The sequence below is a fragment of the Cnephaeus nilssonii genome (genome assembly GCF_951640355.1).
Source record: "Cnephaeus nilssonii genome assembly, chromosome: 1".
Taxonomy (NCBI): Eukaryota; Metazoa; Chordata; class Mammalia; order Chiroptera; family Vespertilionidae; genus Cnephaeus; species Cnephaeus nilssonii.
Window position 1 is genome coordinate 71,442,051 of NC_137072.1, and position 72,089 is coordinate 71,514,139.

The following is a 72,089-nucleotide window of genomic DNA, read 5'->3' on the forward strand; positions in this document are numbered from 1 at the left end:
CCTCATATCTGATGTGTTCATTTGGGTAATCCCAGAACATCCTAATATAACGCCTGGTACAATATAAGCATTCAATATCTATTTGATGAATGGGAATATAGAGACAAGAGCATTATTATCATAGTTAATATCTAGTACTTATTATGTATCAACCATCATGCTGCATGCCTTATATGAAATCTTCCATTGAAACATCATAAGGACCCTAAGAGTAAATTATGCTATATAATTTTCAACTTAGAGATATAATAATTTGAGTTTGGAAAAGTCAAGTTACTAGCCCACAGTCATACAGCTAATAAGGGATGGTACTAGGATTTGAACTCAGGTTGTATCCTTTCTTAAGATTCAAATTTTAAAACTGCAGTATATTGTCCTCCTTACTTTAACTTTCTAACTTTTTTTTCTTACTTAAAATATTAGCACATCTAAGACAGTTGTCTGAAAACTCTTCCAAATTGGTTTTCCTTATGGAGTTTATTCTAATTCTCACGAATCAAGTGTTCTCATTACTCTCTAAGGGCTGCTCTATATATCCCTTCGTACTTCATCCCAAAGGAGAAATGCCAACATTAGTCAAGGACATAATGGCATCCTCAACATTTCACAATCTGGGCCACTGTGCTAAGAGGTGAAGCATTTAGGTGGAAGAGCAAGGTTTGAATGGTGCTGTTTTCTTCTTGGTTCTGAATACTCATTTGGTTCAAGGCTTTGAGGCATTGCAGGAGGACCAGGATATGGTACAATGTAAAGGAGGCAAGCCTGCTGTCAATTCTGTCCTGTACCTAGGGAAAATGGCTGTCTTGTTCCTGGGTTTGGCCTCCTTACCTCCTCTTGAAATCTGTTTGATAAAATTCAAAGGACAGGATCAGGATGTGACCTAGAGGAAAGGCACCAAGGAGGTGGTTATATTATCTTTTAGTGTCACTAAGCCTGGTTCATTATAAGTTCTCCAGGGAAAATTACTAATAGAGTAATCAAATGATGAGCTAATTACTGTGGCAATTCAGTTGACCAGGAATTTGTTGATACTTAATATTCTTTTTTTTGTTTCTACATTTGACATTTTAAAGCACATTTTGTCTTTTTTGAGAGCAAATTAAAAACTGGAAGGCATGAAGGGAGAAAACAAGATGGCAGCATAGGTAAACACTTGAAATTGCTGCCTCGCACAACCACTTCAAAACTACAACTAAAAGACAAAACAGACATCATCCAGAACCACAGGAAGGATGGCTGAGTGGAAATTCTACAACTAGAAGGGAAGAGAAAAGCACACTGAGACTCAGAGGAGGTGCGGAAGTAAAGTGCAGAGGTACAGAGGCGCGCACTCAGAAAGGGCTGGCAACTGAGGACACAGTTGTCTTTTTCAATCTGGAGGGAGACACAAGCTCCTGACTGCTCTGAACTCCAGTTCTGGGCAAGACTCTGGGGACCCAGACTCATATGGGGAGAAACTGGACTGTCTGGCATTGGGCGGAACTCAAGGGCGGCTTTCTCTCAGAGGTGCTTACAGAGATTACCGAGGGACACTGAGACCCAGGGTCCTCTTAAGGCAGGGCTGAGAATCAGCCATAGCTGTTTGCTCCGCCCTGTTAATTCCCTGAGACCCCGCCCCAACCAAGCTGTGTGCAGAGGCTTTTGCATATGAATGGCCTGGTCCTTTGCAATCTAAAATTACCTAACAAACTGCAGCTGGGTCAGAGAGACCCAGAACATCCAAAAGAAGGGTCAAGGCCCCACAGCAGCTTGCATTGCTTCACAGCTGGGCCTCATCTGAGTACCTCCAAACCCTAAACAAAGAAGAAGAATCTGAAGATCTCTCCATAGCTCCTGCTGGGTGGCCTCAGGCAGAGGTTAAATTGGCACCTCCTTAGAGATCCAAGAGCCAGTGTACCCAATGGTCAGAATGGGACCATCCAGATTACAACTCCTCAGATCCATAAGGGACACACTCAGAGGGCAGACTCAGTGAGCACCAAAGCCCAACTGAAGCAAATCTTGCCCCATAAGGGTGTCTTCAGCACAGAAGTTCTCCCAGCGTAGACACAGCTGATTCTCACAGCCAATTGGCCTGGAGGTCAATTCCTCCCAGTGATACCAACAACAATCAAGGGTTAACTACAACAAGACTGTGCACACAGCCCACAAAGGGGTGCACCAAGAGTGTCCACCTCAGGTAATTGGCGAGGCTGAGCCACTGGGCCATATAGGACACCTAGCACACAAAACCACTCTATCAACACAGGGAAGCAGCCAAACTGTGGAGACAAAGAAACAGGTCACAAATGACAGAAATGGAGGAAAGCAAACTACTGGATATAGAGTTCAAAACCACGGTTATAAGGTTTTTCAAGAATTTTCTAGAAAATGCCGATAAATTTAATGAGACCCTCGAGGATATGAAAAAGGACCAACTAGAAATTAAGCATACACTGACTGAAATAAAGAATAATATACAGAGATGCAACAGCAGACTAGAGGATCGCAAGAATCAAGTCAAAGATTTGAAATACGAAGAAGCAAAAAACACCCAACCAGAAAGCAAAAAGAAAAAAGAATTCAAAAATATGAAGATAGTGTAAGGAGCCTCTGGGACAACTTCAAGTGTACCAACATCCGAATTATGGGGTTGCCAGAAGAAGAGAGAGAGCAAGATACTGAAAACCTACTTGAAGAAATAATGACAGAAAACTTCCCCTACCTGGTGAAAGAAATAGACTTACAAATCCAGGAAGTACAGAGAACCCCCCAAAAAAAGAAATCCAAAGAGTACCTCACCAAGACACATCATAATTAAAATGCCAAGGGCAAAAGACAAAGAGAGAATCTTAAAAGCAGCAAGAAAACAACAGTTAGTTACCTACAAGGGAACACCCATACGACTGTCAGCTGATTTCTCAACAGAAACTATGCAGGCCAGAAGGGAGTGGCAAGAAATATTCAAAGTGATGAATAGCAAGAACCTACAATTAAGATTGCTTTACCCAGCAAAGTTATCATTCAGAATTGAAGGTCAGATAAAGAGCTTCACAGATAAGAAAAAGCTAAAGGAGTTCATCACTGCCAAACCAGTATTATATGAAATGCTGAAAGGTATTCTTTAAGAAGAGGAAGAAGAAGAAAAAGGTAAAGATAAAAATTACGAACAACAATTACATATCTATCAACAAGTGAATCTAAAAATCAAATGAATAAAAAATCTGATGAACATAATAAACTGGTGAATATAATAGAATCAGGGGCATAGAAAGGGAGTGGACTGACAATTCTTGGGGGGAAAATGGGGTGGGGGGTGTGGGAAGAGACTAGACAAAAATCCTACACCTATGGATGAGGACAGTGGCGGGGTGGTAAGGGCAGAGGGTGGGGTGGGAACCAGGTGGAGGGGAGCTATGGGGGGAAAAAAGAGGAACATCTGTAATAATCTGAACAATAAAGATTTATTTAAAAAAACCTGGAAGGCATAATAAACTCTGTAGATTTTTTCTTACAGTTTTTTCCCCCTAGAAATGTTGCTTCTTAATGGAGAAAGACTTAGTCCTGAAAGATCATCCAGATTTAAGTTACCTGGATTTAGAACATCTCAAACCCAGATTTATCCAGCCATAGAGTCCTACCTTTTTTGTTACAGTTCATAGAGTTAGTCTAAGATTTCTAAGGAGGATAAATACTTTTCTATTGTGGTTGCAGTGGTAGGATGTCATGTAATCATGTAGACCTCTCACATTCAGGCTCACAGGAAGAACTAAAGTATATCAAGGAATTGAAGGATTCCATTTCCAGGATATATGGTACCACTCCCAGAATGCATGTATGCAATCACCTGTATTATGTTTCCTACAATTTTATTTTACCTCCATAGCTGCCAACCCAAAAAAAGAAGCCTGATCTTTTTATATAGAAGTCTAGAGTTCTAAAAGATAGGCTCTGAGAGAGAGAGAGACCTAGTAATACTAATAGTTACACACACAGTATTTGTATATCCTTAAGCAAATTATTTAACTTACTTTAGCCTTAATTTTTTTCACATTTAAGGCCAGGGGAGGATAAACTTTATAGGCTTATGGTGAAAATTAAATAAGAAAATATAGAAATAAATTCTTTGAATATTATTTTCATACAAGAGACTTCAAAAAATTAGAAGCAGATATCAACACCATTGTAATGCTCATTTCAGTTATATGTACCTGTACAGTGAGAGGAGAAAGGATTGCTCTCCCCAGGTTTAGCTCTATGCCAGGTCCTCAGTCCAGTATTGAGTCACCTAGGTTTGCATTTCCAATGAAACTCTACAAATCTTTATGTTACCATGCAGGAACGGAAGAATATTTATCGTGCAGCCCCATAAACAAAATAGAGGATAAGCAAAGATTGGCTCAGCTCTCTCCCCCTTGTTCTTTGGCTGGGCTCCCTTCTCCTATTCCTTTGCCATAGCAAGCTGACCTACTGTTGAGCCTGACATCTCAGCCAGAATGCTTTAAAAAACAATCAGAAATTACTTCTCACATCTCACCAAGTGACTGCCTAACTTGTATACTAAAATTAGTTCATTTATACTAGGAAGGTAAAGGGTATTAATATCTCAATACATTAGCTCTCTCAGATAACAATTTTGAGTTTTATGTAAGTGTCTCTAGGAACTTTACTCAAGAAGAAAAATAATTTAGTGCATGAGAGTTTTAGCAAACCACAGAAAGGCATTTGAGTGTTTATGTTGGGGGCCCTAAAGTAACACAGCTGAGGCATCAACCACTCTGCTGAAACACTGCTGGACCCAGACTAGAGGACATTGGGGAGTATATAGTTTTGAATCCAAAATGCCATGTTTTATCTAACATGAAATGCCATTGATAAGATGCACCATTATTTTATGACAATTAAGAAATATTATTTTTAATTAAAAAAGAAACTATGACCACTGTTTAGTCATTATTTACAATTTTAATCTTAGTCTAGCTGAAAGAAATAGTTTAGATTATTTAGACATAGGTTCTTATCATACATACATATCTATTAAACAAAAACCTTCCAGATCAAAAATTGTCCCAAGAAAGGATTCGTTGAGTCACATGTTAGCCAGAAAAAGGACCAGTTCCTGGGGCATGCAGTCTAAACCACCAGCAGGAGGGCTGGAGGGAGAAGACAAGACAAGTATGCCTGCTGTCCTAGAGTCGGGGTGGGGACTCTTTCATACGATAAGTTTAGGGAAGAAAGATGTAATTCGTTGTGAAAGAATTTATATTGGTGATAGATAAGGAGGGTGGAAGATGGAGTTCTGGGATAGGTAAAGCACCCACAAGGAAGAAGTACTTTTGTTGCTAGATTGGTCGTGGGCAACAGGTTAGCAAACTCATGCATAAGCAGGATGCAATGGCATCTGGTAGTCAGCTATTCTTCCTAGACAACGACTGAAAGAGCTGCCTGGGAAGTTGATTCAATTTCAGTATGTACTTGGGAATGTGAGCAGTCTCTTGTTGTTTTGTCTCTTCCTCCTTCTCTCTGCCTGCCATAATTTAATCTAGGACATCTTAGAATTTTTAGAATTTTTATTTTAGCATTTGCCCCTTTTCATCAAGATCTTTTGCAGAAAGCATCACTGATGAACATCTACATGATTTTTTAAATTATGCTTAAATGGCTGCTTTATGTTCAGGGAATTGTCCCACATTACTAGGAAGCCTAATCCTAGAAGGTCGTGTCCCCCAGAGGAGGGTTACAGCAGGTGATGAGATAGTTTAGGCGAGTTATGAATAACAAGAGGGTGAGAAAGAGAAAGAGGGTGTCATCAGTCAACCACCAAGGAGGATCTTTAATTTGTTTTGAAGAATAGCTCCTTCTGGAAAGGTGTAGGTGGCTAGTTCAATCTGTTGAACAAGCATAATCTTAGCTGGAGTCTGGCCCATGGATTCACATAACTGGGAGAAACACAGGTATGACACTTAAAGAGTATAACAATAAAAAAAGTAAAGTAGAATTATTAAACCAAACCAATATATAATATTTTTAAAAATAATGAACTCATCCCTGCTGGCAACCAACTAAAAAGGTTACTATATACATTAAATCCTGGTCCTTTGGTAGCGACTTAGAACCAAGGCAAGTAGCTTCTTTTCTGATGCTGTATATAATAGGTTTATACTTCATGAGGGGTGTTTATGTATTCACAGCAAAATGTAGTAATTCTCATGCATATGCCTAATTGTTCTGTTGATATATATTCTAGAGAAATTCCATTGTCTAATACAATTTATATAACTGAATCTGAAGATTTTTTCCTGGTTGGCTATTTCTTTGGTGGTAATTTCAGCAATTTACTTTAAGTTTTTTTTGTTAAGTTTATAATTATGTATTCATTTATTGCAATGCCTGCTCTTTTCTGGGGTTGGTGCCAAGCATTGAATACTCTTGACTCTGTGTACTACCAGTTACACATTTTGACATTTGAAGTGGGGTTAAAGATGATATCCAGTACTGAGTTATCTTTCCAGACAGAAATTAAATAGAAAAAAGAAAACAATAAATATGGTGAGTACTTGGTCTCTCATGTTATTTGTGAGATGAGAAGGGACTAAAAAAAGTCAAAAAAGGAAAAATGAAGGTATAGATTACACGGACCTGGTCCGGAATCTTGGGCTAGCTGTCTATAACAGATGTTATCTGTTCATTTCCTAATAATTTTTTTTTTATTTCAAATCCTCTGTTGCAACACATGGATTGGTTAGAGTACTTGATATGGACCTCTTCATCTTGGTGGTAAAGAATTTTTATGAAGGTGTGTTTTCCAGTATACGTAATCTCCTAGTTAGAAATTGTGATGTTTTAAGTCATTTGTCTCCTTTAATTAATTGATTGGATATTAAAAGCAGAACAAGATAAGTACAAAGTTTAGATAAGGCTGTTGGGAACCCTGTAAGCAAGGTATCATGCTGTTAACCCATGAAGGCCTTTGTCAGTCAATCTTTGTTCCTTGAAGCTGCTTGGTCATATCTAAGACTATGCATGTCTTTCTTAAACATTCCAGTCAAAGCCTTGATGACATAAACAGTTTCCAATTTTCTGTTACAAGGAGAACAGATTCTTATTGAACTTATGTTAATAATTACAGGAGAGTTTTTGTATTCTTACACAGGTAAGCTCATATTCAAGGGTTGTAGAAACAGATTCTACCTCTTGATGAGAAGAACTACTAAATATTGTGGCTATTTTTTTAAGTCTACCACAGTAGACTTAATGATTTTTTTGCACATAATATGAGCTACATGAATGTTAGCTTGTATTAAAAGTAAGAAACGCTAGCCCAGCCAGTGTGGTTCAGTGGTTGAGCATTGACCTATGAACCAGGAAGGCAGAGTTCAATTCCTGCTCAGGGCACATGCCTGGGTTGCTGGCTCTATCCCCAGTAGGGGACATGCAGGATTCTCTCTCATCATTGATGTATCCATCTCTCTCTCTTCTCCCTTCCTCTATGAAATCAATTAAAATATATTTTTTAAAAAGAATAAGAAAATCCCACAACAGTCCAATTATGCATTTATAAATTATTCTCCGGCTTTTAAGTAAATTGAGACCCAAAAAGTATAAGTAGCTGCCCAACTTCACTTAACTAACAAATTCCATAATCTAAAACTCAAACACAGAATTTCTGATTCTAACCTCACTGCATGAGGCCTCTCTACACTCCAGTAAAATTTGCTTTCTTAAAAACTCAAGGTATTATTTTTGGCTAATTGACATGATGGTCCTACCATTGCTAATAATGTCCCTTGGTCCTTTCCAAATCAGTGAAGATGAGTTTCCTGAGAAGTTTCTGAGCTATGGGAAATAGGTGGGCATTCTTGTCACTCTGAATTACTTGTGTCAGAATATTTTAACTATAGCACCAAGTAAATTATGTTTTTTAACAGAAAATAAGTCTCAGATTTGAACATGAGCTATAAGAAGTACAGAAAAAAATTCACTCATCCTTGAAGCACTCTTTATCTTTTAAGAACAAAATGAGACCTTTTGAACATACAAAATAAATTGTTAAGATACCCTTAGGTAAGAAGAGTCTCCCATATCAAAATGCTAATGGAAAATTACCACCCAGAGCTGAGCTGCACACCCAGTTCCATCTGACTCCAAATTTTTTGTTCTGTCCACCAATGCATGCCACCACCAGAGGTCATTTGCAATTGCTCCATTATGAGCTTCAGGAAGAGAGAAAAAGAGTTAGAGGAAAGGTTGGTGAAAAAGCACAAAAGTGCACAGAAACCTAGGGTTAGGCATGGCTTTAGGACTCACCTGGTGCATCTCTGAAAGGGTACTATGGTTCACATTGTCATAGATGAAAGAATTTCAGATCTGAAAATGTAGTCACTAAGGCCAAACAAATCCTTAATATTTAGCCTTATCTTTCTATTCTCTTTTCCTTTAGTTTCCATGGCAACCTACTGGATAATTTTGTGTGTATTTGCTGAAGACAGGTGGTTGTTTTTGCTTAGCCTAAGAGGGAGAAAGCAGTCTGAGAGAGGTCATTTAGAGGAAGAAAACTCATTTTATTTTGTGGGAACTCATAAGCTAAGGTCTTTAAAAATAACTGAGTTAATTTCTCAGACTTTGTCATAAGCATTCACTGAAATTGAAATTAATTATAAGAAGAGGAAGAGGAGGAGGGGGAGAGTGAAAGGGATAGAGAGAGAGAGAGAGAGAGAGAGAGAGAGAGAGAGAGAGAGAGAAGGGAGAGAAGATAAGAGAGACGGTGTTGGGGAAAGGAAGACAGGAATAAACACAGCTGTGCTGTGTGGATTTTCTCAGAGGAACTAGCTAAATTCTAGCCATTTTCCCTGCTTGCCTTCATACTCCCAGGGCATTCATCTACTTCCCCTCCTCTCTCCTCTCTCATCCTTCTGCTCCCTGACTTCTGCTCTGTCACTGCAGCGAAGCAGAAGAGACAGGCTGGTGGCCCTGCAGGGAAGCCATGTCCCCCATGCCTTCCCCAACCCCACTCCCACCAGAGGTCAGTTCCACAGATCTGGAAAGTCTACCTTCCACCTCAGGTGCCTCCCGTTGTCTGCTTCTCTGTCTGAGGGCTTTCTCCACATAGAGGTGGATTGCTCTATCTGTGAGCAGGATATGCCAAAAGTATAGGTGATTTAACGTCACCCCAGAAATGTCTGTGGATAAAAGTTCCCTTTTGGCACAAACCTTGATGGGACATTTCTAAGGGGGACTCTACATGGTTCCTCAAATGGTATCCCAGTGGGAATAAGCTTGGTTGTCCAAAGCCATAATTCTCTCACTAATCTACCTTTCTGGAGCTCCTCTCCTTTTCTGTGTCATTTTTCCTACTTTCTTACTTATGTATCCTAACTAAATAGTTGCTCCCAAGTCTTCATTTTAAATGAATGAGACCTAGGACACCAAAGTATTAAAGCAAAACAAGTGATATTTTTGAGGGTGGCCACTGCCCCAATGCCTCATTCTGGGATCCATCAGGGAAATAGAACCTCCCTGGGTTTTCATGTAGAATAGTTTGTACAACCATTGGAAGAGCTTAGGAATCAAAGGTCAGGAGAGCTACAGCCAGAAGCAGGTGAGTCTCAGGAACACACCTGGAAACCATGGCGAACCTTATCTGCCATCTGTCCAGACATCAGCTTACAACTGTCCCTAGAGAATAACAGCTTCTGTTTCCTTCCACCTCATCCCTGCACAGCACCTTAGTGAGAGAAACAGGAGAAAATGGAGCCTCTCAAAGAGCCTAAGCTTTGTATTCCAAGGGAGCCAGGAAATTTTTGGAAGGGACTCTTAACATTAGTTTAAACCAAATTGGACATTTAATTAGTTTGTTTTCACACTCCCTAGCATATAAATATTCAGGAGAGAAAAACTAATTAGTAGTGGACCACATTAATTTATTAAATATTTTTTTCTGCACAACCAATTTGGAGTGTGAGTTGCATTTTTTTTTTTTACTGAAACATGCACAGATTTGCATTCCTTTTCAAGGACTTCAGAGCATCTCTGAGGGTGAAGATTTCTGCTCTATATTCATACATTTGGAAATAAAATACACTTGTGGTTCCACTTCTTTGCAAAATCTGTATTTTCATCCTGTGTGTATAATATATCTATTGCAACCACTAGCAAGACATCTAAACTTAGATGTTCTATGAGCAGCCTGCAACTCAGTGAATGTACAGTGGAACCTATCTTGTCTCCTAAAGTCAGCTCTCATCTCACCTTGCTCTTGCTGTCACGACCACAGCATTTCTGTGTCCCAGTCTTTCTTGCTCACAAATCAAAGGTACTTTTGTTTCCTCCCTTCTCCTTTATTCACAATAGTACTGGCTATTCGCTCTTTGAAGTGGATCTAGGTTTTACTCCTTATCTCTCCATCCCCCTTTTTCATTATTATTAGAATGGTATTACTAATCAGGATACAAGCTTCTCCTCATGACCTCAGCTGTGGCCTTTTAGTCCATTGCCAGTACTCTTTATTAAAATTTTATTTTATTTTTAAAAAATCTTTATTGTTGGACCATTGCCTGTTCTCTTGATGATTCTTTTTAACCCTTTGCACTCGCTTGCTTTTTTCTCGATTCCTTTATTCTACTCGGGATTTAATTTTTTAAATACCCCAGATTTTACAAAGCGTGGCAGTAGAATAAAAAACTGGAGTTTCTTTTCATACAAACTTATTTATTTGGATTTTTTTATATTTCAAATTATTGATACATTCAAAGAGTAATTTTAATCTCGACATCCGAGTGCAAAAAGTTAAAGGTGTCATCTCGTTGTGTCTTTCCCCTGCTCAAGGCTCTTCTTTTCTTGACCTGGACTTTTCTTGAACTCCAGTTTTACATTCCTAATTGCTTGCTGAACCATCTACATAAGGAGATTGAGATTTGATAAGGAAAGAGGTGTCAGGGAACAGGGAGGGACAGGGTACCTAAAGGGAGAATGGTGTGAGGGAGGAAGTAGAGAGGAAAATAGTTAGGGTTTGGGAGTCCCACTGAAGGCCGGAAATGACCTGGATTGGGTTCAAATTTCTCCCTACTTGTTCTTAACTTACACAATTTAGAAACAATCCCCGAAATCTTTTTAGAGATGAAATAGGTACACTATAGATGTGTCTAATAAAAATTCACTTTTAGGAAAAGTAAGGGAGTCAGTATCTGAACAAGGAAGTGATGACTAACCTTTATCTCCTGGTCACACACCAATGGGCCACCTATTCAAGGCAGGCTACTGAGTTACTAGAAACATCTCTATATAGACAGTGGGAAAGGGTTGGTGTGACATCAGCTTGGACCTTGGAATGTCTTCTGGCAAATACTTGCTTATCATGTCTCACTCATTCTTCCAGGCCTCTTCTGAGAAATCCTCCCTAATCCCTTCAATCCCTAGTCCATACTGTCAAGGTATTATTTGTACAGGAAAATGTTCATCTTCTCTACTAAAAAACAAAATTCTTGGGGACATGGACTAAGACTAGTTCATTCTTTTATCCAGAGTTCTTGGCACTATGCTATGAATTTAGTAAATGCTGAATATACATTTGATAGATGTATAAATATGAAGCTTTTTATTATAGTTATTGTGTATATGTCTTTTACTTAAAAAAATTCACTGTCTCCAGTTTTTCTCTCTCCCTCCTTGTACTTTGAATACTTTTTTTTTTGTGTGTGTGTGTGTGTGTGTGTGTGTGTGCTCATTGTCAGCTTTTGGAAATATTTAATCAGTTGAATTAGAATCTGAAGGTAGTTTACAAGAATGTGTTTTATTTCAAGCATGTACCTGATGTCACATGAGGTGATGATATTACCATGAAAAAAAGATGCTGCTTCTGCAGTGTAATTTTCAATGGATTAGAAAGGTTTGACATCGATATTTCTCCTATGATTAAAAAAATACTATTTCTTAGTTATTGTGAAGGTAAGCATCTGCCTAGTCCATTCCTGAATGGTGACAGATTCTAGAATAGTGGGATTTAATTTAATGAAGTTCTGTGGAATTCAAGAGACTCAAGCAATGCATAGTTAATTTTGCTTATCAGAAAAATATTTTTTAAATGACATCAATTTGTATAAAACTTTACTCTGTAAAAGCTTCAGAAATAGCCAAATTATTACCTCTTCATATCCTGACTTTGAAAACTTATTTTGGTTTCACCAAGTAAAATATTCTCCAATAAGAGCATGGTATTAAGTTAGTGTGCATGTCGTATTGTTCACTCAATATGTTTTACTCGATATTACTAATCAGGATATACAAGTTTTTTATCCTATTTTTAGATATTTTTAACTTTTAAAAAAGTAGCTAAGCCTGTTAAATTTGGCAGAAAGATTCAATTTAAAAAATAAATAAATAGCCCTGGCCAGTGTGGCTCAGTGGCTGAGCATCCTCCTGTGTACTAACTAAATGGTTACAGGTTCAATTCCCGGTCAGGGCACATACCCTATTGTAGGTTTGGTCCTTGGTTGGAGTACAACCAGTTTATCTCTCACATTGATGTTTTTCTTTCCCTCTCCTTTCATCTTTCTCTAAAAAATAAGTAAAAACATATTTAAAAAAAATAAAAATAATCAAACAAACAAAAACCCTCACCACTAATTAAGTGGTTGCTATAAAATGTTCTTATTTTATTCCTCTTCAGGGTTTTACTTTTTAAAATGTTTTAAAGCTTTGTAAACTACTTTAGTAATCATTTATTTTTTATCCAACTGGTCAAGTCCAGAACAACGCATTTCTGTTTCTTTCCATTTGGAAAGTGTATAATTTTAGTGCACTTTTATTTCAAAGTCTGAGATACCAAAGTTAAGAAGCAGATGATAATGATTTTTTATTAATTTGATGTGTCAGGGTATTTGAGCTTCCTGAGCCTTAGGAATATCAACCAGTAAATGGATAAAATAATTCTTACTGTGCAAGCTCACCATCGATAACAAATAGGAAAGGTAATTCCTAGCTTCTGGCCTAAGCTACTTTTAATACAACCATTAATTTTTAGTCTACAAGTAGTAAAGTCCAACTCCACTTCCAAATATAGCTAACTTATCTCAGCACAATTTAAAAATGACTAGGCTTTTATTTATTTTCAATAGCAACATAATAATTCTTCCTTAATTTTCTCATTGGGTACTTTCAAGGGGGGAGTTGGGAAGAGAGCTAGAGAGAATATATAGAGAGAAATGAGCCAATTTTATAGGGCCTGTCCCTGAGTTGGAATTCTTCACCTCACCATGGCTTGTTCAGACAAGAGTAGGAAGACATTCTTTCCACAGGGGTCATCAATCCCTAAAAATACACAGAACTTTCACTATGTCAGTGCAGTGACTTAACATAAAAATGAATTTCTTGTTTTTAATAAGACTTATTAGAGAATATCACTATTATCGTCACCATTTTCTTCATCACTCTTATTACTGATCTTACTAATAGTAGCTAACATTAACTGAAATCTTATCTTGAGAGTGCTTGCTTCAAATATTCAAGGTGCTGGCTAAGCATTTCTTTTTTTTGGCATTATCTCATCTAATCCACTTAGCCCACACTATTATTTATTTTTACCCCATTGATGAGAACAGCAGAGGGGTTAAGTGACTTGCCCAGGGCCTCACAGTAAGTGATAGACCTGGGATTGAATCCCAGATCTGTTTGAATAAAGGTCCTGTGCTCATGTAGCCTTTGTATTATAATAGTTCAGCAGCCAGTTTCCCCATCCCTATGCCATGTATAGAATGATCAGGAGCACTGGTTTGGTCAGGAGTTCAGATACTTTGACATGTAATTGGAGTTAGGAGGCAGAGGGGTGGTGGTACAGCCCAAGACTAGATTAACATTAGGAATAAAACCAACCAACAAACAAAACATACTGGGTAAGTGACTTTTTTTAGAATTGTTAGTTCCAGTTCATGGAGTAAACAATGTTCCTAGGTTGTAAAAAAAAAAAACATTCTAGAAATAGGTTTATTAAAATTAGTTGATACTTTGCAGTATTTCAAAATGGTTTTGCAGAGCAAGTCAGATAATGGTTCTCTCTCACTTCTTACTAAAAAGTATACATACATTTTTATATAAAAATTATATACATACTTAATAAAAAGTATGCATACATTCTTATGCATACATCTATAAGAATAATTACATGTGTCACAAAAAGCAATTTTAAGGAGTTTTGTGTTGAAGAATTTTGTTTGACTTCTTTTAAATAAACTGAAGAAGAATGAAAAAAAAAACACCTCTTAAAGTACTTCTGTCACACCTTTATTTTTTTGTAACTTAAACTTCTGTAAGAATAATAATACATGAAAGAAAAAGTCTTTAAAAACACATTTGATTAACATTTCTTTTATAATACAAGTACTTACTATAATGATAAATTACACATACCTATATATCCACATTTGAATTTTTCAATAGCGGAAACATTCCTAACAATTTATCTTTTGAGTATAATTACTGAAGTCATTTTTGGAATCATATAGTTTATTTAGTTTCTGAATATGGAATTTCAGACTGCTTCAAACATCAATGGCTGACAGGTCCTCAGGAAGAATGAGTTTGCAGAAGTGCCAACTAGATATTATTATAAGATACACATTCCCAGGAACAGCAGCATTAGCAAACAGGCAGGAATAGACTAATGCACGTTATGTTCCAGCATTATCGCTCAGCTGCCAACGCTGATCATATGGAACAGGTTCTTTTGCAGAAAAATGCTTTGAAGCATGAAGGATTCTTTGAAGAAGAACAGATGCCCAAAGGCAGTACTCATACACATCAACCATAGTACAAAAACAAAAACAAAAAACACCCCAAAGTATAAACCAAGATTTTTACACTGAAGAAACATAGTTATAATTCCTTGCTCTTGAGAGCCATTATTAAAATATGTAAGTTATTTTGGGTCAAGGAAAATCTGCTGATCCCTCCATATACTGACTTCTGTGAGTGCCCATCTTGAATTCTATTCTCCAAGACAGTGGACAGGTTAAAAGTCTGATGACAAAGTCCGCTGGGTAACATACCTTCTTGGATAAGCCTTGTTTAAATTCTATTCTATGAAATATTGTATCCACTAGATTATGAGCTCTATGAGGTGACAGATTTTTTAAAGCATTTTGTTCATTGATATAGCCCCAGCACCTAAGGTACTTGGCACTTAGTAGGTACAAAATAAATATTTTTTAATAAATTCATAACAAAATGAATTTCTTTTTTATTCATAACAAAATGTAAGCAGAATATATTAAAATAGAGATCGTGTTAAGGCAATAGTTTGGTCTCAAAGCCATGGGCACTGAAATATGTCCTGAACCTCCTTCACAGAATTTTACACAAACCAGGGCCTTAGCCAAGCAGCAAATTATCTGACCCAGAACATTTTACTCCACACTCTATGTCACTTGCTTATATCATGAGCAATGATATGAAGTGGAAAATGTGAAAGGCCCAAATAATTTACTTCAAGAAAGAAATATATAGCTCTCTCCCATCACAGCTCATCATTTAATAATGTAACGCCACCGGAACCAGGAACATCTCACCTCACAGCTCACATGCCTGTATCCTTTACTCCATCAGCCCGGGGTATTCTGGAACAAGGTATGAAACCTTGATTCCTTCCACTTTTTAAAAATCTCCTTGTAACAACATCTGTTGGTCCTTCCACTGCAAGAATTTAAGAGAAATTCTGAGGAATTTGACAAGGCTCCAAGAAATATCTGCCCTTACCCAGGAGCCAGTCCAGTTCAGATATAATCGCCTTCAGGAGCCTTCACTGACTCCTTCCAAGCTGCCTTAATCATTCTCTTCTCTGATCCCATAATACCTTCCGCCTCTTTTATTTCTATGCTTTTAGGTTTATCTTTATAGCTGAAAGAATTATAGAAGTTCCTCCTTTTCCCCTTCACTGACCCCCTCCACCCTGCTCCTGCCCCCTCCCCAGGGCTTCAGCCCATTTTAGAGAACCAAATTGAATGGAGATGATCAGTGAGTAGCTGTTCCTCCCACTAAACTGTAAGCTTCCTCAGGGGTCATGTCTTATTTCTCCTTAGCTTTTGTCATTGTGGGAGCACAGTGCTTAGGATATAGTAGGCACCCAGTCATTGCTCGCTGAGCTCCCTGCTCCCTCTCTATGTTCTGCAATTGTCATCTTGAATGCTTATGTGAAAGTAGAATATTATTGCTAGAAATGTTCCTCTAATACAATTGATAGCACTATGTGAAAACCGTAATTTGATATTCTGTTTGATAGAGGATGTTATTTCTGCTTTAAGAAACTATTGTACACAACCCCATGATGCACTAAAATTAGGATCTCTGTTCCAGGTTACAGAAACCCAAATAGAAAGTCAAATGAGGAATTTATTATAAAGATAACATGTCTCATAGAGGCCACAGACAGGAACAGAATGAGGCTAAACTTTGAGAATACATGTACTAGGGACTCAGACTCTCAGGAAAGTTGAATCTTATATCTCTGTTCTTTCTAAACAGCTTCCTTTGCTTTTCTGATCCACATGAGGAAAAACATGACTGCCTATAGCTTTGAAATGGGAATGACTCCAATTGGCCCAACTTCATTAAGTATTCCTCTTAGACCAGCCAAATGCTGGAAGTGGGGTCAAAAATATGGGCAGGTTGTTGGGCAGACAATCCCATAGGTATGTCCACCACACTTCCAAGTTCTTAGTTTCTAAGGAAAACATCTGGTCAGAATGGACTATTTCAAATTTAATAATGGTAGTCCCTATAAAATATAAAAGTTTTTCGAAGCACTAATATTCAAATGTAATTCTCTTAATAATACATGGTACCAATAGAAAATTCCTGAGTATACAGTATATGTGTTTTCTTTGTTTTAAAAATAAATTAATTTTATTATTTGATAATATTGACAATTTATATCCAAGTTCATTTAATATATGCAAAACATTCATAAATACATTTTGAAAAAGATACGAAAATCCTCAGTTCTTTCTTGACATCAGACGTACCAATTTTCAAAAGACATCATTAACATCTTAAGATCAAAACAAAATCCCCCGTCTGAATTGTCTTGAGAGATTCCTTTGGTCAACCAACACCAGTTCAGGAAAGAAGGAACATTTATGCCTTCTTTTTTTGTTTTAAATGATCAAACAAGCATTTGTTTCAAGTGTTCTCAGTATCAAGGAAGACTGAGAAAGAGAAAGGGCACGGAATGAGTCCAGAAGACTTTGTAAAGAAAACATATACAACATAAATCAGCTGTATATAATCCTGTTGTAAGAATGTCTAAGTCAGGAGAAAAAAAAATAGAATTAGAAAATTATCAGTTGTTGACTTAGCTCTCATTGATATTTGAGCTAAATCTGTATTACATAGAAGCACAGCCTCAGTCTCACTCCAAACACGATGTGTAATAGAAAGTGATACACACCTTCACCTTTTCTCTCAATTCTCCACTTCACTCTAGGTATGGCATCTACACCGTAAATAAAATTTACAAAGATTCTGGAAAAGGAGCTGCTGGGCTGACAGGTGCAACAGCCAAAGTGCAGCCATTTGGGGACATCCTCCATGTGTTTTTGTAAAAGACCTAGCCTGTCAATGTTGAAAGTTCCATATTCTATGGGATGTTGGCAAATGGAGATTTTGCTTCTTCAGTTGTAAAGAGTCCTTATTAAATATACTAGGGAGTTAAAGGAGCATGTGGGAGATGGTCTCAAGTAATAGTTGTATACACGGGATTTCATTGCAACAATATTCCACAGAGAGCAGTCACAGGTACTGCTTATTAGAAGGACAAAAACGAGGATAAGGTCACAACCAGCTTCTGCCTGGGCTCTGCTATGCTGTCACTGACCATTATCCTGGGGATAACTAGATCTTCCAGTGCTATTGTTGATAATTCAGTGAACAGACACACTTACCTGGGGCTTAATGACTGCCAGGCACTTCCTTTCCAAAGCTCTATGCATTCTACTAGCTAGGGAGCAAATCTGTTTGCTTTACTAACCTAGAGTTTAGTCATGTCTCTAAGCATTATATGAAGGAGCAAAGGAACATAATAAAAGTCAATGCTGCAGAAAATATGGTGGTAACAGTAACATATATTCAGGACCCTGCATTCTGAGTTTCTGCAGGAAAATAGCCCCAGTATATCAGAGTCATGACAAAACACAGTTCAGTAGTAAGTGTTGGGTTATCTAGTGAGTTAAGTTGTACCAACTGTGAGGAGCAAAAATGATGGTTCAGAGCACATACGTTGAATGGGGTAAATCTTGGTTCCAGTTTCAGCTCCATCAATTCCTAACTCTGAAAATCTGGGTTAGATTATTTAACTTCTTTGGGTCTGTTTCCATATATGGGAAATAAGGATCACAATAGATATCTCAGAGATTCTTGCAAGGATTCAAGGAAATAACATATTTCAAACTCCCAGCACATGGTAAGTGTTGGATAAATGGTAGATGTATTATTAATGCAACTTCTAGGATCTAGAGTCCTTCCTACTTTTTTTTTTTTTCTTATTTAACTAGTAATCCTGGTGACAAAGCTTAAGTGGAAGTTTAATAATATTCCCTACTTAACTGGGTACTTTTTCCCAGTTATTAAACGCTAATAAAATTTATTATTATAATAAAAACAATAGTAAACAACACAAACTGTTACAAACAAAGGTAAATACATGATTTAAAATTCATTTTGTTAGCTGTTTTCCTGAGACACATTCTGTCATTTTCAGTTGAGCATGGCATTTTGTAGCTTGCGACCAGCCTGGAGGTACCTTCAGAGATTGTAGGAAACAAAAAAGAGCAAGCTTTTAAAAGAAAAATGTGTTATGAATATCCCCTCCCAAAACAAAACAAAACAAAATAAAAATATCTAGAGCCAGAATTTTTGTTTTCAATTCATTAGTGTTATCCTGGTAATACGTTCAGAGAACATTGTAATTTCTTGAGAAGCATTTACTGTACCCCATTAATCTGGGAGTTTCTGGGAAAGGAGGTTCTTGGTGATGCTGGGAGACCTATGGAAAGTCGCCGCCTCGCTCTCACTGAAAGTGAACAAGGAAGCCTGTGGCCCTGATTGCTACTGGCCTTGGCGGAAGCCATCAAAGATGAAGCCACCTCTTTAGACCGTGAGCAGAAAGAGAGAACTCATGTTTCCCTGCATGGGAGTCTCTAGATTGCCAGTTCATGTGCGCCAAACACTCCTTTGTTTTAGACCAGCGTGGTTGTGTTTGGCACTATCACAGCCAAACCGACCTGGTGACGGTTGTTTGCCCCCTCAGAGCCCTTCTCTGCCTGCTGTGCCCTCCAAGGGGCCGACTGTACAGATTGCATACAAGGGCTCCCTTGCCTTTCTGGTTCTTAGGTTTAGCTAGTGGAAGGCTACTGCTGAAGATCTGAAGGCAGAAGGAGAGGAAGTTTGGGGTGTTTTTCTCCATTTCCTGCCTCCCTCCTTGTTTAGGTTCCAGCAGTGGCTACTTCCTTCCACAGCAACAGCTCCTGCCTGGTGGGCCCTCCAGCAGCCCGCCTCTCAGGGCCAAGGGAACGTAACTCCAGCCCTCGTGGGCATGGGAGGGGTACAGCCTCCTGCCATTGCTAGACTCTGGAGCCTCCATGTTCCTATGAGTTTCCTCAACCCTACCCCCCCACCCCCACCCCACCCCTACCCCAGTCCCTTCATCAAAATCTTTTTATTGGCTCTAGCTGGTTTGGCTCAGTGGATAGAGTGTTGGCCTATGGACTGAAGGGTCCCTAGTTGGATTCCAGTCAAGGGCACATGCCTAGATTGTGGGCTCGATCCCCAGTAGGAGACATGCAGGAGGCAGCCAATCAATGATTCCCTCTCATTATTGATGTCTCTATTTCTCTCTCCCTCTCCCTTCCTCTCTGAAATCACTAAAAATATATTTTAAAAATCTCTTTATTGGATCATCCCAGAGGATTTGTGGTTCCTACTGGGAAACTAACTGATACAACATTTAAAGAGCATAGAACAGTGTTTGGCATGTGGTAAATGCTCGATAAATGAAGCTATTAATAAAACATTACTATTGTTATTTCCTCTCAATGTGAGATGTCTCTCAACCTGTTCTTTGTGCCCCAAAATGAGGAAGAACAAAATATAAAATAACTACACAACTATGTAAAATTAGAAAACCAGCCAGCCGGCATGGCTCAGTGTTTGAGCATCCACCTTTGGACCAGGAGACCATGGTTTGAGTCCCAGTCAGGGCACATGCCCAGGTTGTGGGCTCCATCTCTAGTAAGGGACGTGCAGGAGGCAGCCGATCAATGATTCTATCTCTCTCCCTCTTCCTTTCTCTCTGCAATCAATAAAAATATATTTTTAAAAATTAAAAAACCAATTGATCTAGGTACCTTAGAAAAAGTATATGAAAGTCCTCTTCCCACATGCATGCATCTCTGTGATAACATGTGAGAGAAAGATATGAGAACATTTTATTTGACTTCAGAGTCTATGAAAAAATCTATTTATTTTTAGATGTTTTTAAACATAATCAAACTCCAATCAATGATTTATTAGATGCAATTAAACCCCCATTTTCCCAGATAAATGCCACCTGAATAGTTTCCCATCTACCAAGTTTATCACACTCACCATTAAACAATACTAGTCTCTTGAATATCTTCATTTACAGGAGTTATATCTTTACCAAGATTTGGCATATCTTCTTTCTTTTTCCTTCGAAGGGGACTTGAAAAATGGTGTTAGAAATTAGCATGGGCCTGTTAGTTCATGTGAAGACAAAATTAATCATCAAGAAAGCCGCGTATGATTTAATTTCTAGACTGTTAAGAGTGCATAGGTTCCTTTTTTTCCTTAAATATTTGAGGTTTTCTCTTAAATTATCTCTCTCCCTAGGCTCCATTGGTCGCTACAATAAGCAACAGTAGGATAGAGTATGGCAGGAGATAAAAAGAATGTGGCACCTGAGTGTTGATGGAGTTTGAACATTTTCCAAAACAAGTCATTTTACAAAGTAGACTGACATAGCATTATTTACCGTGTATATAAGATATAGTACACATTGGAAACAAACATAAGAAAACAAAGAGCACTTTTGGAATGTTAATTAAGTTGCCAGATACATTAGAAATCTGGACTGTTTTTTTAAAGTATAACTCAAAATTAATGTAATAAAATAGGCCACTTCTGAGCTCTGTCCAACAGATACTCTGTCCCAAACCTGGCATTATAAAAGTTCCTTTTGCTATAAAGTAGGTAAAATAAAATAAAAATTCAATTTTATAGCTAGAAGGAATCCTACAGATTATCTGGTTTAATCCTCTAATTTTACAGAAAATATAATTAAAGGCTTCCGATGTTAAGAAAGTTCTCCAGAGTTTCAAAGATACTCAGTGGCAGAGCTGTACAAAAATCAGTCACCCAGGAGCTCTGCTTGTGTTTCTCATCCCTGATGGCTGTGAAGAAAGGGATCAGGAGATACCCTCTTCTGGTGTAGACCGCAGACCAGAAGGAATTGCAGCAGTTTAGGAGGCTGCACTAGTTTCTCAGGACAGAAAGATAGCACTGGGAGACTTTTAGCATACCACGTGGGAGCTCTAGTCTAACAAACCATTCGATGGGTTTCCAAAAGTAACTATCTTAAGTAATATACCAAGCCACTCTCTCTCAGACAAAAGCAAGGTGTTTCTTGAGTGCCAAAATTGTGGCATATAATGAAAAGTAAAAGAGAAGGACAAGAGTGTGATTATCTTTCATAAATTAAATTCATTATTTTGATGTGGAGAAAAAAATGTTTTGTTCATTTATTTCAATCTTTCAAAGTTAGTTCGTTATGGTGCAGCTTGAGAAACGGAGTCTGATTTAGCCCAACAAACTCACATAAAATATGACAAACTTTAGGACTAAATAATAGTTTTCTTTAAGTTAGGAAATTTATACAAATTTGATTTTAAATTATAATAATTGTGCTCAGTAAAATGACAAATTCATGTGTTTTACTATAAATAGTTTAAATAAATGATGGGAAACCTGGAAAGTGATTTATTTAAATCAAAGCAAAAACAAACAAAAAGTTAAGGAAGAGGGAAAGAATTAGGAAGATACAGTTTCTCATATTTTCTTAAAATTAAATTAAAAATACTTACTGACAGCATGTGCAGACACCAATCACCAAAATGATCAATGTCACCATAACTGCTGTCAAACAAATCACCAGAATCTGTCCTGTGTCTCCTCTCAGGTAAAAAAAGTCAACTCTCTCACATCTCGCCCCAGCGTAGCCATCATCACAGCTGTAAAAATAAAACAAGAACAAAACAAGGTGAAAATGGGAGTTTTCGAAATCTCCACTATTTCTTTTATGAAGAAACTAACACTGTTTTCATTCCTTGGAATTAATAAAGGACATAATTTCTTCAAAATGTTAAGTAGTTCATGTTACTATGTTCATGAGTAATTTCTCTTTCTTTGCTTTGCTGAAAATTTGTCATCACTTGAACAATATTAACAATATGTATAACATAAATAAATAGGGATGCTGACAATTTACTAAACTTTAGTTTGAAATTTTAGATTTTGCGTTTGAATAGAGAAGATGATAAAATTCCCTCCACAACATTCCCAAGCACTTAAATACCTGCATGACAAACGTTTCCCATTTCATCGCAGGGCAATATGAACAATTTCAGTGTGCCCAAGTTCTATTAATATAATTTATTTAAAAATTATACTGTCTCATATCATCAAAAATGGTAATGTGGATGAAAGTTCATAGACATCTACCTACATATAGAAGTTCCATAAATATTGTTCAACAGAATTCTTCTCTGTGACTTCCACCCATCAGTTCTAGTTCTACTGCTTGCAGGTGTCACAGATGAGGTACTGCTCTTCTATTCCTCTAGTCACCACCTCCCAACTACACTCCCAAACACAGTAGGTCTTATCCTCTCTGGTTCCTGGTTTCTGGTTCCTTTATCTGATCCTCTAAGGCCACATTTTCAGATCTGGTCATAATTCCCTCTACTCTCTTCCAAATGGCCTCCCTTACTCCATGGCCTAATAAAGTGCAGTGACCAGAAATCAACAAGTTTTCCAAGTGCAGCTATCACTCCCCTCATTCTCTCAACTCTATCAATACAGTCCTAGGATTCACCTGAACTCAGCGGATGCCCCAAGTCTCAGTTACAGTTAAGGGTGTATTTGACCAAGCCAAGGCTTGTCTGAGCAACACTCAAGAAGCTCAAGGCTCAGTGATTTGGAGACTATTCCTAGTATTCTCTGAAGAGTGCCTATGCTTAAGGGTATTTAAGAAGTTTGAGGACATTTGAAACTGAAATTATATGTTGTAACATCAATTACTTTCCCCTTTTCTCCTTAGATTCATTCAAAATGCAGAGATGTTGGTCATAATTATATACATCTGAAAAAGGGGAAATTATGCTTCTTGAAAAGACTTCTGTAGAACCTCTTTTTGTTTTGTTTTGCTTTGCTTGATTTGGTTTTAATTTTGTAAAAAGAGATGAATTGCCAGGCTGTTCTATGGTTTATGTTTGACCAAAGAGTCAAGGCAGTTAATTCCCACAAAGCCTCTATTTCACAAATAAGGAGATTCCCTAAATGCCAATACTGCAGCTGATACAATGCTACAAAAATTAAATAAAACAAAACAAAAAAAGCAAGCTTGGCTGGAGTGGCTCCGTTGGTTGAACATCGTCCTGTGTACTGAAAGGTTGCTGGTTCCATTCCTGGTCAAGGCACATACCTGGGTTTCAGGTTCCATCCTCGGTTGGGATGATCATAGAAAGCAACCAATGGGTTGATATCTCTCTCTTTCTCTCTCTCTCTCTCTCTCTCTCTCTCTCTCTCTCTCTCTCTCTCTCCCCCTCTCTCCTCCCCTCTCTCCTTTCTCTCTGTAAGCATGTCCTCAGGTGAGGATTGAAAAAAAACACACAAAAACAAGCTCAATCTCAATCCTGAGTTGAAAGGTGAGTCTCCATGAAAGACAATCAACTGCAAAAGGACCCCAGGACCTATGAGAGAAAACTGCTTCCTTCAAGAGAGCTGGGTGACTTTGTTGCAAGGTTAAAATCATGGAAAGAAAGCTTAGAAATATCTCAAAACATCAAAAAAAAAAAAATCTCCTGTACATGGGCCTGGAACTGGGGGAAAAAAATCATTTTTAATTGCATATGTGGGATGAAGGTTTTTAAGAGTCTTTTTTTTAAAGGTCATAATTAAAATCTTACAAATATAGTCTCTCCTAATTAGCTTAAATGTTTCTCTAACAAATTCACTAAAAGTGGCATTTTTAAACAATAACTTTGCCCATAAAATACACTGCAATTACTTAATGCTCTTTAGAATGCTTTTCTAATTATAAACTCCAGGTTTATAACTAAGGTCCTGTGGTGTAATCACACTTTGGTTGAATTTATCAGTGAGCAGTAACCCTCCCTGCAAGTTATAAGCCAGTGAGCCATGCTAGAAGGTGACACCTTAACCAGTTATAGTGGCTGTCATGTTATTTCAATTCTCATCAAATCAATAATAACCTTTGTCTCGGTGCAAACGAGGCAAAGGGTATAAGATTCCAGTAGATGTTTATTAAATGCTGAGTAACTAAACAAATGAGATTTAATAAACATGAAATAAAATTTTAAATAATTTTTAAAGATGCCCATGGCCCTTGAGGACTCTGAAAAATCAGATTTGGGATCACTTTTCTGGAATAATCACCAGACACAATTCTAAAAGATTTAGAAGTATTAACTCAATTGATTCTTTTTTTAATATATATATTTTTATTGATTTAGGAAGGAAGAGAGAGGGAGGGAGGGAGACAGAAACATCAATGATGAGAGAGAATCTTGGATTGGCTGCCTCTGGCATGTGCCCTGATTGGGAATCGAACCTCGATCTCCTGGTTCATAGGTCGATGCTCAACCAGTGAGCCATGCTAGCCGGGCTCAATTGATTCTTAAAACAACCTTTGCAGTAGTTGTTATTATTAACCCATTTTACAGATGGAGTAACTCAGCTATAGAGAAATTGAATGAGTGGGGCTGGGGCTCAAATGCAGGAAGTTGGCTATCAAGTTAATGCCCAACCCCATGTAATACTGCTTAAATGAAATGTGCTGCATAAATAATTAAAAATTATGTATCTGGAAACAAATTATCTCTATTCCAAGAATATACAGAAGAGACTAATAGAGGATTGAAGTTCTTTGAAACACGGTGGTGTTTATGTAAAAACAGGAATCCACAAACTCCTGTGAGCTCAAGTAAAAGGAGATATTTCTGGTTCCCAGAATAGCATAGGCACCAAGGACAGGGCAGTTTCACCTGAATCCGTGTACGTTACCCAAAAGGTCAAGCCTAGGTTCAATATTTCTCACTCATTTCATGGTACAATTTATGAAACATTTACTCTGTGCTAGGTACCATAATAAATATTTTTATTAGTGTTTATTTTGCTTAGTTCTCAACATTTCAGAGGAAGATATTATTATTCCATCTTACAGATGATAAAACTGAGACTTGGGAAAGTTAACTGATCCATTATTAAACTTGCTTATTATTGATGGAAACAATAATTTAACTTAGGTCTATTTGATTCCAAAATCTGTGTCCTGCCCCATATGCTTTCCCACATCCTATTGATTCAGTATCATTCTACCACTAAGAAGGTGTTCCTGATTCAGATTAAGGCCTTGGTTTGTGTTTTTTTAATATGTTTTTTAAATTGATTTTTTTAGAGAGAGAGGAAGGGCAAAGGATAGAGAGAGAGAAAGATCAATCAGCTACTTCCTGCATGCCCCCTACTGGGGATTGAACCCACAGTAAGGGCATGTGCTCCGACCAGGAATTGAGTAGGTGACCTCCTGGTTGTGGGTCAACGCTCAACGACTAAGCCACATCACCCGGGCAAGGCCTTGGTTTTGACACTTAGCATAGCATTAGATGAATTATGATAGAGGGACTCGGTCACTAATTCATCAGTCATTTCTTGAGCACCTAGTAAAATCTAGGTGTGATGCTTGGCACCGGAACACAAAAAGGAATAAGCCATGAGCCCTGCCTTCTAGGTATTCACAGTCACAGAAGTGACATTTACAGAAACCATTTATGCTCCAGGGGAAAGAGTTTTTATAGACATGGGACTAGATCCCAGAGAAATGGCATCTAGCCAACACCTGAATGTGTCTGAGAAGAGGGAAGATAATGCAGGGGTCCAGGAAGAGCTGATGTTTGAGTTGCATGTAAAACACCAGTGAGAATGAGCTTTGCAGATTATGAGAAGAGCTTGTGTGAAATACCATGCAAAGGAATGCAGGATTGTAGAGGGACATTTGACGCTATAATAGAGATGTGGTTAGAAAGTTAAAGCAGGATCAGAGTAGCTTTGGAGGCTGAGGAAATGAGTTGGCAGAAGGGAGCATGCTGTGTGTTGATTGATCTTAGGGAGTAGATTACACACTGTGGTTTTCATTTTAGAAGGCAGCAATATTAAAGAGCAATAAATGTACAGACATAGAGATCAGTTAGAAAAATGTAGTGCATTAATGGGCATTAATATTTAAAAGACTCAATATATTCTCCCAAACCAGTAAGCAATTAAATGAAATTGAAAAAAAAATTAGCTGTCTTTCCCAACACACACACACACACACACAAACACACATGCACGCACAGGCACATTTTTCTTATTCCCTTTTTTCCCTCTAATTATGATCCTTATATATTTATTTTTAATTAAATTTAAATATAATTAAATTTTGAAGAAGTCCATAACTCATACATTTCACTATATTAGGGATTAGAATTACTGTCCTGAGATAATTATGAAAAAACAAACACAAAAATGTATGCTGGGGGGAAATGCACTATAATATAAATATTCTATGAATTTTAGATCAAAATTATACTTAAGAAATCACCTTGCTACCCTATGAGGTAAGCTCTCTGAGCATTTTAGAGGGTCATCTCTTTAGAAGAAAATGAATATTTAAATTATGCAAAAATGTTTCTTGTGCCTGAGTAAATTAAAATTTGGACTCTTAATGTACTAACAGGTGAAGATTTTTCTTCCAATTCCCTGCCCTATTAAACAAGCTTTGAAAATCTATATTTATGGATAAGATGGGGTTCTTTGCACTTAATTGACACCTGCAAAAGTAACTTTTAATTTGGCAGAAGCTCTTTCATATTTAAATGAATTACAAACCACATAACTAATGCCAGAAAATGTTGTTTCCATTCAAAACACATGGGAGATAAATTGAGCTTTTAAAACCATCCTTTTAAAAAATTATCTTTATTGTTGAAAGTATTACAGATATCCCCCTTTTTCCCCCCATTGACTGCCTCCACCCCATTTCCGCCCCCTCCCCAGGCCTTTACTGCACTATTGTTGGTCCATGGGTTATGCATATATGCACATAAGTTCTTTGGTTAATCTCTTCCTGCCCTTGTGTGAGGCTCATGTGATAACCACTACACCATGGACACAAGATGGGTTAAAGGTAAGGAATTACAAGAAGCACACAGGAGGATGTCACCAAAATGGAAGCAACTCCCATGGAGATCCCCGGATTCAAAGTCAATAGCGCTAACCATTACACCATGGGGCCATAGAAGCAACCCAAGTGCCCATTAGTAGATGAGTGAGTAAAAAAGCTGTGGTACATATATACAATGGAATATTACTTGGCAATAAAAAAGAATGGAATCTTACCATTTGCAATAGCATTCATGGACCTAGAGGCCATTATGCTAAGTGAAAAAAGTCAGCCAGAGGAAGACAAATACCACATGATTTCACTTGTTTGTGAAACCTAAAGAACCATACAAATGAGCAAACGAAACAGAAACAGAGTCATAGATACAGAGAACAGTCTGATGGTTGCCAGAGGGAAAGGTTGGAGGGTTGGAGGGAAAAGATGAAGACATTTAGAAGCACAGATTGGTGGTTACAAAATAGCCAGGGGAATGTAAAGCTCAGCATAGAAAATATAGTCAAAAATATTGTCATAAGTATGTAAGGTGCCAGGTGCATACTTGACATAGGGGGACACTTAAGAAAGTATATTATTATCTAACCACTATGCTGTACACCTCAAACTAACAAAAAATAAATTGAATATAAACTATAATTAAAAAAAATAAAACCATAATGAAAGAGAAAAAAACATTCTCAACACTGGACAGGAACAGTCTTGCTTGTCTAAGGCAGCAGAGGACGCGGCCTGCCTGCAAGCAAATCTGGTCCCTCCAATGTGCGTCAGTTTCTCCATAGGCAGCTGTGGAAGGAGCCCTGAACAAGTGGCTGGGGTAGGACCAGGGGTCTCTGTGCTGGCAGAAGGCTTGATTAGCTCAGACTTTCCAGTCCTGCAGAGCCCCCGGCCAGCACCATCTTGCTCCCCTTTGCTTCCAGGCTCAGGGGCTCCACTTACAGGCAGGAGGGTGTCTGCAGGGCCCCCACGAAGCGACATTTCCCATTGATGCAGTAATGCTCATATTTCTTGGGGCATGGAGAGAAGTAGTCATTCCACTTTGATTGTGTGGTGGTAACTAAAAAATAAGAAAAAGTTCAATAAGTCACTCACCGTAAAAACACATTTCTAAGTAGTAGCATATTCTTATCTTTACTGCCAGGTTTTCTGTAGAATATACTCCCATTTCTCGTTTCTCCTCTCTACACTGGGATAAAAGTTACACTTTTGTGGCTCCAAAATAATGCCAGAGATTGTATAATGGGAACTGTGGTGGGAACATTTCATATTTTAATTAGATTTATGAACATTCTACCTCTCAGAAACATTGGTGTTGTTTAAAGGGTAGAGCATAGTTGTGGTAAGAGAAAAGGTTACTCTTCTCATGAAGATTATTGGAGCCGTGGGCTGATGGCATTGAAGAGAGAGGTACACATTTCTGTCCTTTTTAAAATTGTTTTAATTTAAGCACTTACAAAGCACTTACTGAAAACCAGATGCTGGTCTGTATACTTTGTTTTTATGAATGCATTTAATTCTCATAACACTCTTATAGGTAAACAGCATCCTAATGTCCTACTGATTAATGAGCAAATCTCCTATTTATTCATGAGAGGCTCAGGCACCTTCCAGAATCACACAGCTAGTACTGGGCAGGCCTGGGGAGCAAACGTGGGCCATCTTGCCCCACAGGCCATGCTCTTGACCACTCCACTCAGCACTCTATCCAGCCCGCTGTTCACAGGTGGCTGTCATCTGCTCTCCACCTGAGGGCCCCGGAAGTCATGCTTCCTGAATGGGAGATTTTCTCTCTCATTTGACCCTTGGAAGGATGCTCATGCCCTGAAGAAGGAGGGAGATTCTGAAAGCCTCACATCCAGGATTTCAATCCTGCACTGCCCTGACCCTCTTGTCTCACCTTTAGGGTAGTGATTGGCTAATTATTCACCTGGGACAGTAATATGCAACAATTTTCTCATCGTAGAAAGTTTCAATAAATAAACATTGTCACGAGGAACAGTACAGAAATACTAACTGGCTGTGTTGATTCACAGCAGACATGTGCTCACACCCAGAGAGAGCAGCTAACTAGCCAGGCCCAGCCCAGGGTCGGACTATCCATATTCATGTCATGACCAGCAGCTTGTAGGAGTCAGACACCTGTGGAGCCAGAAAGACCACAGTGTTCGCTTCTGGAGGGCCTTTCACACTAGGTTTGGTGTGACACCTGCCACCCCAATGACATCAAACAATCCTTTTATTATTAGCAAAGACTGCTAAACTTCTTCCTTCATATTATGTAATGAGCGCATATAATTGCTCAGGGCCACCAGAGAGTGGAGTCGCAAAGGGCTCTGATGATCTACACACAGCAAGTGCCTGCGATGCCAGGTCACAGTGTTAGTGGGTGGCAGAATGTTGCTGAGGAACTGGCTGACCTGGTTTTGGTTGGTGGCTTAATTACCAGCCATGCTCACTGCTGGTCCGTGCCAGATACTTCTGCCATGCATGCCAATCAATGGGGTTCTTATTGAAATTTCTGCCAGAAATAAGTGCAAATTGCCTCAAAGGCAAAGATCTGTGTATTTTGGCAAATAAATTGATTAGTCAACTTCCATTCATCAAGTACTTTCTATCTCCAGAGCCCTATAATAGACATTGGGAAACATCAAAGAAATAAGGGATATCCTATCTCTCTCTTATAATAAACCAAATTCAAGACAAGAATAAACAAGAAACAAGCAAGAGCAACCATAGTAACTGCATAAACAGTTCCACTGGAAACAGTGGAAAGAACACTGGATTGGGAGGAAGGAACTTAGTGTTTCATTTTCAGCTCTGCCTTTCACTAGCCACATGGGTCTGGGAAAGCCAAGTAAGCTGCCTGAGCCTGAGTTTCCTCATCTGCAAACTGAAGATGATAACATCTACCTTGTTCAGAGGCTCAAAGAAAATACATGTGGAATTCCTAGTAGAGTGCTGGACTATAACGCTCTCAGTAAATGGATCGATTATAGAATCTTGGCAATTCTAAAAAAAAATCTTGTATCAGTACAAAGGTGCTTATTTAATTAAGGGATCATTTCTGGGACGTGTCGATATTTTATTTAGGAGGAGGTGAGTAAGCAAGTGAGGTATGAAGAATGTCGAGGTCAAAAGGTCAGGGTGAAGAATACGCAAGCCTTATGCAAGGGGAAGATTTAATGGGAACAATGGAAGGGGCATGAAGGGGAGCAAAGATGGCTGTGAATAGAAGTTAGAAAACTCAAACTGTCTGAAGTGTTTGCATTGAAATTTAAGGCAGGAGAGAGCTGAAGAAGGTTCTTATGCAATAAATTTAATGGTACATGTAAAAGCTAAATGAGAAGACTTTTATAAATATATTAGATAGGAAAGTGCAGACTGAATCTGAATAGAAAGATACCAGTGCAAGCAGTCAATCAAGGCACAGCTGAGCCACACAGACATATGTGATGTGGGCCTGCAGCAGGTGAATAGAGGGCAAGGAGAAGAATTTAAGAAGCAATAACACTTAGTGACAGATCTGCTGTGCTCCAGAAAGGTCTTTTCTACTTTGCAAAACACTCCTGGCTTTAAATATAAGCTGTATCGTTCTGTGCTCTGACCACGACTGAGTCACTTATTCGTTGTGTGTCTTTAAACATAGCCAGAGTTCTCATAAGCACCATACAGACCAGGATCCCCCAACCCTTCTTAATAGCAGGTGCTAGACACAGTGATTTGATCAGCCTCGGTTCCAACAACACACACCTGTGCCAGAGAAATGGTTGCCAGGCCCTGTTTTCACACCTCACAGGGCTCTCTTCTTTGCCAATAAGCTTTGTCTTAAATATTCACAGCATTATTTGGATTTAAAAACAGTTCCATGCCATCAGGCAGAAAATATTCAATGATTTCTCTATGGAACTTTAAAACCTGGAAGAAAATAACTCACACAATACTCCCCCCACCCCCCCCAAAGCCAGAGAGATCCTCTCTTCCTCTCTCCTGGAAATTAAAGGTTGATCAGCATCGCCTCTTTGGAAATGCATCTACAATCCCAGTTGCTTTCATCTAAAGTTCATAAAGGTCACATTTGAAAGTTGAACAATTGTGAAATCTAACATTTTCTGCCTATCATGAGACCTGATGAGATAGGTGGGGAATGGCAAAATTATACCATTCCATTCCAGGAATGTGTCTCAAAAAGAAGAAAAAGTTAATCCTATGGCAAAAGTAAAACCAGTCCCATGTATTGGGTTTCTCTTTTGAGAATTGAATGGCATGGTTTTGAACATGTCACAGGCTTAAAGCCTCCCTTGATTCTGGGTATGGTAGAATTAATTGATTTTTGTCCTCCCACCTTCCTCTTTTCCAACCCGCATGCCACAAAACCAAAACATTCTTCTGGGAGTGAGTCTGTCTCACAAAATTCCACTGGAAAACTACATCCATTGGTGAGCCAGGTTGCAACAGTCTCTTAACTGGATGGGCACAGGTAATATATCTCAATCTCTTCATGAGACACCATATCCCTAAGATTCTAATGCCAATTAAGTAAGAAACCACAAGGATTACTGCAGGTCAGTGTATCTCAAAATCTGATTCTAAGAGTTAGCAAAAGGGATCAGAGTAAGAACATCTTTCTGTGATCAACTGGGCAGATAGACAAGAAGTGTATCTTCCTTGGGTGATATGGATAGCTATATGAGATGTGACAGATTCTCTTGAGCTAACTCAAGTGTAGGAATACAGCAGACACCCAAATCACTTTGTTTAAATATGGAATTTCCCTCAATTTGATAGATGCTTTGATTAAGCAGCATTGTGCCTTGGTCTTTCTGTACACAATTATTACTCTTAAACCAAAACAGGTTTTGTAATATCTTGATGAAGACTCCTCATATTTGAAACATTAGGTCAATTTTTCATAAAACCTACCCTTACTTATTCCAATAGTGCTTAGTACAAATCTTAGTAATGATTTTGTAATGATATTAATATCAGCTGCTCTTCTGAAAACAACTCTAAAGGTAAAGTAAAATTATTGTTATAATGTCTTTTGTAATTGTCATTACAATGTTCATAACCTCATAGTATATGTGACCCCTATTTTGACACATAGTTAAATGTCTGCGTAGGGGACTTAAAAGGGGGTGTTCAATATAGAGGTAGATATCCTACAAGTGTTTACAAGGAGAGAGGAAGAAAAACAAATACCTAGAAATTCACCTTCCCACTCAGATACCTGACCTCAAAAAGGAAACACCAAGGGCACAGAAGAATTTAAGTGGTCCCAGCAGAGTTTAGAGAAAAGTTTCTTCTTAGTCTGTGAAGTAGAGCCCAAGGCTTCAAACTTCTGTCCTTGGCTTCCAGGCATCTTCCCAGTAGGGGTTTGTAATATTACAACTTTTTAAAGCCAAAAGGTGAGGAAGAAAGTTATATATTTTTAATGTTATTTTTTCTTATCTTTGTAATGATCTCCCTGAGAAGGGGAATGTAAATTCATGATGCCCTTCAAGTGCAAAATTTGACATTTATTATAACTGAGGAATCCCATTTGTCTTACATCCAATGCCATTTCCTATAGAAATGTGAAAGGGTTGGTTGCTCCAAGACAAGAAGAATAGAAAATAGATCTCACAGATGAGCTGTCACCCCTCCCGTGCTACCAGAATATGCTTGTACAGAGGGCTAATCAGACCCTGTAACATGTCTTTTAACCTGAGGACTGTGCTAACCATTCTGACCTGACAGGAGTGGGCCATCACTTAGGGCTGCCCCTTTTCATTCTATACCTCTCAAGGAAGACAAGACAAATCTAGTGTTGAAGTGAGGGTGTATTTGCATATATTTAAAATTATTCATAGCTGGGAGGCAAATGAAAAGAACAATGGACAGGAGGAATACTTGTATTTCTTTTTTTTTTAAGAGTGCAGACTATGGAATTCTTACGCCTATGATGCCACCTTTGCTCATTCTCCTTTGCTGGTTCTTTCTCAGCTTCTCCAACCTCTCAGTTTTGCAATGCATTGGGCCTCAATGCTCTTTCATCTTTTCTCCTTTCCTCACTTCCTCCCTCAGTGTTTCTTGGCTTGCAACACCTTTAAGCTAACAATCCCCAAATTTATGTTTCCATCCCAGATCTCTTTTCTCAATGTCAACTGCCAACTAACATCACCACTTGGATATCTGACTGGCATTTCAACTTAACACTTCCAAAATGGAACACCTGGTTTCCCTCTTCAAATCAGGTCTTTGCTCCTGTCAGTAAATCTGTATCTACATTCTTTTATTATTCAGGCCAACAATTTTGGGGTTATCTTGATTTCTTTCTCTTTTACTCTATATCTACTTCATCAGAAAACTCAATTGGTTGTATTTAAAATATGCAGAATTGTCCCTTTATCTCCAATAACCTGATCTAAGCCCAACATCATTTCTAGGCTGGAAGTAGTCTCCATGGCAATCATCTGTAGGTAGTCTTCTTGTTTTTGCCCTTTTAACTGTCTAATCTGCATACACAGAAACTAGATAGATGATATTAAAACTCATTCAGAGTAAAAGTTGAAGGCTTTAAACCTTCTCAGCAAGACTCTATATTATACTACCCATTACTTCTTTTTCCCATAACCTCTCTGATTTCATCTTTGACCATTGTGTTCATTGCTACATTCTTGGTATCTGGAACAGAGCTTTCTGCATAATAGTTGCCTATAAGTATTGGTGGAATGCATAAATTCCTCACTCAAAATAGAAAGTGATAAACTAAACATGGAATGCTTAAACTCATAAAGTCATTTAGAAGTAGGAACTGCTCCTAAAGATCATATGATTTGATTCTTCATTTTACAGGTTAAAAACCAAGTCTTTGAAAGCTTAAGTGATTTGCCAAAGGTCACATGGTTAGTCAATAGAGACAATCTGCTCCTGTTCCACATTAATTCCTTTCTCAAGAATTTTTGGCCCTTATTTAGACTTTAAGCTATTATTTTTCAAACTTTCCTTCATTCCTATATTCAGCATTCTGATCTTCCCACGTGATTTTAGCAGTTTAGCATGGTGATTAACAACACATTCTAGAGCTAGTCTCCCTGAATTCATGTTACATGAGGTGGAGCAAAATTTTGCTGTCCCCAAAATATGGCTCTTGTGATATTGATTTTAAGCTGGTAATTAAGGGAAATACAGACTCAGGAAGAACTTTTGACCTTCCCTCTTTATTGCCTAAAGGAATTTAGATAGAGGATGTGCTCCAGGAAGGGAGATATATGTCATCACAGATAACCCTAGTTTAATATGGATTAGTGAGTGAGACAGGGAGGAACCCAACAAGGCCTGCTTGATCAAAGTCCTCTCTGTGTCCCATTGAGAAAGATGGCCCAGCAAACATTTGTTTACCAAGCATTTGCTTTTCTATATTCATACGAATTGCCTTCCTTCCCTTTGAAGTCCCAAACCTCAACATTTTCCTTTTTCTTAGCTCCAGAATGGCATATAAACCTCAATTGCCATAGCAATTAAATTTGGTTGTTTTCTCTTGTTAATTTGTCTCTTGTAAATTTGGTTATTAGCCCAGACAGAAGAAATTAAAAAGGTGGGAGGAAAATTAATTTTTTGACCTCTACACAGACTACTCTGCTTACTGTGTGACCTTAAACAAACTAAATATCTTCTCCATATTAAACAAAGAATCAACGGACTAAAAAGGCAACCTATAGCTGCTATGGAAAATAGTATGTAGTTTCCTCAAAAAATTAAAAATACATCAAACATATGATTGAGCAATCCAGCTTCTGGATATTAATCCAAAAGAATTAAAATCAGTATAACAAAGTGATATGTGTACTCCCATATTTATTACAACATTATTCACAATGGCCAAGATGTAAAAACAACCTAACTATCCATCAACAGATGAATAGAAGAAGAAATTGTGTTATATACATAAAATGGGATATCATTCAATATTTTATTTATTTTTAAAATATGTTTTTATTGATTTTAGAGAGAGAAGAAAGGAGAGAGAAAGAGAGAAACATCAATGTGAGAAGCATTGATTAGTCGCCTCCATAAGCACCCCAACCTGGGAACAAACCTGCAACTTGTGCATGTGTTTTGACCAGGAATCAAACCAGTAACCCTCCAGTGCAGGGGATGATGCCCAAACCAACTGAGCCACATCAGCCAGGACTCAGTATTTTTTTTAAAGGAAATCCTTCAATATGCAACAACATGGGTAAGCCTGGAGAACATTATGCTAAGTGAAATAAGCCAGTCACCAAAGGGCAAATATTACATGATTCCACTGATATCTGATATCTAAATGACTAAATCTATGGAAGCAGAGACTAGAATGGTGATTGCCAGGGACTGGGGAGAGGGGGAAATAAGGAATTTTTGTTCATGGGTTAAAATTTCAGTTATACAAGATGAGTAATTTTTAGATATCTGCTGTACAATATTATGCCTATAGTTAACAATACTGTATTGTACATTTAAAAATTTGTAAAAGGGTAGATCTCATGTTAAATGTTCTTTCTACAATAACAAAATAGAAAATACATTTAGGATATGAAGAAGCAGATTGTTTAACACTGTCAATCATCAAATTATGGAATAATCTCCCAAAGGATATGTGAAAATGCCATAATTTAAACCATTTGAAACCTGACTGAAGAAAAGCACACAAACACATAAAGTTGACCTTATTCTTCTCCCTACATGGATGACAAGACTACACAAGCAGGACCTAAGACACGGGTGGATTCCACAGACATTCTCCAGACCGCCCACTAGTGTGAGGAAGAAAGAAGAAGATAGGGCTGGAATTGATGACTCACATCAGGATGACTTGCTCAGCATGTTCCTGGCTCAGTTACAACTTCCTGAAGTCACCTCACTCTCGGAAGTTTCCAGGGAATACAGGAGGTCCTTCTCCATTCCACCCTACATTTGGAATTGGCCTGTGTTTTGTTTTGTTTTGTTTTGTTTTGTTTTGTTTTGTTTTGTTTTGTTTTGTATCAGAAACAACTGGTGTAGAAGACCAGACCACATAATCTATAAAGGGCAGACAGAACCTTAGACCAGGGGTCAGCAAACTATGGTCCAAGGGTTAAATCTGCCCACAGCCTATTTCTCTAAATAAAGTTTTATTGGAACACAGCCAAGGCCACTCATTTGCATAGTGTCTAGGGCTGCTTCCACAGTAAAAGTGCAGAGTTGAGTAGTTCAACAACTCATGGTCCACAAAGCCTACGATCATTATTATCTGGCCTTTTACAGGCTTGACCCCTGCCTTAGACTAATAATTAATAATTAAAGCATTTCCAGGGGGAAATATGTAAAATTATTGCTTTCTTCACATCTTTTAAGTTGTGGAATAGGAAAACAAATAATTTGAATAGAATATGGGAACTTTTTGTGAATCTAGTCTAAGATAGAACATGCCAGAGCCTGGAGCACACATCTGTGACACTAAAGTAGTGTCATGATTAATAATAAAAGCACTAGCTCTGACCACATCACTCAGTCAGTTGGAGTGTCCTCCCATGAATCGAAAGGTTGTCGGTTAGATTCCAGGTCAGGACACGTATCTAGGTTGAGAGTTTGGTGTGTGTGCGGGAGGCAACTGATCAATTTTTCTCTTGCATCTCTCCCTCTCTCTCTTTTTCTCTCTAAAACTCAATAACCATATCCTTGGGTGAAGATTAAAAAAAAAAAAAAAAAGAATGAAAGCACTAGAATCACAAAGGCCCGAATGTGAATTCCGGATTTGCTCTTTACCAGCTGTGTAACCTTTGCCAAGTTACTTAATATTATCCAGCTCCTAGGGCTCATGAGAGGTGTGAATGAATGACTTTATGTAAAGCACTTAGCACAGTACCTGGTATATTAGCATGTGCTAAAAAAACAACAACTACCTACTTTTATGATTACTATATAATCAAAAACTAAACAAGATTGAAGGTGAAGATGATGAAATACAAATGCATTGCTTGTTAAACATTACCTGCACAATCTTCTCTGGCATCTCCACAGAGAAGGCCATCATTTTCAGGACTTCTGGTTGAGTTCCCATCTGCCACAACACAGTGGAGGATCACTAGACCTTCAAGTTCAAAACAGAACCAAAACAAACATGAAGACTTGAATATTTCCTCAATGTGAAATACTCTATCAAAATTATGACCCATTTATAAAAATAACAAGCCTGTGGCTTCCATTTCCAATTCATTATCCCACAGGGAGGGATTGTACACAAGCCAGCATGTCTCATTCTTTTAAGCTCAGTGCAGAAGACATAATTCTCAAACCAGCATAACTATGCACCTTAAGTAAGGAAACTTGACCATAATTTGTGATAGAAACTTATCATATAAACAGAAAATAGAGTTCTTAGCCACTGGATGAATTAATAAATGAGTTTCCAGGGGGAATGGATGATAAACAATATGGCAACGTACTTTCTACATTCCACACAGACCAAATGTTTCTCGAGTATTAACTATTGAGTTCCTTCCTCTTGGAAAGATGTGACCTAGACATGCAATTTATAGGAATTATTTTAAAACTTTATTTATATAAAACAAATGAATAATTGTTGAAGCTGGGTGGTGGGTATATCGAGTCACTATGCTGTTCTCTCTACTTTTATATATATTTGAAAATGTCTAAAATAAGAACTTGGGAGGGCTTCCAGTAAAGATGGCAGTGTAGATAAACGTGGTACTTGCATCCTCCCACAATCACATCAAAAATACAACTAAACTACAAAACAACAATCATTCAGAACTACCTGAAATCTAGTTGAACGGAAGTCCTATAACTAAGGATACAAAGAAGCCATATTAAGAATGGTAGGAAGGAAAAAAAAGAATGGTAGGTGGGCCAGGGCATAAAATGAGCTAGTCCCACTCACACATGTGGTGGATAAAAATTGAGAAGGATATCTCAGCTGTGGCATTACCCCCTGAGGAGTGAGGGGTCCCAGCTGCACAACCAGGCTCCCAGCACAGGGTTCTAGTGCTGGGAAAAGAAGTACCCATAACTTCTGGCTGTAAAAAACAGTAGGGACTGTGGCTGAGTGAGAAGGCATTCCTCCTAAAGGGCCCACCCATGGACTTACTCAGACTTACTCGCTCTGAGCTGCAGGTACAGCAACTTGAAAGGAACTAGGGACATACTGTGATGAATGAATTGTCTGGCATCTAGGTGTTGCCAAAGGCCATTGCTCCTTTTTTGAGACACTCCCCACCCCACAGAGCCAGTGCCATATCTGAGTCTCCAGCAACCTGACTATCACTATTCACCTGCCCTTGTAATTCTGAGACCCTGTCCCACCAACTTTTGGGCATACCCAAGCTGTTTCTAATGGTTTTTCCATATAAATGGCCTATCTTGGCTCATTCTTTGGACTCTTGAGAGATTTTTAAATCTCTCAAACAAGCAGCAGCATCTGACCTCAGCACGCTCTGTACCTCTCTCTAAGTAGCCCCAGGCCTGGCACTAGTAGCAGCCAGCCTTAGTTCTCAGCTTAACCTCTCCTGGGCACCTCCAAGCCCAGCACAAATAACAGCCATCTGCAGATCACTCAGTAGCTTGTGCCAGGTAGCCTCAGGCAGAACAGGTGGTTGCTGACCTTGGCCTACACCTCCTGGAAGGCCCTGGAGCCAGCACACCCAGTGGACAGCTTCAGATCACATCAAAGCACCACTATCCAACCAGCTCCACAAGCGACACACTCAAGGAGTAGACTCAGCATGCAGCAGAAGTAAGTCCTGCTCCATGGGGTGGGCCCCTGCACAGCTGATCCTCCACGCTGGTCATAGCCAGTCCTTGCAGCTGATTGGCCTAGGGATAAGTCCATCCCATTTATGTGCCAACAGCAATCAAGGCTCAACTATAACAGTTGGGTGTACATAGACACACCTCAAGTACCCAGTTCTGGTGAATAGGGAGGCTGTGGAGGATAGTGATGGACCATCTAGGACAACTTCAAGTGTATCAACATTTACATCATGGGGCTGCAGGAAAGACAAGAGAGAGCAAGAAATTGATAACATATTTAATAAAATAATGAAGGAAAACTTCCCTAACCTGGTGAAGGAAATAGATACAAGTCCAGGAAACTGAGAGTCTCAACAAGATGAACCAAACGATACCCACGCCAAGATATACCATAATTAAAATGTAAAACATTAAAGACAAAGAGAGGATCTTAAAAGCAGCAAGAGAAAAGCAGTTCGTTACCTATAAAGGAGCTCCTATAAGAATATCAGCTGATTTCTTAACAGAAATATTGCAGGCCAGAAAGGACTGGCAAGAAACATTAAAAGTTATAAAAAGCAAGGACCTACAGCCAAGATTACTCTCCCCAGCAAAGCTATCATTTAGGACATATAAAGAGATTACAATATATAAAAAAAGCTGAAGAAGTTCATCACCACCAAACCAGTATTACATGCAATGTTAAAGTGTCTTCTTTAAGAATAAGAAAAGAAAAAAATATATAAAAATATGAACAATAAAATGGGAATAAATACATATATATCAATAGTTGAGTCTAAAAAATAAAATAAACAAGCAGAACAGAAACAGACTCATATATACAAAGAACATTTTTATATTTTCCAGATGGGAGAGGGATTGGGGGGTTGAGTGAAAAAGGTGGAGGGGATTAAAAAGTACAAATTGGTAGTAACAGAAAGTCATGGGATATAAAGTACAGCATAGGGAATATAGTCAATAATCCTCTCTAATAAAATGGTAATATGCAAATTAACCATCACTCTGCTACATAAGCCATGCCCACCAGCCAATCAGGGCGAGTATGCAAATTAACCCCAATCCAAGATGGCTACAGCCACAGAGAGCAAGGTTTCCCAGGTAACAGAGCAAGCCAAGCTTTCCATAGCCGTTGCAGGCCTAAGCCTCCACTCAAGCTACAAAGTTTCAATTATAGAAGGTAAACAAATTCAAACAAATGGCGGCAGAATGGAGCTTGAGAGAGCAGGCCAGGGTTGCCGGCAGCAACAGGGGAAGCAAAGCTTTCCGCACACCCTGGCCGGGCTCACCCACTTAAGGCTACAAAGTTTCAATTGTAGAAGGTGAATTAACTGCCACAGAAGTGGCTGCCACCCCAGAGGGAGCAGCAGGCTTGGCTCCGCTCCAGGCTACAAAGTTTCAGTTGTAGAAGGAAAATAAATTCCAGATACCAGGGCCTCCCTTTGGGTTGCCAGGGGGCGTGGCTGGCCTGCAAACCACCACAGGCCCCTCGCTCAGGCCGCCCCACACCCCAAGGGAACCCCCACCCTGATCCGGGACACCCTTCAGGGCAAACCAGCTGGCCCCTACCCCTGTACCAGGCCTCTATCCTATCTAATAAAAGAGTAATATACAGATTGATCATCACTGCAACACACAATATAGCTGCCCCCATGTGGTCAAAGATCCTGCCCCCATGTGGACACAAGATGGCCACTACAAGATGGCCAGCAGGAGAGGGCAGTTGGGAGGCACCCGGCCTGCAAGGGAGGGCAGTTGTGAGGGACCAGGCTTGCAAGGGAGGGCAATTGGAGGTGATCAACCCTGCAGGAGAGGGCAGTTAGGGGTGACCAGGCTGGCAGAGGAGGGAAGTTGGGGGCAAACAGGCTGGCAGGGGAGCAGTTAGGCATCAACCAGGCTGGCAGTGGAGTGGTTAGGGGGTGATCAGGCTGGCAGGCAGAAGCGGTTAGGGGCAATCAGGAAGGCAGGCAGGCAAGCAGTTGGGAGCCAGCAGTCCTGGATTGTGAGAGGGATGTCCGACTGCCCGTTTAGGCCCGATCTTACCAGGATCGGGCCTAAACGGGCAGTCGGACATCCCTCCAGGAGTCCCAGATTGGAGAGGGTACAGGCTGGGCTGAGGGACAACCCCCCGCCGTGCACGAATTTCGTGCACTGGGCTTCTAGTATTCTAATAAATATGTATGATGCCAGATGGGTACGAGACTTATCAGGATAATGAATTAGTAAGATACATAATGTCTAATCAATGTGATATATACCTGAAACGATATAATATTGTATGTCCACTGTAGTTAACAATTCATATTAAACCTGGATTTTTCTGCTTCCGCTGAAAAAGCAGAAAGTCTGGTAACATAGCTCTGAAACTCCTCCATGGCAAAACTGGCTGGAGCTAAGTAGTAGGTGACACCTTTAAATGCCACAGACTCCATCAGGCTTGCCACACTCATTTACCTGAACTGCCTAGACCTGGACATGAATTTCAGCTTGTAAACTGTATGAAATGACTCAGAAATTATAGAAATGCTCACAAAAACATCTAATCAATACTGAAGGCTGCTTCAAAGAGGGTATTACTGTTCCATCCAAAATGCAATACATATATTAAGCACTATGTGTTTGCCACTGTTGCAAGACACTGGAGGTTTAAAGATAACAGATATTATCACTAACCTCAAGGAGCTCACATTCTGATAATGAAGAGAGACACACACATTTTTTAAAGTATAATAAGCACAACAGCAGAGATAATAGAGGAATAACACAGGACAGAGAATGAACTCTGCCTAGCAGCAAAGACTTCACAGAGAAGATGAGGATTTATGGTGAGTTTTTCATAGGGAATAACAATTTTTTTAACATCAATTAATAACTTCTATAAAATAAAAATTGTGTAAGCAAGATAACATAATCATAGTATATTTGTCTGTCTCAATAGTGGATAATCTTCACATGGCAATAATAATGTAAATACTGATAAGTTAACAAAAAATTGTCATAAAATCAGGGCCAGTAACTTGCCCACATACACCATTGTGAGAAAACTCATGATTAATCAGTGTCTATGCTGTGCCAATTCTTAAATGTTTTGATTACAGCCCCATTATTAACTACAGTATACTGGAATTATGAGAGAAGAGAAACCTAACAGGTAAAGTCTAAACTAGACAAATCAAGAAATAGCATTACAAATAATTTATTTAGCAAGACATAGGTGAATACAGAAGAAATACCTAAAAGAGTTGAAAATGACTGCTTCTCAGGAGATAGAGAGGCAGGAAAGCATGGTACAATGACCAGCTGTTTGCTGCTATACACTTCTCAGCATTATATAATTTTTTAAAATCCATGTATATTTATTACACTATTAAAAATAAAATGAATTTTTAAGAAAAAGATAAAATTGTAATAAGCAGGAGATAGATAGATAGATAGATAGATAGATAGATAGATAGATAGATAGATAGATAGATTTCAGAGAGGAAGGGAGAGAGAGAGATAGAAACATCAATGATGAGAGAGAATCATTGATCGGCTGCCTCCTGCACACCTCCTACTGGGCATGTGCCCTGACCGGAAATCGAACCATGACCTCCTGGTTCATAGGTAAATGCTCAACCACTGAGCAATGCCAGCTGGGCCGGACATTCTAACCAAAAGGTACAATTTGTAAAAAGACTTGGCAAAAATAACATGACATGACCAGCTTGTCTGGAGGGTGGGTGGGGATTGTGATGGAACAGGAGGCTGGAGAGCAAGGAGGAAGCATATGGCCTAAGAGTCAAGTTAATTGTGTGAATTCTATTATGCAGCTAAAATGGGTCATTGAATATATTGAAAATCGCTTCTTGTTGTTTTTTTAGTTTGAAAAGGTTACTTGAATGAATCAGACACATCTAACTCAAAGTGGTGTCACTGGATACGGAGAAGAAGAAATGATTATGAGAGATATTCACAAAGTAAACTATAAAGGACTTGGTGACTAGTAGGATAGGGTGGGAAGTGAGAAAAAGGGAGCCAGAGTTTGTGGCTTGAGTGACTGTCTGGATTGTCACAGATATAAGGCATGCAAAGAAGACAAACAGGTAGAGGATTACTATAACTGATTGGAAATGTAAATCCCATTGTGATGGTGTTAGGAGGTGATTAGGTCATGAGGATAGAGCCTTCATGAATGGGATCAGTGCCCTTATAATAGAGACTCTGAGAAAGCCTTTGCCACTTTGGCCATATGAGCACAGAGAGAAGATATCTGTCTATAAATCAAAATTCAGGTACTCTCCCTACCCTGAACCTTCATTTTGAAAATTGCAGCCTCTAGAACTGTGAGAAATAAATGTTTGTTGCTTACCCAGTCTATGGGATCCTATATAATAAAAGCCTAATATGCCAAGTGTCTGGTCGGCTGTTCAACCAATCAAAGCGTAATATGCTAATGATATACTAAGGCTGCTCAACCGCTCGCTATGATGTGCACTGACCACCAGAGGGCAGGCACTCCGACTTTTAGCTTAGCTTGCTGCTGGGGTCTGGCCGATTGGGACTGAACAAGACAGGCTGGACACGCCCTGGAGCCCTCCTGTGGTCCCTCCCTGGCCCCAATTGTGCACCAGTGCGGTCCCTCGGCCTGGCTTACACCCTCTCACAATCCGGAACCCCTCAGGGGATGTTGGAGAGCCGATTTCAGCCTGATTCCACAGGCCAGGCTGAGGGACCCCACTGGTGAACAAATTCGTGCACCAGGCCTCCAGTTTTGTTATAATGGCCAAAAGTGGCTGAGACAGGAATAGAGAGAGAATTTCTACTTTGCACACTCTGAGACTTGAAATAAAATGTAGTTTATCTAGGAGATAGTAAATGGATATTAGATCTGGAACTCTAGAGAGAAGGCAAAGCTATAGGTTCTACATTTGAGAGTCATGGAAAAGAAACTGGTATTGCATGCCATGGAAGTGGGGTTCTCAGAAAGATCTATGTGAGAAGGGAAATATGATTAAGGACAGAATCCTGAAGAACATCAATATGATACATGGGCAGAAAGAGAAACATCTTCAAGTGACTGAGAAGGATAAGCCACAGAAGTAAGAAGAGAGAGTTTCCCTAAAAGAATTTGATCAACAGTGCAAAAAAAACTGATGGAGAATTACAGATAAGAGCTGAAACACATTCATTGGATTTGCAACCAAAAAGCACTAGTAATATGTTGCTAGAGAAATAGTAGTGGCATGAAGAGGATGCAAATAATTACAGATTATGCTTCAAAGACGTGGAACTGAAGAAGGGAACGAGAAGATTAGTCAATATATATAGGAAAACAATTTTTCTTGTTGTTTCAAATGTGAGAGAAAATGGACAAAAAGAAGCCAAAGGGATAGAAGAAAGGCCTAGGATGAATTACCAGTAGATACAGAAAACCTTGGAAAGTTTAGCAGAAAGGCAGGGACTCTTCTCTAATTACAGAAGTCCCCTCTTATCCGCAGGAAATGTTCCAAGGCCCCCTGTGAATGCCTGAAACCTCAGATAGTACCGAACCCTCTATTTTTTATGTTTTCTCCCATATATAGATATCATCTAATTTAGATAGGCACAGTAAGAGATCAATGACAATAACTAAAAATAAAACAGCTATCACAAGATACTGAAATAAAAGTTACATGGCGTTATTAAGTAAAATGAGGCTTACTTGAACACAAGCACTGCCATATCTGGTCAGTCCATTTAATAATTGAGACAGCTACTAAGTGACCAATGGGTGGGAAGTGTGCACAGTGTGGACATGCTAGACAAGGGGATGATGCACTGCTCCAGGCGGGACAAAGACGGAGGGCAAGAGATGTGATCATGCTACCAGAATGGCAAGCAATGAAAAGTCTTTAGAGAATAGAGCTTAAATGTATTTTATATTTTGGATATCTCACCCCATTGTTCAAAGAAATCCAATTCTGGTTTAAAATGAATGGGAAACATCCAATGGGTTTCTCAATTTTCAGACGATTGATATTTTGGGCTGGCTAAGTCTTTGTTGCAAGAGGCTGTGCATTGTGGGGTTATTAGCAGTGTCTGTGGCTTTTACCCTCTAAATGCCAGTAACACCCCTCTTTTCACTCCGAAGTTGTCACAACCAAAAATGTCTCCACACATTGCCAAATATCCCTGGGAAGAAAATTTTTGTGGTTGAGAACAACTAGAATTCTTTCCAAATTCTTTCAGTATTTTTTTATCCAATATATAGCTTTCATTTTGCATCTACTACTTTAAGTCAATTGCACATCCTCAAAGTCTCAAATTTTGACTTCTTAGGGAAAAAATTTCTTAGGGAAAGTATCATTATATTGTGGAAAGATCACCAAACTCATTATAATTCACTATGTAATTTTGAGTTCATTAACAAACTATACTGACCTTTTCCTCAAGAAAAATTAAATCATAGGTTCCCTGCCCTTCCCATAATCTAATAAATGTAAATAAAATAAAAACATAGTAAAATAGTTTGTAAAGGAACATACTACACTATTATAATAATCATTATCTTTATCAGAGAAGGTATGGGTTATATTTTAGAGAAAAATATGGTACATAGATATGGAAAACATTAGATTTTCATTCAAGAGAGTCACTAATTATATATTTCAGAATTAGTAAGAATATTAGAGGCATTAAGATATTTTACCCACTAACTCTCAACTCCCCTAAAATCATTTCTTGGGTGAATTAATCTATCCCACCTTTAATATTTCAGTACAGAGACTTCACTCTCTTTGAAAGCATTCAATTTCAGTGAGACCATTCCTCCATTCTACCAATCACAGTCATTCATTCATTCAAAAATTTATTAAACAGCTATTTCTAAAGCTCTACAAAGGCATCTTGATATTGACCTGGTTTTTGCCTTCCTGTAATTTTACTCTGCACATTAGAATCACTTAGAATAAGTGCAATATCTTTTTTTTTTTTTTTGCCTGACAGATTATCATATATTTGAAGCCAGCTATCAAGTTTTCCTGAAAGAATTTCTTTTCTTCAGGCTAAATGCCCTAGTTCCTTCAACTGTATTTTACCTGACATCATCAAGATCTTCATAAGCTTTGTCACTGTCTCCTAAATGCAAGGTCAGAATAAGTGTCATTTCACCTGGTCTGGCAAAGACAGAATGGAGTGGGACACTTAGCCTTCACATTGTGAACACCATATTTCTAATAATGTAGCCCCAAAGAGTCAGCTTTTTTCAGTTGCCCCATTAAATACTGGGGGTTCATTTGGGTTATATTAAAATGAAGTTAGAATGTTTCTGTACTGCTGAGAAGCACTGTATTGATGGGATTATTTGTTCTGTTTTGTGTCATTTTTATTTTTTTCCTAAAAATAAGATTTCATACTTGGCCCTTTTAAATGTTATTGTGTTAGATTTCACTATCATTCAAATATTTTACAATCTTTTTGCTTTCTTATTATTTCATTCAATCTTACCTCCCTGCTTTACATGACCTGAAGAATTTCTCAGATGCATTAAAGCAAAAAAACAATAAAATAAAATGTTAGATTAGCTTGTTTGCTAAGTGACTAAAAATTGAGTCCCTATTTCCAGGGTTACTTTTTAAATATCAACTCCACTCATAAAATTAAAGACAAAAAGGAAAAGAAATCCTTTTCTCCTTTAGTGAGTCAAAGCTCCATTTACTAGTACTGTTAGGCACTTTGAGATTCTCAAATTAAAAATTACTGAATGTATTAAAAGTATTATCCCTGTCAGCCAGCATGGGGGATGAAGTCATTGAGAACAATACAGGCATTGAAAGAGACACAGTATGACAAGGAGCATGACCCACTGTCTCAAAGTTACTGCTGATGCTGAGGTAAGTCGTATACCAGCTGGGTCAACTATTTAAAAACATCAAATGTGACCAACCTAAACAGTCATGTACGTTGTATTTGCCTCATCTCTGAGCTGAATTTTCCATTCTTAGAGCCAAGAGCATTTTAACCAGGATTAGGCAAAAGTAGGTTTACAGTTGTTTATATGGCAAATAATACAATAATTAATAATGATACAAGAATAAACTGTAAACCTACTTTTGCCCCACTCTGTATTTCAAAAATAAATATAACATTATCACAAAATGTCAATTAATCTATATTCTGATAATTTGGGACATCTTTTTTAGATATCCTCACATCTTCTTGTGTCTAATAAACCCAGAGATTCCCTATAATATCATATCAATCTTATTTTAGGATTTGAACCTCATTCCACCCCCATTAGAAAATCTAACTGTAAATTAAAGGATAATGTATCAAGCTATGAATATAAGCAGAAGTTGGAAGAGTATTTCATAGTCAAATACATTTTCATTTATTTTAAAGGGAAGCAAATTAATGGTACAAGGATGTTTCAAGACAAATGAAAATGGATTTGAATCTTGATGTACCTTTTAATTATGAGTTTTATGATTATGATTAAGTTATTCAACTTCAGGGTTCCCACCCATAAACTGAGGCTCACAATATATAACTTACATGGTAAAGATTTAGCTATGTGCTTAAAGGAATGAAAAAAATAAATTATGAATTAGTAACCTTGGTAATGTCTGGCATACGGTAGTCACTCAATAAAATAGCAGCTATAGGTGACCTGAAGTAAAAAAAGAATTCTAATTACTCTGATAAAACATTCTCCCTCTCATAAATGGCTATTGAAAAATTCCTACATTTATGATGTGATTTGCCTTCTGTATAAAACACATTTATGAAATAAAATACATAAGACAAATATACCTACACTAGAGGCCCGATGCATGAAGATTTATGCAAGAATGGGCCTTCCTTCCCCTGGTTGCCAGCACTGCCTTCACTCTGGCCGGAGCCGCCTTTTCATTCCAAATGCCTGCGTCATCACTATGGCGATGATGTAAGCATTCTGCCCCGCCCCCGGCCGCTCGGCACCTGTGTATGCAAATTAACCCAACATCTTTGTTGGGTTAATTTGCATACTCACTCCTGATTGGCTGGTGGGTGTCACGAAGGTATGGTCAATTTGCATCTTACTTTCTTATTAGTGTAGATATACAGTACACACTAAGCAGTGTGCTTATATGTATGTACTCAGTGAGGCAAAACCATTTGTTGGTCTTTCCTCATGCTGTTTCTTTCCAGTGATTTTTTAAAAGAGATTCGAAGTGAATGTGCCTCAACTGATTGGTAGAACTATGGTGTCTTCTACATGTGTGGTTCTTTGTACTCTTAGTACAGTTCTGCCAGTGACTCAACACACTGCTTATACCAGAGGAGATTACTAATTCAGTTAGATGGTTAAGTGATTCAGTGACACAAATATAATAGACTAGAGGGCGATGCACAAAATTCATGCAAGACTAGGCCTTTGCAGCCCCGGCTGCCTCAGCCCTCACAGCCCTGGCTTTATCTGGAAGGTCCTCTGGACAGTCATTCCGCTGTTCGGCCATTCGGTCGATATGCATATTATGCTTTTATTATTATAGATAAAGTCAGATCTTAGATGATATTATTTCAAAACCCAGTTTATTATATATTATCTTTCTGGTTTTGGAAAAATAGAGTTAATAAAGTTTTTAAAGTTTAAATCAACATTCAGGGCAATTTTCCCTCTATATCTTTATTGTCAACAATAAAAACAGAACCTTGAGTATGTATTATAGACATAGAGCATTTTCCAAATTCAAAATGAGATCCCATCTAACATGAAGTTGACAAAATATCAGGGGGTAGAAATGATGTTTAACACTGGGCTGTGGTTGGCTGAGACAAAAACTGTGAAATAGGTGAATTTGATATTGGTGTTCTTCTCCATCTTTTTCTGTAATTATTGTTTTTGTTGCCCTCCTATAAACCAGCATCCTTATATTACTTCAATAATCCCCTAAATAGAACATAATTCTTTAATGTATTACCATTTCTAAATGTATTTGATTTTAAAACAGACCTGCAAAGGAAAAAATGACTTTACTAAAAGAGATACATGAGAATCAAGTGTCCCAACCTGAGTCTTTTAGAAAGCAGAGACTGAGAAACAGATTAAGGGATTATCACTTTATTTGGGAGATACAAGGTCTGGGCTGTGAGAATGAGAGAAGAGGAAATAAACTAAAAAGGAGGCAAAGCAAAGCAATTTGTGTGCCCTTCATGCTGGGTGCAGCTCCAAAGTGAAACCCAGAGACACAAATTTGCTCAGACAACATGTTCACCCATACAGGAGCTAGGCTAAGCATTCCAAAGGAACTGTGTCTTCAATGATTCCACAGAAAAAGAATGAAGGAAGAATTTGTCTGTTCCAATCACTTTCATCATTCATTTCCTATTGGACCCCCACTGAGTGCTAACTTCCTCAATCTCTGGTCCCTTGGTGAGTGAGAAGCCAGAACTCATGTCTTAAGAGATGATGTTGTACAAAAAGAGGGGTGACCTGGTATGGGTGGGGAGCAGAGCAAGAGACAAAGAAGGTACTTGAAGGGGTTTGAAGAGGTGCACAATGTTTGTGTCCCGGTACAGTGAGGGATATCAGGTCATCTCATGGAGAGCCATGTTCTAGGACAGGGAAGGATTTTTCTAAGATTGCGGCACCTGGAGAACAGTCTAATCTGTGAAACTGAGAGACAGGCTTTTAGATTTCCAGAGCCAGGAAGGGAAACAAAGATGAGGGCAGAGAAATAAGAAGATCTTCATAAACAGTTTATGTCCATTCAAAATTAAGAAAGTAAAATATAAACTCCTTTCTCCTCCAATGTAAAATTCTCTTCCAAATAGAAACAATATCTTGCTGTTTAAGATGAAGAATGATGGATCACACTTTTTCTTAACTCATCAAAGTACTCCACAATCATATTTTTAAGCCCGGAGAGGAAAGTAATTTAACAACCTGTCATATATAAACTGACTCGTATATCTGAAAACTGTCAACACCACAATAAACGCCTTTGCCAGTAAATCATGCTCTTTTTTTCACCATGATTGTTATTAAATCTGTGACAACAATGACTAAATTGAATGGGACCCCATAATAACCTATAGCTAGTTTCTTAGAAATCGTCATTGTCAAAACTTGACTTTTTTATTCCTATTCCTTTATGACAGGAACAGATCAGTCAGACATTGTAATACTTTAAATGAGAAGCTCAAGGTCTCACTGAATTTCCACAATAGTTCAAAGAGAGGAGGCAAAAAAGAGCCAAGAAAAAGAACAATTTGATCCCAGGGAGGATTATCCAAGTGCAAAGTGAGGAGGAAGAGTGCAGTTGGCCTTTGGATCTAGTGATAACACAGTCTTTGACCCATGAGGAAGCAGCCATCAGACTCTAATAGTGGTACAGAAGAGAACATAGAGTTTGAAGTAGCTGCTTAACCAACCTGAAAACCACACACAAACCCACCCAGAATTTAGGTTAATCAACCCAACTTAGCATTAATCATTATTATCTTTATTAATAAAATCATTGCAGAGACCAAAAATAAATAAATAAATAAATAAATAAGTAAATAAATGTCAGGTAGTATCTTTAAAGTACCAGGTATACAAAAAGTAAATTCTCTTGGAATTACAAGAAGAGGCAATGTGTTAAGTGAAGAAATCATAGGGAAATATTTCACAGAAGGTGGGACTAAAGGCAATGACATAGAAATGAGTTTGGTATGGTTGGGACACAATGAGTAAAGCTGTCCAGCTGGAAGAAAAAAAATATGCAAACAAGAATTTAAAAAAAGGGACTTCTTGATGTGTATGGTGGGACCATGAAATAATTCAATTGATATTCTTGTGTGACCTATGAAAGTAAGATTCATTAAGAAATGGTTACACCACATATTTCCAGTTGGAGCTTTGTAATGTCTGTTCAGCACATTTTGAAAGATAGATTCCCAATTAAGGATCTGAGTAGTCTAGAAACCCATTCAATAAGTATTTAATAGTGGTGAATGCTGTTGAATAGAAATTAGTAAGAAAGAATGGGGTGTGTTTCCTTTGGTATGCTTTGCTAAGGCAAATGAGAAACATAGCTTATTATTCTTGTCTGTAGTTTTATCTAGAATATAAATCACACTTCCAGTCACTCTTTTAACCCTAAATTACAGGATAATTGTGATTTAGTTTTTGCCCTAGCTGGTTTAGCTCAGTGGATAGAGCATCGGCCTGTGGACTGAAGGGTCCCAGGTTCAATTCCAGTCAAGGGGACATGCCTGGATTGCTGGCTCAATCCCTGGTAGGGGATGTGCAAGAGGTGGCCGATCGATGATTCTCTCTCATCATTGATGTTTCTATCTCTCTCATCTCTCTCTCCCTCTCCCTTCCACTCTGAAATCAATAATATATATATATTAAAGAATGTAGTTTTAAAGGCAAAAACTGAGCCTGTGGCATAGGATCAGTACTACACCCCAAGATAAGGATCATGAGAAGGCATGTTCACTGTATCCAGTTTTGAGGGGAAAAATCTCAAGTAATTTTCTTTTAATTTTTAAAAAATTCTTCATCATTTGTTTCCCAGGTCTCCAAGTGCCCTACCTTTTTATTCCTTCCCAGAGAAATCTACTGACAATTTCTTAGTTTGAAATTCTACCTACCAACCTCCAAAGCATTTCCAAAGTACAGTAACATCATCCTGAGTTCTTAGAGACATAAGAACCCTTGGTAGTTATTTGGTCCACCTCCCGTCTCACCTAGGAATCACCTCTGTTCAACATCCTATAGTGTCATTCAGACCACAGACATGTCCAGGCACAGGAAGCTCACCACATCCCAAGTCAGCGGTCTCCAGTTTTTCAAAGTTCTACTTGGAAGGAAATTCTGCCTAAATTAAGGGGAGAGCTCTGCTTTCTGGAATTAATTAATCCAAGTACGCTCTCTGAATTAAACTGAGGAAATCTTTGTTGAGACAACTTTTCAACTATTTGAAATTGGTTCTCATAAACCAAAATTTTCTCTTTTATACCCACCACTCCAACTTCTATTCTCTTGTGTGTGTGTGTGTGTGTGTGTGTGTGTGTGTGTGTGTGTGCTTGCCTTCTTCAGTTACCATCAATCTGTCTCTGGTCTTTCAAGAGTACCAATGATTTCCTCATGGCTCACTCCTCATTAGCTTCTCCTTGAGCTTCCTCCATTCCTACAGTATTTGATACAGTTGACCTTCCCAAATCTTCCATTTACAATCCACTCTTGGCTTCCTGAATTGTCCATTCATTTTCACTCAACTCTGCTAGCTCTTTTCTCTCATTGTGGTAAAATACACATGACATAAAATTTACTATCCTAACCAGTTTTAAATGTACAGTTCAGTTGGATCATTCATACTGTTGTGCGACATCACAACCATTCATCTCCAGGACTCTTTTCATCTTTGCAAAACTGAATCTCTAGACCCACTAAACAGTAACTCCCCAATCCCTCCTCTCCTGGCCCCTGGCAACCACCTTTCTACTTTCTGTTCTCTATGATTTTGCTTTTGTCTTCTTTTAATATAATGCTATTCAATCTCACAAAATACCCATGGGCTCAGATTTGAAGACATATATGCTGAGGATTTATTATGTCCTAGGTACTGTGCTAGATCGTGAAATTTTAATCAGTTAAATTACTTCTTTCTATTTTCAGCCATATTTTTTAGCTAGGTGATTGTCCAATCTCCTGTAGGACCTTTAAAATACATATATAATAAACTTTATTTTGAAAGACAGGTTTTCCCTATTATCCAAAAGTATAATATTCCTATGAAACCTTTCGTAAGCTAAAATGGCATAAAGAAGCAATTACCTCAGAACAAACACATCTTGCTAACGGATGCACAAAAGAAATAGAAATAAAGCCCAGTTGCTCACAGACACAGTAAAATGTTATGGCCACTTGATGCTGAGATGCTGAGTGTAGTTCCTGGGTAAGAAGCTTGGGGGCACTCTTACAGCTCAGAGTGTTCGCTGCCTCTATAATGGCTGGCTACAAAACAAATACTGAATGCTACTTTCAGTTTTCACAAAAACGAAAATTTTCTTCGGATTTCTTTCACTTAGTAAAAACCAGTACTAAGGTAGGTCTTTTGTAAAAGTGGAGTAGCGTAAAGTGAACTTTTGAAAAGCAAGGGAGACCTGTACATTTAGATTTACAGGAAATTGCTAAGTATAGAGCATCCCCATAGTACACTCTCACTCACTCCCATTTCCTTTGATGTTATCATTTTGCATTATTGAGGTACATTTATCAAAACTAAGAATTAACATTGATACATTAATATTGACTAAACCCAAGGCTTTATTCTGATTTCACCAACTTTCCATTAATGTCCTTTTTCTGTGTCAAGATTCTTAGCAACCTCTGGTCTGTGTCAGATTCTCAGCTCCATCTTCGAGAGGGGCAGTATCTACATATATTACTTGCAATTATTCTGTTGAGGAAAATGTTTTTCCTTCTCTTGGAAACTCTTTAAACAGTTATATTTATAGGAACATATTAACTGGACTTTAGTAGGTCTGGGGAGAGGCCTGATAACCTTTACTTTTTACATTCCTTGGGAGAACAATCAGATTTGGAGTCCAAAATAGTTCACATCTCCACGGGGGGGGGGGGGGGGGGGGAGGAATAAGCTCTAATTCACATGTGGTACCGTAAACTCCTTGTCTCTCTCGGGTTAACAGTCTCAGAGTCTCAGAGACAGTTCTACTTGTTCCTTCCCCTTCCTAACCCACACGTGACTTGTCATTATATCCTATCAATTGTTGCTTAGAAATATTTATTGAGTTTATTCCTTTCTCTTCATTGCCTGGTCCAGACTTTCTGGACTAGTTAACAGTAGCTTTCTCTTTACTTGCCTCTTATTGTATTAGTTTCTCTTTTTCTGATCTACTCTGCACACTATAATCAATATTTAAACCACTGCACACTTTGCATTATTTCCCTACTGAAAAATGCCGCAATAGCTATCCTTATCCATTAGGATTGTACTCCCAAGAAGAGGTCCTCTGGCATGAGTTAGAGGTCCTCTGACATAACATTATTAAGTTAAGTAAGGCTAACTGAATTAATAAACCCATGATTTTCCAAAGAGGGAAATGTTACATTAGTAACTCAGTCAAATTGAAATAAGGCAATAAGTTGTTCAAATTTTTGTCCCTGTTTTGGAATTAATGTTTCTAATCTACAGGTCAGGTAAATAATATAGTACATATTAAAAACAATGTAAAGAATAAGTAAAAGTATTTCATGGCTATTTGACTTAGCCTTGCTGATAAGCAAAGTAGGTTATTACCTAATTGATGTGACCTAAGATTAAATACCCTATCTCTGTCAACCATCTAAAAAGTTATCTTATTTCTTTGAATTTTATCAATTAGAAATTCATTTGAGCTACCAAGATTCCCTTTTCAAGATACAAATATGCCTGGGAAAGCTAGCAGCCATTTGCAGAATAAAGCACACCCATTTCAAGCAGATTGCTTTCCTCTTAAGTTGTAGTCTGAAGTACTCCTGACTGGACTTCAGATTATTTGTGGACCCAGGGGTCTGTCAGAGCAATTTGGAAGTGCATCATGATCATGGCTTCAGCCTAAACTGCACGCAGCCCTGATTCCAGTTTGTCTGGACCCTCCTGGAAAGACACTGATCCTTAGGGAGATCCTTACGAGCATGGTTCATGGATATTCATGTCTATATCCTGGCATGAGCTGACTACAATTAAAGGGTGAGAAAAAACAAGATGAGGTTTTCCCTCCAGGCTCTCTGTGGACTTAAGGGGCACAAGAGTACTGGGGTGAACAATCTCCACAGAGATGAGGCCGTGCCAGAGGCTTGTGCCCCTGGGAGAAACATAAGTATCCTCTGTCCTCTGCACCTTCCATTTTGGCACAGGCATTGGCAGGCCATGCTTCAGCAGGGGCATCACAGTATTGGGCTCTCCCAGAATTATTTGGGCATTTCCACACCACAAGAGAGCATCATGCAATGGCGAAAACTGATTTGTAACAGTTGTTAATATGCAAGTGTGGCCTGTGAAACCTGAGGTTTTTGAAGAGGAAAAAACACATGCAAAAATTCGATGCTCTTTTAAATCAAAATCACGTCTGAAGAGGCAAATCCTAAAATCTTCGGTGTTTGGGGCTTCAGTTACATCATTTGTACAATGGGAATTTTACTTGCTGCCACCTTCTGCTTTATAACTTCAAAGCTAGATATTACAATCATGAATACATTCATGTTTTCTAGCAGAACTTAAAACCAACTTGCAACTCTAGATTTTAATAAGGAGAGCATATTTTTTACCTTAAAACACGCTCATTTTTTCAAAAGAAAAGTTTTTCCCCTTTTTCATTGGTTATAATTTCAGTGTTAGTGTTATATAGCAAGTGGATTTCAGGGAGAAATTTTAAAAAAAAGAATTACAGAGAATGACTCAATTTCTTTAAGATAAAAAATCCACTTTAAAGAAAGTTATTGCCCCTTTACCATATTTTTCAAAGAATCAAACATCATGATTATTTCTGTGATGATAACATTTGCCTAAAACAGAGACCCCATTACATAGTAAATGGAAGTTAAGTGATATTGTAAAAAGATTTTCTCTTAAATTTCCCAATGGAAATGTTGGTTACAGATCACTACAATGTCTGGTTGGTAAGAACTTTAGTCTCATCTAAAGCAACTGCTTCATTTTTGCAAATGAGAAAAACGAGGCCCAGAAATTTATAACTTGCAGGCATCTCCGAGTCACGGAATAGCAGAGTAGAACCAGGTCTGGTGCCTGCTCATTGCCAGTTCTCAAGGTACTTTTCACACACACACACACACACACACACACACACACACACACACACATACACACACACACACACACACATACACACATGCGCTCGCGCACACACACACACTAGCTAGTGGATCACACAGTACTAGTACATTGCTCACCTTCCGGGAACACTGATGCCAACAAATGACATCCTTTGGCATTTTGCAGCGAGTGGAGCTTTAGGGGATCTAAAGACCGAGTTCAATTCCCTAAGCCAAACATTCAACATGGCAGTTATACATTTAGGTTACTCTGAGTATACGATAACACTAGATTAGGGTTTTTCTGCTTTTTAACAGGTTTTGAGAAAAAAAATAAAGCACTGTGTGATAGTAAAGGGGGAAGAATGTCCATTAACCTGGAATAATAATTTCTATCATAACATTTTGCCAGGCACATCATCCTAATTTAAGGCCTGAATTAACTCATGCCTGGACCACAGCTGTGAGACAATCAGGACTCTGGCCTCCAGCACCTCTCTTCCCCACTCCCAACCTGCACCCCACTGACCGATTTACCTCCTTGAATCTTCGTTTGCATTATATCATTCTGTATTCAAGACCCATGATGGTGTGTGTTTAACTGTTTATTGATTCATGTCCAAATATTTGAATGTAGCTTTTTTTGGCTCTTCATAATCCATCTGCCTCTCATAAATTCTACTTTCTGGCATGCTGACTGACTGTCTCTCAGTAAAACAATCTTCTTTCCATCACCAGCCCTTGTATATCGTTGGCATCCTTTCTCTACTACTTCAAATCCTACCCAAGCTTCAAGGCACTCACTCGTGTCCTCCATGCTGCTGTTCCCCACTCCCCCACCCTTCACCGTTGAAGCTTTGGTAGAGGTAGCTCTCCCTTCCTGGTTTCATGAATTTTTCTCTTATTGTGTCATATCTGTTAGTCTTGTATCCCCAATTCAACGTAACATCTTTTAGAGCAGAAATCATGCCTTAGAAATTACATCTTGGAGTTTCTTGAGCCCTCATCCCACTCCCATTTCCATATACTCTATCATCCTGCTGATTGTAGCAGATTCTCAGTAAATACTGTGAGTGTTGGACAGTCCATATGAGTTGTAAGGAGAACGTTCACCTTCATCCAGAACTGGTATAGCATCAGCACTGGTTCTGGGCATAACTCTCAGACCCACTGCTCTTCTTGGAGGCTCCACATCACTCCACCACTAACTTGTTCCTGACTTCTTCCTCCTCTGCAGAATTTGTTAAATCAGTTCCTTCTCTCTAACATGGTCTGTCCACTTCCAGCCAAGGTCACAAACCTTTTTAGCCACCTCTCTTACTCCAAGGACACAGCCAAATGAAAGTTTCATTTCTTTTCCCTCCATAGAGAAATCCCAGCCCTTCCTAGGCTGTAGACACTTCAGCTGTGAAGACTCTCCTCTCCCACATGAATGTCCCAAGCCCAGGTGTCCCTGCCCCTCATCCCAGATAAACCTGCAGAATACTAGTTTTCCTTCCCTCCACCCCCCTCCCCCCAAAATGACCATGATGTCAATGGGATGCCCTGAAGTGGTAGGGTTTTCCTGCTACCTTATCACACGAGGGGCCAAGAGAGCCTGGCTCCCAGCTCGTACACCTCCCCCAGCACCTGAAGTTCCAGGTTCCTGTCTGCCAGCACCTACTCCCAAGGTGGTGGGGACAGCCTCCAGGGGTTTCTGGCATCCTGCAACTCCTCCCACCGGCCTCTCCCCTCTCTTCCTCACACCACGGGACCACACCCAGTGGTCCTTAACCTAACAACCCAGATTAAACCTTCGAAATGAAGAAACGTTTTCCCTCCTGCAATTTCTCCTTAAAATAAAGAATATACAGTCACATGCTGCCTAAGGAGGTTCGGCCAACGACGGACCACATATAGGATTGTTGGTCCCCAAAGACTATAATGAAGCTGAAAAATTCCTATCAGCCAATGACTTCGTAGCCATCACGATGTCATAGAGCAACGCATTACTCACGGGTGTATGGTGATGCTGGCGTAAGCAAAACTAGTGTGCTGCCAGTCTTATTAAAGTATAGCACATACAATTATGTACAGTACAGATCACTTGATGATGGTAAGAAGTGACTGTTACTAGTTTATGTATTACCTATGCTACACTTTTTATTGTCATTTTAGACTGGATCTTTCTACTCTACTCCTTAAAAACAAGTGTCCTGTAAAACAGTATGCTTTGTTACACTAGCAGCGGTCTCATACATCTGGTGTTTACCAAGTGTCCTGATTGCATGGCTTTCTCTTGTGCTTGATTTAATTTCATGTTGCTTTGTACAGTAACACGTTGTATAGGCTTGGGACCTAGGAGTACTAGGCTATACCATCTTGCCTGGGTGTGCATTAGGCTGTACCTCCTAAGTTAGTGTGTCAGTACACTCTATGATGTTCACACAAGGGTGAAATCCCCTAACAGCTCCTTAGAATACGCATCCCGGTCTAAGCAGCACGTGACTAGATTCCCAGCACAGCATCTGTGCACTTCATGGACAGTGCCCTAGGGAGGCATGTCATTTCCCTCTCCTTTGCTTCCCTATCAGGAACAGGAGGTTCGGGTCTCAGAAGTTGTCTTTTCTCCTCCAGCTCCCCCAACTGCCCCAGCAAGAAATAGGTGTAAGAATTCAATCCCAAACCTAGGCCAGCTCGAGTCTCCCCAGGGGTAATCTCTCTCTTACCTCTGGCACACACACCAAGCAAAGACCCACCCACCTGGCCCTGCACTCCCAACCCACATCTTAAGCCAAGGAATTCTCTTTCCAACTCCTCCCGGGATACCTTTCTCTTCGTCTCCCATGCTCCTGCTTTTCCTCCCACCAATTCTCACTCATGAGCACGGAGCCCCCACGGCCGCCCCCCCCCCCCCCAAGGTTTTGAGGGCAGCCTGCCTGGTCCTCCGCTCTGCGCCCACAGCTGCAGCACCAGCCGCTGGGCCCGGGATCCCTTCCGCCCTCTCGCAGCCCTGCGCGCCCAGGGGCAGCCCCAGCAGGTGCCCCATTGCCAGCCCCTTAAAACGTCGCACTGTCCCAGCGGTCCAAGTTCCCTGACCTGCCCCAGGGCGCCCTGGGTCCAAACGCCAGCTCAGATCAGAGTTCGCTCTCCTGCGACTCCACCCCAGCTTTCCTCCTGGGTCTCCAGCACCCAGTGCGGCCACTTACCCAGGGCCAGGAGCAGCGGCAGGGAGCCAGCGCCGCTGCCCGGGGCGGTCAGGTCCATCAAACCCGCGCTGCAGGGCGGGCAGCCCCTAGACGAGCCTCCCGCCTCCTCCTGAGCGCCTTTTCCAGGCCGCGGGCGTCCCAGGAGGTGCCTGGAAACTAATCCTGGAGCCAGAAGGAAACGAAACTACTCCTCAGGCTGGAACCCTGGCTACAGGGCAGGCAAACACCCAGGGCGGCGGCCTCCGGATCCCTGAGTGTCGCTGGGAGGAGGGAGCCTCCTATTTATTTCTGCTCTTTCTGCACACACCCCACCAGCGAGGCGCAGGACGGCGAGGTGGTAGTCTCCAGGTTGTTCCCACCCAAATTGCCCCACACCCACACTTAAATTCATATTGGGGCTGCCCTGGGGCCAGCTCAGCCACTCCACCTGCTGGGTTGCGCCTGACTGTTCCTGTCCCTCCGCCTGGGGGAGTAAACAGGTAGCCGGGGAGCAGGGAGGGAATGCACCGCAGGGGAGTCAGATGTGTCCTGCAAGGCCTGCAGGCAGCCCAGTGAGAAGCCTGCGCTAAACTCGCTGTGAGAATCAGAGATTCAAATGTGCTCTGGAATTCTGACTTTCCTCCCGCCAATTGCTAGTCTCTTGGAGGGACTGGAGCCAAGCACTACAGTGGTTAACCTCAGGCATTTGACAACTTACAAGCCCTCTATTTACATGTATCATTTGTTGGCTATCTGGGAGTTTGGACTCACCAAGCGCTACTTTAGAAATTTCATTTATATCTTTATTTATTCATTTATCCTTTGTATTTTTACTTATTTATTTAATTCGTTTACTCTATTGGATCTGCAAAAATAAGAAGAATGCTTTTTGCCTGTCTCTATTTCATCACACCTCCTCTTTTATGGAGAAGAGGAATCTGATCCAAGCATTTTCTGGAACACAAAGGCATCCTCATAGCTTTCAAAGACAGAAAGCAGCACCCAGTATTACCTTTCGAGATTAATAAATCTGCCTCCAAAATAACGAAAGGGTACAGCTGTGTTCAGTCTGATCTGTATTCCTCTTGCAAGATCCGTGTGTGGAAGCCAGCCTCCTCAGAAGAGAAGTTCTATTTCCTGGACATCCAAAAGGCACATATGTAAACTGCATTTACATATGAAATGCAGTTCAGAGGTCTGGCCCTTCCTCCCCATTGTTTAAATTATACAAATTATGATGCATTTTTCCCCCCCGCACACACACACACCATTTTAGTGCCCCAAGCAACCCATATGTCCAGAGGAACAAAATCAACTGTTAATTTTCAGAATCCCATGCTAGCCTCCACATGGCAGTTCATAAAGTCGTGATAGAGAGGTTATGGGATAGACTATTAAGGTACCCAGATAAAAGGAAAGGAGCACACTAAGCCAAGGATTTGGCACCATCTCCTTCCTCTTGCTTTCTGATATTCTCTCCTTCCCTGAGGATCAGGGCCCTATGTTAAGGCATCTTTCACACTGAGATGACACCTTAACCAGCAACAGCCATGCTATCCTCCAACAGAGCATTATTTTATTTTTATTTTCCATTGACACTAATAAGCAATAAAGCACACCTAAGTTAAAAAAAAATACCAAATCTTTGTTCAGTATTGTAAAGTGCCAGGACTTGGTGTAAGTATTCATCATTCATGCTTTTCAAATGGTAAATTAACTTTTTCAGGCCACTAGAGTATGAAATAGTGTAATTAATATACTAAATAGGCTAGATAAATTAATAACCTTCCCTAAGGGCTTTATTTACTACCAGAAATAAAATAAGTACCCTGGAGAATATGCCTTCCAAATTTCCTGACACTGGAGGTTCAATATCTTCAAGGTCAAGAAACTTCCTTCCTTCCTTCCTTCCTTCCTTCCTTCCTTCCTTCCTTCCTTCCTTCCTTCCTTCCTCCCTCCCTCCCTCCCTCCCTCCCTCCCTCCCGTCCTTCCTTCCTTCCTTCCTTCCTTCCTTCCTTCCTTCCTTCCTTCCTCCTTCCTTCCTTCCTTCCTTCTTTCCTTCCTATTTCTCCTTCTTCTTCTTCCTTCCTCCCCTCTCTCTTTTTCATTTATTCATAAGGGATGGTAAATCTGGGATCAAATCATTGAGGTGTGTCTCAATGCTTTACGTTGTAAGGTGGGCGGTTGCTGAGAAGAATGTGTCAAAGCTACACTGGAATCACAAGGTAGAACTTGTATCCCCAGCCTAGGGATTGCTTGAATGGTGTCTTGCGTGTTCCAACTTTAGGCAGGTAAAACCAGCCCTCTCAAATCTGGTATGAAGCTTAAGTGAATTCCTTTAGAGGGCCTGTAGCATCAGTCTTTTCTCTTCCTACACAGAGCAGTCTTCAGCAGGAACACCCTGCCCCACCCCTCTGGACAGGACAATATTTGGTTATTTGTGGGGACAACACAGACACACATGTGGCGATAGAAAGGAAAATGTTGAATGTAGTCATTCCAGGTCAGCCTCTGTTCTCCAAATTATTACTGTAAGGCATTTGGTAGTATAGGAAGATTTCCTCTTGGTAATTTACATTATTTAATTCAATAAGAATGGATGAATGAAAAGAAATATGAATGATGAAAGACTCTTAAAATATGTTTTTACAGTAATGATAAATGTTATGCATTATAAATTATTAAAAAGTAGCAGTACAATATATGTGGAGAGCTTTCAAATATTCTATTTGAAATTATTGAATTATGTCTAAGGAAAAACCAGTGAAAAATCATTGCTTAAAAGCTGTATACAAGGGATTTTGTTTCACAATTTAGTTTTTCTAGGGAAGGGGATTATTATTTTTTTCTTACCTATTTTATTGTACTTTCCTTTTCAGTCTTTTAGGGAATTTTTTTTTTACATGTATGCCTCAATCCATTTGGCTTGCTATCTTATTTTTTTAAGTAACAGCTCAATACAAGTTTAATAAATCTCAGATATACTCTTTTCTGTAATATTATATCTGTTAGTTTCAACTCATTCTTATGATCTTTTTCTTTGGCCATATTCATACATACTCCAAAAAATAATTTCTGAATTTTTTTTTAAAAAATGAGCTTTTGTTCTGGCCCTAGTTGTAGACTAAGTAGAAAAGCACTTAAGTGTCATAACTTTAATGCTATGATATGACAAGGCCCGAAACATCCATATCTGATACACCTACCACAGTGGCTTTATCCTCTCCTGTATGGTTCCAGATTCCCATCAATATAGACAATCCTCTGGGTGGGACAACAGAGGTGGAATATTATGTAAAATTGGTTTTGGAGTCTGCTCAGTCTGTTTAAATTGGAGCTGTGTTACAGAAAACCTGGATCACAAACTATTCACATTTCTGAACCTCAGTTTTCTCATCTATAAAATGTGATGGGAATGATTTGCACAGCTTTCATGATTTGCAAGGCTATATATCTCTAAGGCAAAAATCTTGCACATTAGAAATTATTCAGTGTATTGTAGTTGTTATCTATATGTATAAAAACCTAAGCGACTGAACGGCCGAACAACTGAACGACCAGTTGCTATGATGTGCACTGACCACCAGGGGGCAGATGCTCAACACAGGAGCTGCCCCCTGATGTCAGTACACTCCCACAGCAGGAGCGCCACTCAGCTGACTGACGGGTGCCAGACGCAGGGCTCACGGCTGGCCACCGCAGCCCGGAGACTGCAGCAGAGTGGCAGCGAGCCTACCAAGTGGCGGTGGCAGCAGGCACAGTGGGGACGGGATGAACAGGAGCAGCGGGCAGCATTGGACTGCTGGTTTCGGCCTAATCCCTGCAGGCTATGCCAAGGGACCCCACCGGTGCAGCAATCCATGTATTGGGCCTCTTGTATTATTATAACAAGAGAGACTTGTTAGAGGTAGTTGCCATGGAGACTACTTCCAGCCTACAGTGGATGTTGGGCTTAGACCGAGGTAATGGAAATGGAGGGACGATTCTCCATATATTTGAAATACAACCAATTGGATTTTCTGATGAATTGGATGTAGGTAAAAGAGAAAGAAGTCAAGATGACCTCAAGATTTTTGGCCTGAATAACAAAAAGAATGTAGACACCATTTACTGACATGAGTATATGAGTAAATGAGGAAAAAGACCTGATTTGATGGGGGAATCATGTCTTCCATTTTGGAAGTGTTAAGTTGAAATGCCAGTTAGACATGCAGGTGGCCATGTTAGTTGGAGAGTTAGCATTGAGAAAAGAGGTCTGTGCTGGAAACGTAAATTTGGAAATTGTTACCTTAAAAGTCTTTCAAGCCACGAAATGCTAAGGGAGGATGTGGGGAGAGGAGAATAAATAGGAGAACATAGAGGCCCAATGCATTGTAAAACTGAGAGGTTGGAGAAGATGAGAAAGAACCAGCAAAGGAGAATGAGCAAAAAAGGCATCATAGGCGTAAGAATTCCATAGTCTGCACTCCTGAAAAACAAAAAAAGAAATACAAGTATTCCTCCTGTCCATTGTTCTTTTCATTTGCCTCCCAGCTATGAATAATTTTAAATATATGCAAATACACCCTCACTTCAACACTAGATTTGTCTTGTCTTCCTTGAGAGGTATAGAATGAAAAGGGGCAGCTCTAAGTGATGGCCCACTCCTGTCAGGTCAGAATGGTTAGCACAGTCCTCAGGTTAAAAGACATGTTACAGGGTCTGATTAGCCCTCTGTATAAGCATATTCTGGTAGCACGGGAGGGTTGACAGCTCATCTGTGAGATCTATTTTCTATTCTTCTTGTCTTGGAGCAACCAACCCTTTCCATTTCTATAGGAAATGGCATTGGATGTAAGACAAATGGGATTCCTCAGTTACAATAAATGTCAAATTTTGCACTTGAAGGGCATCATGAATTTACATTCCCCTTCTCAGGGAGATCATTACAAAGATAAGAAAAAGATAACATTAAAAATATATAACTTTCTTCCTCACCTTTTGGCTTAAAAATGTTGTAACATTAAGAAACCCCTACTGGGAAGATGTCTGGAAGCCAAGGACAGAAGTTTGAAGCCTTGGGCTCTACTTCACAGACTAAGAAGAAACTTTTCTCTAAACTCTGCTGGGACCACTTAAACTCTTCTGTGCCCTCGGTGTTTCCTTTTTGAGGTCAGGTATCTGAGTGGGAAGGTGAATTTCTAGCTATTTGTTTTTCTTCCTCTCTCCTTGTAAACATTTATGGGCTATCTTTCTCCATATTGAACACCCCCTTTTAAGTCCCCTACACAGACATTTAACTATGTGTCAAAATAGGGGTCACATATACTATGAGGTTATGAACATTGTAATGACAATTGTAATATTTTACATTACCCTTAGAGTTGTTTCAGAAGAGCTGCTGATATTAATATCATTATAAATCATTACTTAGAATTGTACTAAGCACTATTGAAATAAGTAAGGGTAGGTTTTATGAAAAATAGAACTAATGTTTCAAATCTGAAGAGTTTTCATCACCAAGATATTACAAAACCTGTTTTGGCTTGAGAGTAAGAATAATGTACAGAAAGACCAAGGGGAAAAAATGCTGCTTAATCAAAGCATCTATCAAATTGAGGGGAAATCCATATTTAAACAAAGAGATTTGGGTGTCTGCTATATTCCTACACTTGAGTTTAGCTCAAGAGAATCTGTCACATCTCATGTAGCTATCCATATCACCCAAGGAAGATATACTTCTTGTCTATCTGCCCAAATAGTCAAAGAAAGAGGTTCTTACTTCTGATCTCTTGTGCTAACTCTTAGAATCAGATTTTGACATACACTGACCTGCAGTAACCCTTATGGTTTCTTACTTAATTGGCATTAGAATCTTAGGGATATGGTGTCTCATGAAGAGATTGAGATATATTACCTGTGCCCATCCAGTTAAGTGACTGTTGCAACCTGGCTCACCAATGGATGTAGTTTTCCAGTGGAATTTTGTGAGACAGACTCACTCCCAGAAGAATGTTTTGGTTTTGTGGCATGTGGGTTGGAAAAGAGGAAGGTGGGAGGACAAAAATCAATTAATTCTACCATACCCAGAATCAAGGGAGGCTTTAAGCCCGAGACTTGCTCAAAACCATGATATTCAATTCTCAAAAGAGAAACCCAATACATGGGACCAGTTTTACTTTTGTCAAAGGATTAACTTTTTCTTTTTGAGACACATTCCTGGAATGGAATGGTATAATTTTGCCATCCCCCGCCTATCTCATCAGGTCTCATGATAGGCAGAAAATGCTAGATTTCACAATTGTTCAACTTTCAAATGTGACCTTTGTGAACTTTAGATGAAAGCAACTGGGCTTGTAAATGCATTTCTAAAGGGGAGATTCTGATCAGCCTTTAATTTCCAGGAGAGAGGAAGAGAGGATCTCTCTGGCTTCTGTGGGGGGCAGTATGTGTGAGTTATTTTTCTTCCAGGTTTTAAAGTTCCATAGAGAAATCACTGGATGTTTTCTGCTTGATGGCATGAAAATGTTTTTAAGTCCAAATAATTCTGTGAATATTTAAGAGCAAGGTTATTTGGCAAAAAAGAGAGCTCTGTGGAGTTATCAAAACAGGGCCTGGCAACCATTTCCCTGGCACAGGTGCCTGTTGTTGGATGAACTGAGGCTGATCAAATCACTGCATCCAGCAGCTGCTGGTCAAGGCACTCTTGGGATTCTGGTCTGTGTGATGTTTATGAGAACACTGGCTACGTTTAAGGGGGCACAGCTTATATTTAAAGCCAGGTGTGTTTTGCAAACGAGAAAGGACCTTTCTGGAGCACAGCAGATCTGTCACGAAGTGTTATAGCTTCTTAAATTCTTCTCCTTGCCCTCCTTTCCCTGGCTGCAGGCCCACATCACATATGCCTGCATGACTCAGCTGTGTCTTCATTTTCTCCTAATCCTGGCATCTTTCTACCCTGATCCACTCTGCACTCTCCTACCTAATACATGTATAAAACACTTCCCAGTTTAGCTTTTACATGTACCAGTGAATTTAATGTATAAGGACCTTCTTCAGCTTTCTCCTGCCATAATTTTCAGTGTAAACACTCCAGCCTACTGACAATTTGAAGTTTCTAACTTCTATTCACAGCCATGCTTGTCTGTTCCACTTCATGCCCCTTCCATTGTTCCCATTAAATTTGTCCTCTGCATAAAGCTTGCATGTTCTTGACCCTGAGCTTTAGCTCTTGACGTTCTCCTAGCCTCAATGGCCTACTCCTAAATAAAAATATATATATATTTTCCAGAAATGTTTCCTTAATTAAATAAGACCTTTGAACTAATACAAGATTTCTCTTAGAATTGCCAAGATTTCCAAGATTCTAAAATCGATCCATTTTCTGAGGGCCTTATAGTCCAGGCACTCTGCTAGGAATTCCACATGTATTTTCTTTGAGCCTCTGAACAAGGTAGATGTTATCATCTTCAGTTTGCAGATGAGGAAACTCAGGCTCAGGCAGCTTACTTGGCTTTCCCAGACCCATGTGGCTAGTGAGAGGCAGAGCTGAAAATGAAACACTAAGTTCCTTCCTCCCAATCCAGAGTTCTTTCCACTGTTTCCAGTGGCCAGGTCTGTTTATTCAGTTACTATGGTTGCTCTTGCTTGTTGCTTGCTTATTCTTGTCTTGAATTTGGTTTATTATAAGAGAGAGATAGGATACCCCTTATTTCTTTGATGTTTTCCAATGTCTATTACAGGGCTCTGGAGATAGAAAGTACTTGATGAATGGAAATTAACTGGTCAATTTATTTGCCAAAATACACAGATCTTTACCTTTGAGGCAATTTGCACTTATTTCTGGCAGAAATATCTGGCACAGACCAGCAGTGAGCATGGCTGGTAATTAAGCCACCAACCAAAACCAGGTCAGCCAGTTCCTCAGCAACATTCTGCCACCCACTAACACTGTGACCTGGCATCGCAGGCACTTGCTGTGTGTAGATCATCAGAGCCCTTTGCGACTCCACTCTCTGGTGGCCCTGAGCAATTATATGCGCTCATTACATAATATGAAGGAAGAAGTTTAGCAGTCTTTGCTAATAATAAAAGGATTGTTTGATGTCACTGGGGTGGCAGGTGCCACACCAAACCTAGTGTGAAAGGCCCTCCAGAAGCGAACACTGTGGTCTTTCTGGCTCCACAGGTGTCTGACTCCTGCAAGCTGCTGGTCATGACATGAATATGGAAAGTCCGACCCTGGGCTGGGCCTGGCTAGTTAGCTGCTCTCTCTGGGTGTGAGCACATGTCTGCTGTGAATCAACACAGCTAGTTAGTATTTCTGTACTGTTCCTCTTGACAATGTTTATTTATTGAAACTTTCTACGATGAGAAAATTGTTGCATATTACTGTCCCAGGTGAATAATTAGCCAATCACTACCCTAAAGGTGAGACAAGAGGGTCAGGGCAGTGCAGGATTGAAATCCTGGATGTAACGCTTTCAGAATCTTCCTCCTTCTTCAGGGCATGAGCATCCTTCCAAGGGTCAAATGAGAGAGACAATCTCCCATTCAGGAAGCATGACTTCCGGGGCCCTCAGGTGGAGAGCAGATGACAGCCACCTGTGAACAGCGGGCTGGATAGAGTGCTGAGTGGAGTGGTCAAGAGCATGGCCTGTGGGGCAAGATGGCCCACGTTTGCTCCCCAGGCCTGCCCAGTACTAGCTGTGTGATTCTGGAAGGTGCATGAGCCTCTCATGAATAAATAGGAGATTTGCTCATTAATCAGTAGGACATTAGGATGCTGTGTACTTATAAGAGTGTTATGAGAATTAAATGCATTCATAAAAACAAAGTATACAGACCAGCATCTGGTTTTCAGTAAGTGCTTTGTAAGTGTTTAAATTAAAACAATTTTAAAAAGGACAGAAATGCGTACCTCTCTCTTCAATGCCATCAGCCCACGGCTCTAATAATCTTTATGAAAAGAGTAACCTTTTCTCTTACCACAACTATGCTCTACCCTTTAAACAACACCAATGTTTCTGAGAGGTAGAATGTTCATAAATCTAATTAAAATATGAAATGTTCCCACCACAGTTCCCATTATACAATCTCTGGCGTTATTTTGGAGCCACAAAAGTGTAACTTTTATCCCAGTGTAGAGAGGAGAAAAGAGAAATGGGAGTATATTCTACAGAAAACCTGGCCGTAAAGATAAGAATATGCTACTACTTAGAAATGTGTTTTTACGGTGAGTGACTTATTGAACTTTTTCTTATTTTTTAGTTACCACCACACAATCAAAGTGGAATGACTACTTCTCTCCATGCCCCAAGAAATATGAGCATTACTGCATCAATGGGAAATGTCGCTTCGTGGGGGCCCTGCAGACACCCTCCTGCCTGTAAGTGGAGCCCCCTGAGCCTGGAAGCAAAGGGGAGCAGGATGGTGCTGGCCCGGGGCTCTGCAGGACTGGAAAGTCTGAGCTAATCAAGCCATCTGCCAGCACAGAGACCCCTGGTCCTACCCCAGTCACTTGTTCAGGGCTCCTTCCACAGCTGCTTATGGAGAAACTGACGCACATTGGAGGGTCCAGATTTGCTTGCAGGCAGGGCCGCGTCCTCTGCTGCCTTAGACAAGCAAGACTGTTTCTGTCCAGTGTTAAGAATGCTTTCAATAGCTTAATTCATTTCCCATCTGTTTCAAGTGCAAAGAAAGTCTTCTTGCATTAGTTATATGGGTTGTCATTAATTTAAATATGAAGGAGTTTCTGCCAAATTACAAGTTGCATTTACAGGTGTCAATTAAATGCAAGAAAATCAGTCCTATTTATAGAGATTTGCAGAGCTTGTTTAGTAGAGTTTGACCAGGGGGCAGTGTCCTCTGGCCTACCGCCTGTGGCCTCTCCCCCAGCCGGCCCCTCCCCTGATCGCCCCCACCATCAGGGGTGGGGCCAGCCAGCAAACCTGCTGCATCCCCTTCCCCTGGCTGGCCCGGCTTGATGGTCCTGATTGGGGCAGGCTGGCCAGACCCAACCTGTGCAAGAATTTGTGCACTGGGCCTCTAGTATGCACATAAGTTCTCTGGTTATCACTCCTTCCCCACTCCTCCACCTTTCCAACCCCTTCCAACCCCATCTTCTCTATGAAATTCATCAGTCTGTTCCATGCTTCTGTGTTTCTGGATCTATTTTGTTCATCAATTTATTTTGTTCATTAGAGGATTTTTTCAAGTATGATTTTGACCTATAATTCACAGAATGTTTATATTCTGTGTAGTTCCACTAGTATACATCTTTTTATCGTTGCCAATATTACAGATGTCCCCCATTTCCGCCCCCCTTTTGCTCAGCCCTGCCCCTCCTCTTCTGGCCTTCACCACACTTTTGTCTGTGTCCATGAGCTATGCATATATGTTAATTGGCTACTATCTTCACCTTCTTTTATCCAGTTGCCCTCTCACCACTCTCCCTTCTGACAAGTACTATCTGAGAACAGTGATTCCAAATTCTAGTTTAGTGGAAAGTTTGAAACATGAACTTCCTCAAAATTTAATTATTTTTAATTTAATTTAAGAAGTAAATATACATGGATAATTCTTAGAATGGAATAAGTATTGTTAACTGTGTGTTGGGAAAGATAGAGCTAACTTTTTTATATGATTTTATCAATTTCAGAGAGAAGAAGGGACAGGGAAAGAGAGATAGGAACATCAATGATGAAAGAGAATCATCCATTGGCTGCCTCCTGCACACTCCCAGCTGGGGATTGAACCATCCACCTAGGCATGTGCCCTGACCAAGAATTGAACCATGACCTCCTGGTTCATGGGTTGATGCTCAACCACTGAGCAGCACTGGCTGGGCAATAGAACTATTTTTTTTTCATTGAATTGTTCACTGGAGAACATATTGAGTTTTAAAAATATAAATGCCCTTAACCTAAGTACATTTTTCTAACATTTTTCTAACATTTATTGCTCTTTAATATTGCTGCCTTCTAAAATGAAAAATACAAGCCTCCCTAAGATCAATACACATCTGCCCCTTCCGTCTGAGGTGAAAACTCATTTCTTTGGCCTCCAAAGCTACTCTGATCCTGCTTTAACTTTCTAACCACATCTCCATGATAGAGTCAAATGTCCCTCTACAATTCTGCATTCCTTTGCATGGTATATCACACAAGCTCTTCTCATAATCTGCAAAGCTCATTCTCACTGGTGTTTTTACATGCAACACAAACATCAGCTCTTCCTGGACCCCTGCATTAACTCCCTCTTCTCAGACACATTCAGATGTTGGCTAGATGCCCTTTCTCTGGAATCCAAAAAAAACTCACTTCTATGGAAGCTCTTTTCCCCTGGAGCATAAATGTTAGTTTATATAAATGTCATTTCTGTGACTGTGAGTACCTAGAGGGCATGGCTCGTGGCTTTTACTTTTTGTGTTCCAGGGACAAGCGCCATGCCTAGATTTTACTAGGTGCTCAAGAAATGACTAGTGAATAAATGACTGAGTCCCTTTATCATGGTCCATCAAATGCTCTGCAAAGTGTCAAAACCAAGGCCTTACTTTGAACCAGGAATACCTTCTTAGTGGTAGAATGATACTGAATTAATGGGAGGTGGAAAAGCATAGGGAGCAAGACACAGATTTTGGAGTCAGATAGACCTATTTTAAGATTTTGTTTCCACCAATAATAAGCAGTTTTGACAATGGGTCAGTTACCTTTCCTGAGCATCAGTTTTGACATTTATAAAATGGAATGATAACAGCATCCTCTGAAGTGTTGAAAATGAAGCAAAATAAAGCAGTAAGTAAAAAATACTTATTATAGTAAAAGCACAGAGTAGATGCTTCATAAATTGTACCATGAGATGAGTGGGCGATATTGAACCTAGGCCTATCCTTTTAGGTGACTTGGTGTAGCAAGGATTCAGGCAAAATTGTCCTGCCTGTGGTGCCTATGCTATTTGGGGAACCAGAAATATCCTTTTGCTTGGGTTGACAGGAGTTTGTGGATTCCTGTTTTTACATAAATACCAGAGTGTGTTTCGAATAACTCCAATCCTTCTATTACTCTCTTCTGTATTTTCTTGGAATGGGGATGATTTTTTTTTCCAGATGCATACTTTTTATTTATTTATGCAGAATACTTCATTAAAGTGGTATTACATGGAGATTTGGGCATTACTTTGGGAGCCAATTTTCTGCATTTGAGTCCCAGCCCCACTCACTCAATTTCTCTACAGCTCAGTTTCTCCATCTGTAAAATGGGTTAATAATAGCAGCTATCACAAAGGTTGTTCTAGAGATCAATTGAGTTAATACATTAAATCTCTTAGAAAAGTGTCTGTTGATTATTTCAGACCAGGGATCCCAAATATGACTTTGCAGAATCCTCAAGGGTCACAAGTATCTTTAAAAATTATTTTAAATTGTATTTGATTGATTTTTATTAAATAAAAACTCATTTATTCAGAATTATTAAACATCTACCAGGAACTTATATCCTTTGACTCATTCTCTCCCAATGAACTACCATCAATGTGTAGGTTATTATTGGTTTGATGAGAAGTGAAGTAACATAAGAGCCACTATGACTGGGTAAGGTTTCACCTTCTAGCGTGGCTCATTGGGTTATAACTTGCAGGAAGTACTTCTACTGAGAAATTCAACCAAAGTGTGGTTAAGCCACTGAACCCAGACCTTATCATTACAAAAGCATTCTAAAAGAGCAGAAGTAATTGCAGTGTATCTTATAGGCTAAGTTATTGTTTAAAAATTCCATATTTAGTAAATTTGTTAGAGAAACATTTAGGCTAATTGAAAGAGACTATATTTGTAAGATTTTAATTATAACCTTATAAAAAGACTCATTAAAATGTCTTTATCCCACATATGCAATTAAAAGTGATTTTTCCTTAGCTC

At 39.3% G+C, this 72,089-nt stretch overlaps 1 protein-coding gene across 2 annotated transcripts; it reads right to left on the reverse strand.

The window, feature by feature from the left end:
- Positions 1–14,321: 14,321 nt before the first annotated feature.
- BTC (betacellulin) lies at positions 14,322–59,597 on the reverse strand. 2 transcript variants are annotated; one of them, XM_079776981.1, is made up of 6 exons: positions 59,219–59,597; positions 37,485–37,583; positions 28,433–28,550; positions 22,122–22,268; positions 20,608–20,703; positions 14,322–18,763 (listed from the first exon to the last, which is right to left on the reverse strand). In XM_079776981.1, exons 1-5 carry the CDS (start codon positions 59,274–59,276, stop codon positions 20,610–20,612), a joined length of 516 nt encoding a protein of 171 aa, XP_079633107.1. In that variant the 5' UTR covers positions 59,277–59,597; the 3' UTR covers positions 14,322–18,763; positions 20,608–20,609. The 2 variants fall into 2 exon arrangements, with proteins under 2 accessions (XP_079633107.1, XP_079633108.1); XM_079776982.1 differs by having other exon boundaries at positions 14,322–18,772.
- Between the last annotated feature and the right edge of the window lie 12,492 nt (positions 59,598–72,089).

Excerpts from the sequence above, each read along its gene's own strand:
- BTC (XM_079776981.1), bottom strand. The coding sequence starts at position 59,276 with ATGGACCTGACCGCCCCGGGCAGCGGCGCTGGCTCCCTGCCGCTGCTC. Across the intron at positions 28,551-37,484 it reads TGCCAGAGAAGATTGTGCAG|TTACCACCACACAATCAAAG; the intron begins GTAATGTTTAAC and ends CTTATTTTTTAG. Across the intron at positions 20,704-22,121 it reads GGTGTCTGCACATGCTGTCA|TCCCCTTCGAAGGAAAAAGA; the intron begins GTAAGTATTTTT and ends CCATTTTTCAAG.